Genomic DNA, 72089 nt, shown 5'->3' on the forward strand with positions numbered 1-72089 from the left:
CAACATTTTGGCACCTGAGGCAGGGAGCTAGAATGACGCCCCCCCCTTGGCCAGGCCATACCTTTGAAAGGTCTCAATTCTGCCTTCCTGTTCTACTGCCATGGTACTGTGCATACAGAGCAGAGAGAATACATAGGCACCAGCACTAGACACAATTTTCTACACTCTAGGTCCTAGTGGCGCTCCTCCCACCCCACGTCTGGCACCTGAGCCTGTCACCTCAGTTCACTTCATGATCAGGCCAAGCCTGGCTCCCCATCCTCTATGGCAAAGGGGGAGGGGAAAGCAAGAAGAGAAATAGGGCTGCCAGGGGAGAATGGGGTAGAGATGGAGGGGGGAGGAGTAGAGACAGGACTCCTGCCTCCCAGCAGCCAAGGGGAGTGCCAGGACTGGAGGGGCACAGGGGCAAGGCGGCAGGGGAGGGGCCAGGCCTGGCTTTAGGAAGTGCGGGGCCTGATTGAAACAATTTCTATGAGGGCCTGCAGCAATTTTAATTGAGAAAAAAAAATCACAAGTTTCAACAGGGGGCCCAGCAATTTTTTTGTTGGGGGGGGGGGGGGGATAAAACAAAAACACGCACACAATAAACCCCAGCTAACTCCTCCGCCAAGCCCCGCAGATAGCTAACACACACACCACCACGCCCAGGGCGCCTTGCACAAGAGCTACGCTCTTCTCTAAAAGGTGTAAGCGCTCTTGCACAAGAGGGCAGTGTGGATGCTCAGCAGGGATTTTTTAAGCAAGAAACCCCTATGGCTAAAAGGGCCATTGGAGCTTTCTTGAGCAAGAGAGCGTCCACACTGCCATGGATGCTCTTGCACAAAAGCAGATCGCATATTGCAGTGTGGATGTCTTGCACAAAAACCCTTGCGCAAGAAGCCGCCAGTGTAGACATAGCCTAAAAGTTTCCTCCCATGAGCAGAATGAATTGTGTTGTGCATCAGTACTGAGTTCATGTAGCTTATTTGGATGTGCCACTCTGGCACCCAAGTTATTTATAAATATTTTATAAACCTTTACCTTTTCTCTCTGCTGCCAGGTCTCTCCTTGCTCCATCAGCTCCCCTGGTGCCTGCTGCCCGCCAACTCCTCACCCTCCTCTGCTGTCCTGACTCCTGCCCTTCTCCCTGCCCTCAGCCCTCCTGCAACCTGCCCCCCTCCACCAGCCCTTCTCTGTCCCGTGCCCACTCCTACAGTAGCCCCACTCTGATCATAGGAGCTACCCCTCCTCATCCGCTCTTCTAACACCTCCCTCTACACACCCATTCTGCCTCTCTCCTCTGGTGCTGGTCCCTCCCTGCAGGTGTCTGCCCTTCTGCTTCACCCCCAGAATCCCCTGGCACCTGCACCTTCCCTTAGCCCTGCACCCTCCTGGTGCCTCCCCCTTCCCTCACTGTCCTGCCCCTTTGCCCTCTTTTTCCCTGATGCTCACTCCCTCACCACTCTCTGCCCCCATTTCCTCATTCCCCTCTGTGCTCTCACACATGATTTGCTCCATCTCCACCTTTCTCATGCCCACCCTTCTTTCAAGCCTTTTCCCAGCACCTCCCTTCCTCCCTCTAGACCCCAATGCCCTTACCCTCTCCTCTCCCAGCATCACCCTGTCCCCCCACCCACTGACACCTCCCCTCCTGCCCTTTTCCTTATTGTCTGCACTTGGCCCCCCGGCATTTGTCTCTCTTCCACCCTGTCTCTTGGTGCCTTCCCCTTTCTTCCCCCTCCCCCTCCGCACAAGCCCCTTCCTCCCCCTCTCCCTCCTCACCTTACCTTCTGCCTTCCACTTTGCGGGGCTGGGGTCGGAGTCTGCCCTCAGGCCCCGTACTCCAAACTCAGAGCTAGGCTGAGTGGCACAACATGGTGCCAAGCAGTTTTAAAGTCCCGGGTCGTGACATCACGTCACACCCAGGTGTCCTCCCCACTCACCTGCAAACGCCGCACATGGCAGCAGCAGTCAGCAAGGGGGAACCGGACTTAAAGCTGTGCACGGCACGGACGGGCTAGGGTCAGGGGGGGGACGCGCTGGGGTGGGAGGACGTGCGGGGGAGGGAGGCCGCTCCAGGCAGGGCTGGGGGAGACCCAGCTCCACATATTGGTGGAGCAGGGCCCCTGGCTCTGAATATTGGACCACGAGCCCATGTAACTCGCCGCCCATGTTTCTGGGTTCAGGGCGCAGGGGTCCAATTCAGGGGAATCGGCCTAAGGCCAGCCCTGGGAGGGGCAATAGCCAGGACAGCTTTGGGGCCAGGCCCTCCCCAGCCACTGTCAGTGGGGGGGAGGCGGAGGAGAGCCAGGGCAGCCTCAGACCCTCCCCAGCAGCTGAGGGGGGGGGGGGGGTTTGAAGGGGTAGGGAAAGAGCGCATTCTGCATAGATTTTTCCGAAAAAAAGCAGCAGTATAGACCTAGCCATTGAGAGTGGATATCTGAATATGGTATTGATAGCTGGTAAGTAACAACACCTTTAAAGCGTGGGGAAGTCAGGCATGACCCAGAATAGTCTCTCAGTTGTATGGAGAAAGATATGGTTATAGAGCTGCCCCAGTCAATAGAGTAAATGAAACAATACTTTCATACACTGGCAAGTTACTATGCTGATAATTTTTCAAGACAATATTGTTGCGCTAAAGCTTTAAAGTGCTATAAGGATTTTTTTTGGGTGGAGGAGACAGGGAAAGAAAAAAAAGATGTGGAATTTCAATGAAAACTAACAGGTAAATAAGGGAAGAAAAATGAGAATCGTAATAGCTGCATCTCACTGCTGAATGCTCTAACTTGAGCCAATGGCAGTAAAGAAGGAAGAGGGAATGGGGGGAGGGGGATTGGGATCATTTACATGCCTCGGGCAGTGCAAAATGGGGTTTGTCCATGTGCAGCCCAGCTGGGCACAACTACATTAAATTTCTGGCTACAAGCATATGGGCACACCAAAATGTTAAGTGGAATACCCACAGGGACAGCACTTGAAGAACTTCATGGTTCTAATAGTTCTAATTCAGAGATCATAGGGGACCCAGATACAGGTTGGACCTCCCTCTGGCATCCTCAGGATCTGACTGGTACAGTACCAGAGAGTTTGCTGGACCAGGGGAGCTCTGGGAGGGGGAAGGGGCATCAGCTTCCCCACTGAGCTCCTCTCCTCAAGTGGCAGCACTACTGTAAGTCTCCACCGTACAACTGCAAAAGCCCTGGTGGAGCACCTCTGGCGTGTCTAGTGGCGTCACATAGTATCCTGGCTTCTTGGTTTTCAACACAAATGTTTTACAACATTAACAAATCCCTTTAAAAAAGATTAACATATAGCAGATATCAGTAATTTAGAGTAAAAGAAATTTAGAATAAAAGAACATTTGTAATTGCCCAAAAAAAAAAAAACCAACAACCCCGCAAAAAAAAAACCCACGGCCATCATTGATGATGCTTGGCTGCGTGAAGGAAGGCAAACTGCTTAGTGGAGAACATGTATGGACATTGTTTAAAAATAAAAAAAGCACTAACGTTTTCAGCAAGTCAGCTGTGAGCATGTAGTAGTTTGAAATCTCCTGGAACTTCATCAGTCTGAATAAAACAGAAGTACAGAGCTACTAACACTCCATGAATGGAGGTTGTTGGTAACTGTGAAATGCTTGTAACTCTGACCAAAATGTTATAGTTGTTCTATCAAAATTTTACGACTGAACATTGACTCAATACTAGGGATGTTAAAGTGTAACTGAATAGTCATATAACCACATCAAATTTTAGCAGTTACGTGACTATTCAGTAGTCCCTGCCGGCAAGCAGGCAGCCAGTGTGCTCCTGGCCCAACTCCTGGGGAGACCCCTGCCACCCAGCAATGAGATGCAAGTGGATGAATCAGTCTTTTTGGAAAAGGTTGACTGCTGTATATTTATTATAGTACAACAATTTCCTAATATAACCCCATGCTCCATATGGAAAAGCACTTCAAATCCTGATACACATGGCCATGAAAAACAAAGTAAGCTGCAAAAAATTGTTTTATGCAATTTAATTATTTTCTGTTAAAGTACACTTGTTAAAATTACTGAGGACCTAACATATCTTTAGGTTTCACCCACTGATCAAATTGTTCTGCTGTAAGAAATCCAAGCTTAATAGCTGCTTCTTTTAGTGTTGTCCCTTCTTTGTGTGCTGTTTTGGCAATCTTGGCTGCCTTGTCATATCCTGCAATTGGAAACAAAAGACACATCAGGTTAATCATGATTTTGGCCACTATGTGTTCAGAAGACCTATTTAAAAAAGTCTACTTGGTCTACTACAAACAACTGCTCCTATATTTTACTTAATTTGAAGTCACAAGGGTACATGAAAAGATACTGTGGATGAATTTCTCCTCTAATGTTGGCTTAAACAGTATAAAATAAACCCACAAAATTAAAAGATATTCTGTTCATAAAACATTTAGGTAAATTTAAAGTGACATGAAATTAAGATAGGTTTGTTGCCACTCAGTGACTTTCCTTCACATTTCGTATTCACCTGTTGCTGATTTTTTGGGGGCCAGGAAATTATAACCACTAAAAACCAATATGTTTAAAAATATATAAGTATGGTAATTGTAAACAGGGCATTTTGCTACTCATTTGGGAGGATATATAAAGTAAATTCATTTTCACATACAGTGAAATAACTAGTTAATTAACTATATTATTGTGTGTTGCAATGATTGGGTTTTCTGCATTTTTTTTTATAAAAGCTTCCACGAACATTTAAAAACATAAAACGTAAATATAGCTGAATAGTCATGCAAGAGAAGCACTGCTCTTAGTAATCTAATTCCTAACAGAAATAGGTGTTGCCACCTAGTAACATGACTCAAAATTAACACCTCTGTAGTTGATCTATATTAAAAAAAAAAATCAACAAGTACAACTCTTGGGTAGGAAGACTTAAAATTTCACTAGTGAAGCCATTTAATGTTGCATAACAAATATCTTGAATTGAATAAAATTAATGCACTGCCCTCAAAATAATTATAGGAAACAAAAGAAACAATAATAGGCTACTAATGTCAGGAATATAGTTTTTCAAGTTTTACTGAAAAAAGTCAGTTATCTATTCTATAAATGCTTGTTCTTAGAGCAGAATGTGCATCTGCACATGTCTCAGGTTTGCCTGTGCTGAGCACACCAAAGTTAGAGAACTTTACCTAGCAGCACCCTTAGGGCTGGCACTTGTGTTCCCCATGCTTGAGCCTCTCCCCATGCTATTTAAGGTTAGCAATGCCCTGACATGCCTTAGATCCACTGTACAGAATGACAACAATTGAGACTCCAATCCAGAAAGGCCCAACATGGGTCATGGGAGACACATCTCTCCCCATATCTAGAACAACAGTTACAACCAGTAAGTCTTTGCTTCTTTCAATGGTTGCAGATGTGTAGCCCATTCAGGTGGCTCACAATCAGTTATCAGAAAGAGGTCGGGCTTGGAGTAACTCTACTTAAAGAGTGACTGGAAAATTGCCTTCCCAGAATTTTTATCTGATCAGATATGGCGGCATAAAACTTGGTAAAAGTATGTACATAAGACTAAATAGTAGCCTGGCAAATGTCCAAGATCAAAATATAATTGTGAAAAGTGATCAAAGGAGTTTGGGACTTTGAGGTGGAGTCCAAGTTATCTGAAACCATTATAAATCAAACGAACTGTCCATGCTGAGATTGTGGATTGAAAGAGATCAAACTAAGGAAACAAAAAGACAAGGTGTTGATCAAAATGGCTTAGTTTTTTCTATATGAAATTGCCAAGCATCATCTCACATCCACAGAGTAAAGATGCTGGTCATCAACATTCAAATGAGGTTTGAGGGGAAAAAAGAAATAGCCAAGTAAACTGTCTAGTTGAGATGAAATTGTAACACCACCTTAAAGAGAAATTTATGATGAGGCCTCAAGGCAACCTTGTGCTTGAAAAACTAGGTATACTGAACACCTAGCATTAGGGCCTGAAGCTAACTCTTATTACAGAAGTTATACAGCCATAAGAAATTCTGTCTCTTGGCATAAAAGAGTCAGAACAAGTTGAACCATTCCAAAGGGGGCCACTGGGAATAGGCATAAAGCATTGTTGGCCACTAAGGGTGTGTCTAGACTACATGGCTCCGTCGACGGAGCCATGTAGGTGAGTTTACTAGACATAGCAAAATGAAGCGGTGATTTAAATAATCACCGCTTCATTTACATCAAAATAGCCACCACGCTATGCTGATCAGCTGATTGTCGGCACAGGTAGTCTAGACGGGGATCAGCCCACTCCAGAATCCTTTATCGTCAGATCCTTTATGCCTCATGAAACGAAGCTTACAGGATCTGACAACAAAGGGTTCTGGGGTGGACTGATCCCTGTCTAGACTACCGTGCTGTGCCGAAAATCAGTTGATCGGCACAGCGCGGCGGCCATTTTAATGTAAATGAAGCAGCAATTATTTAAATCGCCACTTCATTTTGCTTCGTCTAGTAAACTCATCTACATGGCTCCGTCGATGGAGCCATGTAGTCTAGACACACTAAGTAGTAGGCCAGGAAGCCCTATCCCTACTGTGGTAATGGCACCAATCTTGATACTAATGGTGATTTGAAATACAGAATTTTTTTGGAAAGCAAAAAAGATGATGTCATCCCTGATCTCGACAAGCCTCCAGAAGTTATCCAGTTGTAATGGAGGAGCCACCCCCATACGGCAAGCAAGCAACTAGCCTCATCTAAAAAATAAGATTGTGTCAGTATCAAGACTGAAGGAGAAGTTGCTGCTTTTAGTACTGAAATAGACATCACAGTTCCACTCGGTCCCAAAGCAAACATCAGTCCTTATAGCTGAAGTCAATACAGACTCCAAAGATCAAGCCTGCAGCAAAGATACAGTCAGTGCTGAAGACAGAGTCCACACCAATGCTCTTGAATTATTAGGGTATAGGGAATGGAGAGGCAGAGCAGGTGTGATGCTGCCTGGTAGACCAATGGTATAGAAACAGGTGGCGTTGACGCAGGATGTTGTTGGTACTGAACTCCCTATGGCCAGTACGGTAATTCCTCATTTAACACGGTAGATACCTTTCAGAAAATGATCGTACTAAGTGAAAACGTGTTATGCGAGGTCAATTTTCCCATTGAAAATAATGGAAAAGGTGGGGGTTGCGTTTCAAGCGCACATGCGCTTGCAGCTCCAGCCTGCATTTGTTAGCAGCTGGGACTGAGACATAAGGTTGGGGGAGAAAGGGGACTGGATTATAATGGAAGCAGGGAAGATAATGGAGCAGGTAATTAAGGATATCATATGCAAACACTTGGAAGGTAATAAAGTGATAGGGAATAGCCAGCATGGGTTTGTGAAGAACAAGTCATGCCAAACTAATCTGATAGCTTTCTTTGATAGGATAACGAGCCTTGTGGATAAGGGAGAAGCGGTGGATGTCATATACCTAGACTTTAGTAAGGCATTTGATACGGTCTCGCATGATATTCTTATTGATAAACTAGGCAAATATAACTTAGATAGGGCCACGATAAGGTGGGTGCATAATTGGCTGGATAACCGTAGTCAGAGAGTTGTTGTTAACAGTGCTAAATCCTGCTGGAAAGAGATAACAAGTGGAGTTCCTCAAGGGTCTGTTTTGGGACCCGTACTGTTCAATATCTTCATCAATGATGTAGATATTGGGATAGAGAGTACGCTTATTAAGTTTGCAGATGATACCAAACTGGGTGGGGTTGCAAATTCTTTGGAGGATAGGGACATAATTCAAAATGACCTTAGCAAGTTAGAGAAATGGTCAGAGGTAAACAGGGTGAGGTTTAATAAAGAGAAATGCAAAGTGCTCCACTTAGGAAGGAACAATCAGTTCCATACATACAAGATGGGAAGCGACTGTCTAGGAAGGAGCATGGCGGAAAGGGATCTAGGGGTCATAGTGGACCACAAGTTGAATATGAGTCAACAGTGTGATGCTGTTGCAAAAAAAGCAAATATGATTCTAGATTGCATCAACAGGTGTGTTGTAAGCAAAACTCGTGAAGTCATTCTGCCGCTCTACTCTGCACTAGTTAGGCCTCAGCTGGAGTACTGTGTCCAGTTCTGGGCACCACATTTCAAGAAAGATGTGGAGAAATTGGAAAGGGTACAGAGAAGAGCGACAAGAATGATTAAAGGTTTAGAGAACATGACCTATGAAGCCAGGCTTCACGAACTGGGCTTGTTTAGTTTGGAAAAAAGAAGATTAAGGGGGGACATGATAGCGGTTTTCAAATATCTAAAAGGGTGTCACAAGGAGGAAGGAGAAAATTTGTTCCTCTTGGTTTCTGAGGACAGGACAAGGAGTAATGGGCTTAAAGTGCAGCAGGGGAGGTTTAGATTGGACATTAGGAAAAAATTCCTAACTGTCAGGGTGGTCAAAAATTGGAATAAATTGCCAAGGGAGGTGGTGGAATCTCCCTCTCTGGAGATATTTAAGAACAGGTTAGACAGACATCTGTCAGGGATGGTGTAGACGGAGCTTGGTCCTGCCTTGAGGGCGGGGGGCTGGACTCGATGACCTCTCGAGGTCCCTTCCAGTCCTATGATTCTATGATTATAACAGGGAGGGAAGGTGTTTGGCTCTGGGGAAAGGAAGGACAGGAGAGGGGAGGGGGCTTGCAGCTGGGTTTCCCCAGCTGCCTGGTCACCAGCAGCTGCGCGGGTCTTCGTCTGCCTCCTTACAAATCGGCAGAGGTTTGCCGCTCGCTGCACAGTTCCCCAGTGACCCCCTCTGGCCGGACACAAGGCATCCGGCCAGAGGGGGTCACCGGGGAACTGTGTGGTGAGCAGAGAACCTCCGACGCTTTGTAAGGAGGCAGACGAAGCCCTGCACAGCTGCTGGTGACCGGCAAGCGGAGGAATCCCAGCCGCCCACTGCAAGCGGGGGGCAGAGGAGAAGGAGCGAGGCATCCAGCCAGAGGGGGTTGCCGGGGAATGGCAAAGCAAGTGGAGAACCTCTGAAGGCAGGGTAAGCCCCGCACAGCTGCCGGTGACTGGCCAGCTGAGGAAACCCAGCCGCCAGCAGGAGGCAAAGGAGAGGGAGCAAAGCATCCAGCCAGAGGGGATCACTTTGCAGGGAAAGCCTCGCGCAACTGCCGGCCGGCCCTAGGGGAAATCGTGTTATTGCGGGGACTGGTCGTATAGTTCGAAAAATGTTCTCCCCAAAAAATCATGCTATCGCAAAAACGTGTTAAGCAGGCACGTGTTAAGTGAGGAATTACTGTACCTAGGAGCAGTTACATGGCCCAGATTCATCCTGTATACCAGAAAACTCACAAAGTCCCTCTTAAAAAGTGAAGCAAAATACAGGACTATGTAGCACTTTAAAGACTAACAAGATGGTTTATTAGATGATGAGCTTTCGTGGGCCAGACCCACTTCCTCAGATCAAGTAGTGGAAGAAAATAGTCACAACCATATATACCAAAGGATACAATTAAATAAAATGAACACATATGAAAAGGACAAATCACATTTCAGAACAGGAGGGGGATGCGGGGGGGGGGGAGGAGAGGAAGGAAGGTAAGTGTCTGTGAATTAATTATATTAGAGGTGGGGAGAGTTAGATGTCTGTGAGCTAATGGTATTAGAGGTGATAATTGGGGAAGCTATCTTGGTAATGGGTAAGATAGTTAGAGTCTCTGTTCATTCCTTCTCGGAGAATGTCAAATTTTAACATGAATGACAGTTCAGAGGATTCCCTTTCAAGTGCAGATGTAAAAGGTCTTTGTAGCAGAATGCAGGTGGTTAAGTCATTGAGAGAGTGTCCTTTCTGGTTGAAATGGCAAGAAACTGTTTTTTCTTTGTGATCTTGTCTGATATCTGTTTTGTGGGCATTAATCCTTTGGCGAAGTGTCTGAGATGTTTGTCCAATGTACATAGCAGACGGACACTTTCGGCACATGATAGCATAAATTATATTTCTGGATGCGCAGGAATATGTGTTCTTGATCTTATAACTCACTTGGTTAGGTCCAATAATGGTATCAGCAGAATGAATATGTGGACAAAGCTGGCAACGGGGTTTGTTGCAAGGGAAGGTACCACACTAATACCAACCCTGGTACCTTCCCTTGCAACAAACAACAAAAACAAAAACAGTTACCTGGCAATAATTCAGTTGTTAATTATTATTATTAATTCAGGTTGTTTTTCAATAAAAAGCCTAATATTTGATCATTCACTTGAATGTTTTCTTGAACCAAAAAACAAAATAAAATAAAAAGTCAAATGCTGTACTTTGTGAAGCAGAATAATCTACGGGTTGGTTATTGACAGTAACTTTCACATACACATATTTTTGAAAAGTTTATATTCTAATGAATAGATATCCTCAGACTTTTACCTATGTGGGGATTAAGGGCTGTCACCAGCATCAGAGATTCATTCATTAGTTTGTTGATCCTCTCTGTGTTGGCTTGGATTCCAACCACACAGTTGTCAGTGAAAGAAACTGAGACATCTCCAAGGAGTCTTGCAGAGTTTAATACATTTTTAATCTAGAGAATTGAAAAAGCTATTAGATCTAGCTATTAATATTTTCATGATCGGATACATAATTTCTTAAACTCATAATAGCCACCCAATTAACAATTCATCTTTAGAAAGGATTGTGCGCTGTACTGCAATACAAGTTGAGTTAGTGGTATGTAAGGAGCACTTTATGTGAAGCATGTAATATCCTGAAGAACACTTAGAGGTAGTAGACATTATCCATATCACTGAATACATAAGCAAAGCATATTTGTAAACTACTTAGAAACCATTAAATTACCTTGTTTCTTCATCTGCTTGTTTTGATGTTTTAGTCTTCCTTCTCAACAACTCCCTGTTTTTATGCTTTTATCTCTGTTCTTTCCCTTAATTTCTCCTCTGTTCATTCCTCCTCTCCTCTTCCTAACTTTCCCTTCACAGAGAAAAATAACCCCCTCAGTTCTTTTTTTTCCTTTCTCCACCTACACTGAACAGATTTCCTTCTATTGTTCCATGCCCTGCATAATCCATTCTAGAGGAAAGAATAAGAATCTAGACAAAATAGGTGTGCAAATTAACTGCTTGCTTTGACACCTTCTAGGCTATGTCTACACTACAGAGTTTTTTCAGAAAAACGTTCATTTATCTGAAAAAAATTCACTTATGTCCACACTACTATTGCGTTCTTTCAAAAAAAAAAAATCGAAAGAACAAAGGGGTTTTTCCAACATTGGTAAACCTCTTTCTACAAGGAAGAACTCTTTCAGAAAAAGGAGTGTGTGGACGGAGAAGAGGGAGTTCTTTTAAAAGAAGAGGAAAGGGGAAAAAGCACAGGTGCCCTGGTGGCCACTCCATCCATAGTAATCACAGCTTAAATGTGAGAGAGCGTCCATTCAGTGTGGATGCTATCTTTCAAAAAAGCAGATCACTTTTTCGATGCACTTTGGCAGCATGGATGCTCTCTTTCGGAAGAAGTTTTTTCAGAAGAACTCTTCTGGAAAAGCTTCTTCTGAAGGGGTATGTCTACATAGCAAAGTTATTTCAAAATAACAGCCGTTATTTCGAAATAACTTTCCTAGCATCTACACAAGCCAACTGCTATTTCAAAATTAATTCAAAATTAATTAATTAATTCAAAATTAATTTTGAAATTGGTGCTATTCCTTGTGGAATGAGGAACAAGGAATTCCACAAGGAATAGCGCCAATTTCAAAATTGCTGTTTCGAAATAAGTGCTGTGTAGTCGCTTATTTCGAAACAGGGGGCCTCCAGCCCTTCCCAAGGTGCCCTGCTGGCCACAAGGTAACTTCTGACCTGATTCCCTGATGGAACCAGTTCTGGCTGGCCTTAAATGCGATTCAGCGTCCAATCAGTGTAGACGCGCTATTTCGAAATAGCAAAAAGCTATTTCGAAATGCATTTTGTGTGTAGATGCGTTATTATTTCAAAATAACTATTTCAAAATTAGATATTTTGAAATAATGTTGTAGTGTAGACATACCCAAAGAAGCCTGCAGTGGCAAAATGAATCCTACACCACATGAATTCAACTTGCAAACATTTTTATTGGATGTAATATACATATGAGTTAGCCAGAAATTTCATGTGTCAAAGTGATTGTGTATGCTCTGCTCATCTGTGTATCTGCCATTAAACACAGTATGGTAATGATCACATAGATTCTGATATGTCCTCCTAGGAAATGCATAAAATAAATATTTTAGAGGCCCCAAGCCCATAACTGATATTCTAAAGTTACATTTGTAATGTGAATATGAACAGTTAAATTTAATGGTACAATGGTGAGTGGCTTTCCGGTCAATTGGGGTGGGTTCTGGAAAGGCCAAAGGGACTGCACAACAAAACAATTTTCTGGGCACTGAAATGGAAAACAGGAATTCCTCAGTTCACTACCTCAGCTGTGACACAGATCCTTTTTGGTTTTAAACAAGTTACTTATTCTTGCTGCCCTTTTCTCCCAGGAGCATTATGATAATTAATATTTATAATACATTTCTATGATAAAGGGCTAAAAAACCCTCAACTCTTACATAATGGACAGTAAGTTCTCTCTCAAAATGATGATCTATTTGATTTATTATCATCAAGTACCATTCAAGATTTTTCTGTTATTCTTTTCCTCTCTGCTTCTGCTACCCAAGCAATAAACTGAAATCCTATCCAAACAAACAAATAAAAAAACAACTTTAAAATCTTTTGAACTTACAATCATGGGCTTGAAAACATTCAATTCAAAATGTCCATTGCTTCCTCCTACTGTAACAGCAACATGATTTCCCATCACTTGAGCTGCCACCATGGTTACAGCCTCACACTGGGTAGGGTTTACTTTTCCTGTGGGAGAGGGAAGGCGAAAGTTACAAAAAAAAGATTCTCCAGTTTTTGTTATGTGACTTTAAATTCTTATAATGCAATTTCAAGCAATATGTAAAATGAGGTAGCAGTCAAGCTTTGAACAGCATACAGGCACATATTTACTAAACCCACTGCACTGGCAGAGACCGACCGCGTGAGCACAGAAAAGAGTGCAAACGCTGCGAGATGCTGCTGTGCATGTGCAGTCCGGCCGAACACTGCTACTGAAGAGCCCAGCACCTATGGTGGAGCACCCACGGGGACACCACGCGAAGAAGAATGCCTTGCTACTCAAGAAAAAGGTTTTCATTCTCATTTAATTTCTTATTCAGAAACTTACTTCCCATCCTAGCCCCCACAAAACAAATCAAAACTATTTAAAAACTGCATTTCTTCTCTTTTTTATGAGAAAAGGAAAAGCTGGAAGATTATACTTTAAAGCAAGGGTGCCCAAACTTTGTTAAGATAAGGGCTACATTGGCAACCTTCCAGGAGCATATGAACTGTGTAGTTGACTGCCACCTTTGTTCTCAACATGAAGAAGTAACCTCCAAAGACTATTTATTTCAGTAGAAAATTAGAAACAAAGGTAATTTGGCTCAGAAAATTATTGTGCATGTTTCACTCCTAAGGACCACTCCCTTTAAAAAATATTATGCAGGGGAAAAACATCACAAGCTGCCACATTAGTTTGTGTTTCTATGTGGTACTAAAAAGACAATTATACATGCACACAAATCACCCAATCCATCTACACATAATCAGTTCCACACACGACAGGCCTGCTTGGAGTATTTGTTTAGAAAGGCAAGGGGAGAAGAGTTTGAAAAATCCTTATTCCCCTCCCTTGCTCTTCCTATCTTCACCTGTTGGGAGTAAAGAATGAAATTAAGTTCAGAGTCCCCTGATTTTCTTAAAAACTGAGTAAGAGATGTTATTTGTATTTAGAGGCTAGATCTAATAAATAAATAAAAACCACAATAAAAACCTTTGTATAAAAGTGTGTTGACTTTACCATTCCTAGGAAATGCATTCTTCCCAGACTCATGCCAATTAAAACTTTATACCACATCTCTCCCACACACAAATGTTATAAAGGAAATAATTTTACTTCCACACATTTTTGTGGACTAAAAATGGAGGAAGAGTGGCTGCCCAAAACTGCATAATTTCATTGCTGCATACCATTTTACTATTAATTTTACCATTAAATTCTGTGATATAGATGTGAACATAACTGTTAATTACTACTCTTATTTTTTCCACACAAATGTAATAGACATTTGTTTTTTGATACACTACCTGGCATGATGCTGCTTCCAGGTTCATTTTCAGGCAGGATGAGTTCCCCTAGACCAGAGCGTGGTCCAGAACCCAAAAAACGAATATCATTAGCTATCTTCATCAGACTGCAAGCCACAGTGTTCATGGCCCCACTGAGTTCAACTAGAGCATCGTGAGCAGCAAGAGCTTCAAATTTATTTGGAGCAGTGATGAATGGCAGGCCTAAAGATAAATGAGTATTAAAGTTTTTTGAGGCATAATCATTAGTAAAGCAGTATTCCCTTAGTGAAAGCTCCTGAAATGCCATATAGTAATACAAAAATAATAAAACAGATCATATAAAAAAATATTAAGCAGTCAATACTAAGCAGAACATTTTCTTCTCCTGACTTCTGACAACCAAGAGTTTCCTAAAGAAAAGATCTTGTCATGGTGATATTTGAGAAAAAATTGTTACCTATCTTCCTGTATCTTTCGGGATGTGATGTAGACATTCATTCCACTGTAGGTGTGTTACTGTATGCCTCATGCACATCTGTCAGAGAACTTTTACCCTCAGCAATACCCAGCCCTAGGACCCTGTGTCACCACTATGTACTAGAACAAGAGTGTGGAACCACCCATTCGTCAAAGTCTGTCAAGTACAAAAGAACTAGAGCAGGAAAGGAGGGCATGAATGGACATCTCAAAGAACAAACATTATAGAAAGATAGATTACTTATTTTTGTTCAAGTGCTTCACATATCCATTCCACTGTAGGGGACGCACAGGCAGATAAAAATAGAGATAGGCTTGGAATCTACCTGCCCAGCAACTGTAGGACAACTTCTCCAAAACTGGCAACAGGACATGGCATAATGGGAAGCAGAAGTGTGGACTGATGATCAAGTTGCTGCCTTACAAATTCCTATAATCAGCACTTCTGCAAAGAAAGCCAAAGTTACTTGTCTTCAGCAGAATATACTAGTATTTTTGTTGGCAAGTCTATAATAGCCCACTGATAAATAAATGCACAAAGAGATCCAAGATGAGATTATCTGAGTGGAAGCTAGTCAGTCCATACCTCTGTCTGCAACTACAATGAATAACTGTGAAGGAGCTAAAGGACTTAATACACTCCATGTAGAAAAGAGGTTACTCACCTTGCTGTAACTGACATTCTTCAAGATCAGTGTCCCTGGGGGAATTCCACAGTAGGTGTAGGTGCATCCCACCACCTCAGAGCAGATTTTTGATAGCAGTGCATCGGAAGCCACGCATGCGCAGTACATGGGCCCCCCAGTACCATCATGCATGCGCGGCCACACTCCCTTCAGTTCCTTCTCTCTCCAGAATCCAGTGTAGGAGAAAGGCTCCCTCCCCACCAAAGTAGAGGGGAGTGGAGCATCCCCAAAGATGCTCATCTTGAAGAACATCAGTTACAGCAAGGCGAGTAACCTCCTCTTCTTCTTCAAGAGATGCCCACAGTAGGTGACTACAAAGCAATTTGTGTTAAGGAGGTAAGGACTTCAGATCAGGTAGGTAAGCTGTTTGCAGTATGGCTTTTGCTACTCTTGTGTAGTGAAGAGACCCGGAGGAAAGTACATAGTGCTTTGCGAAGGTGTGTTCTGATGCCAGTATATCAGCAGCCCATATATTGTAGGCAGGAACCTTCCTCAGATATGCAACCCAGGTGATAACCGCTCTAGTGTTCCCGGATTGAGGCAGGTGGTGGTAAATGGTTCAGCAAGTAGCATAGGGCAATGCAGTCGAAAATCCAATGAGAAAATCTTTGGGATGATATGTGACTTTCCTTACTGCGGTCAGCAATGGAAACGAAGAGTCGTGGAGATGATCTAAACGGGTTTGTTCTGTGGATATAGAAGAAGAGTGCCCTTCGGACGACAAGGGTATGCATTTGTGCCTCAAAGGCATTGGCGTGAAGCTTTGGGAAGAATACAGGTAAGTGTATAGTTTGGTTTAGGTGAAAAAGGGAGTGCACCTTTGGTAAAAATTTGGGGTGTGGTTTCAGCAAGACTTTATCCTTAAAAAAAGATGGTAAACGGTGGGTCCGCCGTTAGGACAGTCATCTCATCCACTCTACATGCCGACGTTACTGCAACTAAGAATGCTATCTTCAGGGTTAAGTAGAGTAGAGCATATGCGGCCATGGGTTCGAATTGAGGTTTTGTAAGCATCGTCAGTACCAGGTGCAGATCCCATGGTTCCCAAGGAGAGTTAATATCAGGTTATAGGGCCTGTAGGCCTTTTAGGAAGCGCAAACACTGTGGGGTTGTCAACTGGCATGTGAAAGGTTGTTACTGTTGCCAGATGGACTCTGACTGAGCTCAGGGAAAGTTACGATTGCTTGAGATGCAGTAGGTAATCGAGGATTGTAGGGAATGGGGCATCCTGTGGTGATATATGGCAGGCCGCCGCCCAATGTGTAAAACAAGCCCACTTGTTAATATATGTCTTTCTTGTTGTAGGAGCCCTGCTGTGTAAGAGGATGTTTTGCACTGGTCGTGAACATTGGAGTTCTATGCCTGTGAACCATCAAGGTACCATGCTTTGAGATGAAGAGTAGGAAATTGAGGGGGAGGAGAATTGGTCCCTGGCTAGGATAGTATGGTCGAGCAGTGCGGAAGGGTGATTGGGCTGTGTCAGGCCATTCTGTTTAGGAGGGGAAACCATGGTTGTTGAGGCCAACAAGATGCTATTAGGATCACTCTCACTTTGTCCTTCTGTATTTTTATGAGTACTCTGTTGAGGAGGGGAAAAGAGGAGAAATGCATAGAGCAAGGGTGTGTCCCATTTAAGGATGAGAGCATTTCCCCATGCTCACTCTGGAGCAGTACATTGGGCATTTCTTGTTCACTTTAGTGGTGATTAAGTCTATGTGGGGTTGTCCCCATCACATGAATATATGCTTCAGGACTGAGCTGTTGATTTCCCGCTCATAGTCTTGGGGTAGGGCTCTGCTGAGGGCATCCACTGTTGTGTTTAGGACACCAGCGAGGTGGCACACGCTTATGGAGATATCACAGGCGAGGCACCAGTTCCAGAGTGCTATGGCTTCCTTGCAAAGAGCCTGTGATCGTGCCCCTCCCTGCCTGTTTATATAAAACATACAGGTCATATATATTCTGACATGGGTTCGAGCAATGTGGGGAAGGAAGTGCTGGCATGCCAGCCGTACAGCCCTAAGTTCAAGGACATTGATGTGTAATGTCCTCTCTGCTTTAGTCCATAGGCCTTGGGTTGTGAGTCCTTTCATGTGCACTCCCCACCCGGTGAGAGAAGCGTCTGTGGAGATACCCACTGTGGGTTCTGGGTTTTGAAAAGGTATGCCCCTGCAAACATTGTACGGTTTTGTTCACCATTGTAGTGATCTCTTTACTACATTTGGGAGTGACAGTGTTTTGGTAATCAGGTAGATGTTGGGTTTGTTGGTGAGTCTGAGCCATCCCTGAATACATCTCATAAACAGGCATGTTAGGGACCACAGAGTTGCAGGATGCCATATGACCCAGGGGTTGTAGACAGTTGTGGGCTGTGACAAGTGGCATTATGCGGAGCGAATGAGCTAGTTAGCTGATCCTGGGGAACCTGTCGGTAGGTGAGGAGGCCACGGCGGAGTCAAGTGGGCCCTGATGAATTATATAGACTGAGTGGGTGTGAGCACTTATTTGCTCTCATTTATCAAAAGTCCTAGTGATTGGAAACACAGTTGGACCAGATGGGTACAGTGGAAAGAGTTGTGTCTGGTTCTTGCCTTGATGAGGCAATTGTCGAGGTATGGATAAATATTGACGCCACACTTCCTGAGATGGGCCATGACCACTGCTAACATCTTGGGAAAAAAACCTTGGTGCTATGGAGGTCCGAAGGGTAGGACTTTATATTGATATCGTGTTGCGAACCTAGGGTAAAACGAAGAAAACTTCTATGAGCAGGTCATATAGACACATGAAAATATGCATCTTGTAGGTCGAGAGACGAAAACCAGTCGCCGAGCTCCAGAGCGGGGATAATGGTGGCTAAAGTAACCATTTTGAATTTTTGTCTTGACAAATTTGTTTAGTGTCCTCAAGTCAAGAATTGGGCACCAGTCGCCAGTTTTTTTCTGAGTAAGGAAGTAATGAGAGTAGAAGCCAGTCCTCAAACTCTGGCGGAACTGGTTCTATGGCTCTTAATTGTAGCAGGTGATCCACCTCTTGTTGTAGTAAGATCTTGAGAGAGGGGTCACTGAAGAGGGGTGGGTGAAGAGAGAGAAAAGGGATGGCGTATCCAAAGGAGATTGTCTGTATCGCCCACTTGTCAGATGTGAGGGTGTGCCATTTGTCAAGAAATGGCAACAGGTGAAGAGTTTGGTAGTATTTGATAGCTCTGGAGGAGGTAGTATGGTTTTTGGTCTTGACAAATGGCTCAAAATTGCTTATCTGGTTGGGGTGGGCCGTTGGAGGTATTATTTTGGGGCCCTTGATGCTGCTGTCTACTACGGCCACGTTGCTGATATGGCGGGTGATTTGTCTTTGATAATAGTGTGTAGGTTGCGGGTACCTTGGCCTCTATCATGGTTGATATCTATACTGTATTCTTGTTACAGATGTCTGGATCCCCAGAGAGTGTAATGTTGCCATGGAGTCTTTCACTGAGTGGGGGACCTCGTTGTTTTTGATGAGAAGAGCTACTCTCCCTCAAATGGCAAGTCTTCCACTGACGGTTGGATTTCTCGAGGGAAGGCAGACAAATTGAACCATTAGGCTTGTTGCATGACAATCACCATGGCTGTTGTTCTCGTACCCGTATCAGCTGCGTCCAAGGCAGCTTTAGAAGGGCTGTGCATGATATTACCTGGCCCTCTGAGACAATTGCTCTGAATTGCACCTTCTTATTTTCTGGTATATCAATACAAGCGTTGAACTTTGCATAATTATTGAAATCGTATTTCTGAGAAGTGCGGCGTAGTTGGCTACCCTCATCTGTAGCATAGCTGATGCGTACACTTTCTTCCCAAGTGAATCAAGACTCTTATTGTCCTTGTTGGACGGTATGGAACGATTTTGTTGCTTATTCCTCTGCTGAGCTGCATCCACTACCAATGAGTTTGGTGGTGGGTGGGTGAACAGAAATACTGAGCCCTTAGGTGGGACATTGTACTTGCAGTCTGCCTTTTTATAGGTAAGTGGAATTGAGGCAGGTGTTTGGCACAGAAATATTTGCATATTCATTATGGTAATTTATTTGCATATTCAGTATGGTAATTTTAAGAGGCCACATGTTATTTTACATCGCGTCTGTACGCACACAATACATGAAGAATAGTTCTGGTTTTCACTAATTTTTGGAGAAGCCTTATTTTTTATTAGACTAGAAAGCCAAACATTTCTGCTAGAATAGAAATATTCCTCCAGCTAGAATAGGAATCAATTCACAACTTAGTGAAGATTCTTTGCGCTTCTAAGAGCTGCATGTAAAGATAATGCATGATAACAGTGCTTTCTGTGGTTAATCTTGGCTTCTCTTTGGGTGGTTAAGAGTTAATGATTTCTAAGTAATCCAGTATGGATAAAAGTTGTTCATAGTGATTCATATTAAGAAGTTTATACCAACACATTTGCTTCAATTTAACTTATTCATACATGGACGTAAGTTTCTGCATATTTCAGTATTTTTAAAGTGGGAAGGGAGAAGAACGGGATTTCAGGGGCAGCCGCTCTCTTCCCGCGGCGCTCAGCCCTGCCGGCCAGGGAAGCCAATCTCCCCGCAGCCCCGCCAGCCGGGCCACATAGCAACAGCTGGAACTGGGGCCACAGTGAGGCTGCCCAGTAGGGACAACCTCACCATGGTCCCGGCTCCAGCTGCAGCAACCCACCACGCCACTCACCCTGCTGCTGAGTGGGGAAGTGGGCAGGAAGGGAATTCCTTGAGAACCCCAAGAGGCGTGGCCTGGCAATGTGCCACAGCCTGGCAGACAGGGTTCACGGCCCACTCCCAGACCTGTGGTTGGGAACTGCTGACATAATGCCTTCAATGATTAGCAGTCACATTGGCCAATACCATAACATCATTCAATTCATGAAAACTTTCATACTCCTCTTATGCCTGAATGTCAAGAACAGTGGCAACCCTTTTCAATAGAGCTTGATGAGCCCAGTAATCCTCTGGAGGTTAATAGCCTCCTCCAGAGCCTTGTCTGGCCATGAGGAAGGGGATGCCATAGGATTCTGAGGCCATAGCTGCTCAATGACTTGTGGTGAGGAGTAACTTCTGGCTGATGATGAAGGCTGTTCTCCATTGCAATAACCCAGAAGGGTCTCAAAGACAAAAATATAAGAGGGATGCCCTACGGTATCCAGAATGGCCACTGGTATGGGGCTAGTACCCAGCCTCGAATGCACCATTGCCCCTTAGGAGAAGGTGGCCAGTACTGTGACTCGCATGACCCACAGTCCCCAACTCTGTGATGGAGTATCCCCTCTGTCTTTAATGGGATACAGATGAATGAACCTCTGAATCTTAAGAGGAAGAATCTGAAATGTCCAATGTCAATAAGGCACAATTAGTTGGGATATCAAAGGAGCCTTGCCCTTTGATTGCACCAGCCTTTGCAGAAATTAGGGAAGAAACACTACACTGAGTTCCTAATATTAAGAGGCAGGTACCACAGGCATGGGGATTGACTGTAAACTCTGCACCACCAGGGATACCAGTATTGAGAGACTAAGGAATTCTCTTGTAGTTGCGTTTAGAAGTGGCATGGCTGAAAAGTCTGTCACAGAAACCTTTCAGGTCCAACACACCTGATGGACCTGGCATAGGTTCCAGAGGCAGCAGCTTCTCATTTTAGGTGAAGAATATTCTCAAAGTGGGCCACGGCAAACCTGATGCCAATGGGAGCTATGAGGCTCTGCAGCTATGGACACCTTAGATAAACAAAGCAGTGAGAGCCCACCGGCAGCATACCCATGCGGGCCCATGGCCCACTTTGAGCAACACTGAGCTAGAATTCCTTGTAAATGTGACATTGGCCTTTAATGTATGCTTCACCTAAGCACTTAAGGCAGGTGTTGTGAGTGTCACTCACTGTCATAAGCCTCAAGAAGCACATGGCAGCTTGAATCCTTGTGATCTAGGGACCATATGCAGAAAAAATCCTCAAATGGATATCAACCTATCTGATTTTTTAAACCACTAAAATTTACTAACTATATACATGCATTACTAAAAAGCTGAAAGAGAACTCTTCTGGTACTGAAGGACTGTTTTGGACAGTGAAAAGGAAATGAAGGGGGCTGGAGTGGCTCTGCCCTCTACCATCTGCATGCAGTGGCATGTGGCAGTAGCTTGAGCCACACAACAGGAAAAAGTTTCTAACAGACAAGCACTGGGCTTATAGACTCCAAGAGTGGAATGCACATATGCAATCACTCGAAGAAGAGTCTCTCCTTTTGGGTTATCCTTACCTGTCAGTGAAGCTACTTTAGCCGCAACCTTCTCTGCAAAACCAATTCTGGTATTTAATCCTGTACCAACTGCAGTGCCACCAGCTGCCAGCTCATACACTCTTGGCATGGCTGATTTAATCCTAGCCACACCATATTTAATTTGTTGCACGTAAGCACTGAATTCCTTTGAAAGAGGGGGAAAAAAAAGAAAGAAAACCAAGAATTATGTAAGAATTGGTAATTTGTAGTTTAATGTCATGTATCCCTTCTATTTAAAAATGACTTCTAAGCAATAGTGTATAATTTGACTATGAAACAGTTTTCATAGATTAACAGGCTGCTCATGTACTGAACAGTTCGGTCCCTAAATGTGGAGGGCCAACCAGCATATCTTTGTATATAATTGTCTCTTTCCCTCTCCTTTACCTTTCAGAGGTTGCTCATCTTGGGCCCTGTTCTGCAATAAATTCTGAGAGGCTGCATGAGTCAGCATATTCCACTCAGGTATGGACTGCAAGATCAAGGAGACTTAGGACGTGTTGTCACTCAAAGTTGAATCAGTTTAACTGGAACTGGTTTAAAAAATATTTCAGACAGGGCAAAACCTGTGTGGGCACTCAATTTTTAAAAAGTGAAATCTTTACCAAATTAATCTAAATCAATTTTAGCCGTGTTTGGATCAAAAGAGCATCCACACAGGAACCAAACTGATTTCAAAACACATTTAAATTAGCAACCTCTATGAGTAGACAAAATCTCAGATTTTGAAAGTATAAATGGTTGGAACAGTCTTTTTATGAATGTATAGAATAAGGCCTAAATCTGACTGGATCTTTTGGATGCTACTGCAATAGAGATAACTGCTGATACAAGTTTTAGCTTGACATGGTATTCCTTTCTGGGAACTATCAATTGAAAACACAAACAAAACAAACAAACACACACACACACACACACCTGTCCAAAAATATTATTACTACCATAAACATTAGAGTTCTGTATTTTTTTCCAGCTTGAACATTTGCAGATATTAATAACTTAATGCAAATTTAATAGTAAGAGTTATTAGAGTAATCCACCAAATTCCTTCAATAATATTGGTCATCTGGCATAAAAGAGAGAGAAGCATATGTAATACTCAAACAACAGTCTACTTTTACTTACAATTTTAAATATATTTCACATTTATTTCTGCAGTCTTGATATAATCTACTCAAAGTGATTTTTTTTCCTTGAAATTCATTGGTTAAAAGAAAGATTCCACACACATACATGTAGGAATAGGTGAAAAATTTGTGCATTAATTTTCAGTGAACATGAACCTAGGATGATTTGTGCATTTGTGCATTAATTTTCAGTGAACATGAACCTAGGATAATTTTTCTGGATCAAGATTTTATTGCTCTTCAATATTTGTCTTCAATTGCTATGCAAATTCTTCACTTATATGTACCTTGAGGAAAATTATCCATTACCTCCATTAGTTTACAATAATGCTCCAAACAAGCGGGTAACATTGTACAAGGTTCTATTGCTTAGTGTTTTATACCTGACCAAGAGAAAGTGGAACAGCATCCTGTGTATGAGTGCGTCCTATTTTTATTATTTGGGAAAATTCTTTGGATTTTTCTTCAAGTGCATCTTGTAGCTTTTGTAGTCCAGGTAACAACACTTCATTAACTTCCTGTGCAGCAGCAATATGCATTGCTGTTGGGAATGTATCATTTGAGCTCTGTGAAGGAAGTTCAAGTCTCATTATTTACAGGCTTCTATCTAATGTTCATTATAGTACCTGAGTGCTTCACATAACATTTACACTTTAGTGGATTTACCTTCAAAACCTCTATAAGGTAAGAAATTAGTATCCTAGTTTACATAAGGAACTGGGATACAGAGACATTAAGTGATGTGTCTAAGGTCAAAGAAGTCAGGGCAAGACCCCTTCTCCCCCCCCCCCCCAACTCTCCTAAACCCAGCCATGGAACCAGATACCCACCCCCACCCACCCACACCCCTCCAAAACCTAGATGCAGGCTCTACTCTATGCAGCTTTGTTATTATCCTGCTGGGTAGAGATACTTTATACCTGCAGATAGCAGGAGTGCATAATATAAAGGTTCAATCACCCCTGGAACAACTTGAGTCATGCCCTTTCCACAGCAGGCCTCCCCTTTACCCTTGTTTTCCCTGTCAGGAAACAGTAACCCTTCCCTGCAACTCCCAGCAGTTATTCCTGACTTTCTTTCAGGTTTTGGCAGCTGCCTCAGTAGGAGGAAGCATGGTTGCACCATGTGATTGAGCAGGGCCTGCAAGCCTGGGAACCACAGCCCACCCATGCAGGAATTCTGTTTTTATAAGTGCAAGAAAGCAGTAATTTAATATCCATCTAATTCACATCACTTAATTCAAAAAAAGCTTTAAAGAAGGGTTTTAAAATTTCAGACCTGAAAAATCCATTTGTGTATCAAATGCACAAAAATTAAAATAGTAAACTCAGAAGAACTTTGGGATTTTTCTAGTCAAAACTACTATTTGAAAGCTTTATTGTTGGCAAAACAACCAGAAAAATATTTGAAAATGTGAATAATGACCTGGCTTTTATTAACATGATCATTAGGATGCACTGGATCTTTGCTTCCTAGTTTACCTCCCATTATTTCAATGGCTCTATTGCTTATGACTTCATTTACATTCATATTGGTCTGTGTTCCAGATCCAGTTTGCCACACCACCAAAGGAAAGTGATCATTTAATTTACCTTCAGACACCTATAGAAAAATAAATACACATTAATTACTGTAACAATATAACCACTAGATATTTTGTAACTATACACCAAATACTGCTCTGTTAAGATTTATTTACAAATGTAACTACTGAAGTCAATGAAGTTTATATATACAGGCAGTCCCCGGGTTACGTACAAGATAAGAACAAACCTACTAGTCCCTAAGTTGAATCTGTATGTAAGTCGGAACTGGCATCCAGATTCAGCCGCTGCTGAAACTGATCAGTTTCAGCAGCAGCTGAATCTGGATGCCAGTTCCGACTTACATACAGATTCAACTTAAGAACCCCAGGCATCCCCAAGTCAGCTGCTGCTGAAACTGATCAGCGGCTGATTCCAGGAAGCCCAGAGCAGGGGCTTCCTGTAGTCAGCCGCTGGTCAGTTTCAGCAGCTGCTGACTCGGGGATGCCTGGGACAGAGCAGCTGGGGTGCTGCTGGGTTGGTCCAGTAGTGCCGCCACTCCTCGGCGCTACTGGACCAACCCGGCAGCACCCCAGCTGCTCTGCCCCAGGTGTCCTGATTCAGCCGCTGCTGAAACTGATCATCAGCGGCTGAATCAGGACTCCTGGGGCAGAGCAGCTGGGGTGCTGCCGGGTTGGTCCAGTAGCGCCAAGGAACGGTGCTGCGGGACCAACCGGCAGCGCCCCACCTGCTCTACCACAGGCCCGGGGCTTTGCTCCACATCTCCCTGGTCTGCTGGGGGGGAGGGGGGGGGGGGGCGGCGCACTAGCTGCGTCCCCCCCCCCAGCAGACCAGGGAGACGCTGAGCAAAGCGGAGGAGGACCTGGGCGGGACCGCAGCGCTGATCTGGAAGCGCCGCGATCCCGCCCGGGTCCTCCACCGCTTTGCTCAGCGTCTCCCTCGTCTGCTGGCTCCTCTCCCCTGCCCCCCCCCCAGCAGACCAGGGAGACGCAAAGCAGCTTTTCTCGCCCCGCCGCTCCCGTCGTCCAGGGCAAGAAAATCCCCGTTCGTAACTGCGGATCCGACATAAGTCGGATCCACGTAACTCGGGGACTGCCTGTAATTAAAAATAGGGAACAGTGTTCATAATTAGGATGATGAAGGCTGTCATTTTCCCACTATGTTTTAAGAGACATCATCTTCAAATGCAGCAAGACATTCACTTAAATGTTAAATTTCCTAGTCTACAGTGTTAGAAATAGTTGAAATGGAAAAGGCCTATCAAGTTATCTTCTCTCTCTGTAGGATTATCCCTTACCAGTTTTTCTAGACTTTTCTTCACAGCATTCAAAGTGACTCAGATTCCTCTCCTCTTGGATGAGGCTAGAGCAACAGTGTTGAGACCTTCCTTCCCAAGGTGCTTGTTAAGATTAGAAGTAAAAGGGTGTCCCCACTAAAGGAAAAATCTGATCAGCTACTACCAAATTCAGAAATTAGTGGGAAGATTTATCACAGGATTCTCTTTTGAAGGTATGACTGCCCATTTGAACTCAACACACCCTTGGGCACACAGGTCACATTAGTGCTTAGCACGTTTAGGACAACCATAATCTCCAAAATAGTGATAAGTAGTTGTTTCTAGAGAGATCTAATTCCATGGGTGTGCAATCCATTCAAATGGGCTTCCCCATTCCCGGCTGGGCATAGAATTTGGATACAAGGCATTTGGAAATCAGTTTCCAGTTGGGAATGATTTCTAGACTGGTGTCAGGCCAGAAAAGCAGTTATCCAGCTCCCATACGAGTAATCCTGTGCTTCCTGCTTCTCCTGAAACCTCAAGGCCTACTGGCATAGCTCCCATAGTAAAAGAACCAGGCACTATGAACATTAGACTCAACATCAGTAGGGACTGATTTGCTGACACCCTCTAGAGTGTTATTATCGATCAGTCAATCATCCAAGAAGGGAAATATGTAAATTCCTAATCTCTGCAGGTAGGCAGTGCAGAACAGTTCCTCATTTATGTACAACTCTGGACCTTACTGAGGCTTGTATTTTAATAGGGATTCTTCCCAAGCACGGATGCACTGAGACAATTCTGTGTGCAGATATCACCCCTATGTGAATACAGGCCCCAACAAAGTTCAGAGTACAAAGCCAGCCACCTTTCTCTTGATCATACTTTGACTCAGGTTTTCAAGATCCAAAACTGATTAGAATCCTCCTTTCCTCTTGATTTTCAGAAAAAAGTTTTATTCCAAATATCCTCTGTGCAATAGCACGTGAGCCATTTGACAGGTGAAACTTGATTCCCTGCAATAAAAGATAGTGCCTGAGAACAATCTTGGTGGAGAGAATAGGAAGGAGTACCTCTATACTAGCGGTCTTTTTAAAACCTGATCACGTAGCCCCCACCATACAATGTTCAGAATTTGGACATCTAAGGTGGCTAGGAGACTTGCATCCTAAAATACAGTAATTACTCACTTAACATGTGCCCGCTTAACATATTTTCGTGATAGCACGATTTTGGGGGGGGGGGGGATTTTTTGAACAACACGACTGTCCCCAAAATAACACGGTTTCCCCAGCTGGCCAGTCGCCGGCGGCTGCGCAGGGCTTCCCCCACCTCCCTTCAAAGTGGCGGAGGGTTCGCTGCTCGCCGCGCCATTCCCCAGAAACACCCTCTCGACAGACGCCTTGCTTCCTCTCCTCCGACACAGCTTGCAGGCCAGCGGCTGGGTTTCCTCATTCCCCACCACTTGAAACGCAACTCCCACCTTTCCCATTATTTTCAATGGGAAAATTGACCCCAAATAACATGTTTTCACTTAACAAGATCACTTTTTGAAACGTATCTACTGTGTTAAATAAGGAATTACTGTACAGCTAATCAGTCTCCAAATAAGATATCCTGGAAAATTACAAAAAGAAGCTGGCTGGCAATATAATCTATAACTCACAAACACAAAAAAAGTGGTGATGTTAACTATAGGAGGCTTGGGACAGTTCATCGTCCACTGTTGCTATCAAGTGGTCTTTGGAGGAGGATTCTGACTTTTTTGAAGTTAGCATCAATGAGAAAGACTAGCAGAACAAAGCCTGCAGTCCCCGCAAAAAAAAAAAAAAATCATCTATGGGTGTCCATGAAGCAGCTTCTTGTTACCATAACTCCTGTCTCAAAGGTAAAAGCACAGCTAATGGTGGGCCCAGTGCACAACTTCATTAATTAGCTCTGATTTCCTCAGATTTGCCCTGAATAAAGGGACTCAAACACATGATTCTTTCTGGAGTTTGCCTTCACGGCCAAAGGGAAGTCAGCACTGAAAATTGCAGGTGTGGACTGGTAAAACCTTTCTTGATATTTGAATAAGAAGTTCTTTTGCTCTTTGGAATAAATAGAGTCTATAATGAGAGACTGCTCTGGTTCCAGGTGGCAAATCTTAGACCATGAAGACGTAGTTGTGAGGATATTCTTCTAGAGGAGCTCCAAAAAATAAACAAAACAACAAAAAACAAAGAAAAATGTAGGAATGACCAAAAATTGTGCCAAACTTCATCCCAATACCCTGATTTTAGCCCGATTCTCTCTCTCATTCTTAGCCCATATAGTTGGTGAACTCTTTAGAGAAAGGATCTTGTATAGCTCAAGAAGCATTTTAGAGGGCTTCATAGGAAAGTCAAGTAAAGAGAAGAGAAAAATAACCTATATTATCTTTTTTAAAAGATCAAAATTTGTTACGTTTAAGTATCTAGTCAATTCTATAAAACTTAGAAAACATATGTGGTTAAGCAGATTTCTCAAGTAGGAAAACAGCTTGCTACTACTGATGCATTACTGTATCAATTTGGGAAGCAGAAGATGTTGATAAACTGGAGAGAATTTACAGTAGAGCCACAAGAATAAGTCAAGGATTAGAAAACATGCTTTTAAGGAGCTCAGTCAATTTCATTTAAGAGAAGGTTAAGGGTGATAAAACACACAAGTATTTGATAATGGGCACATGAGACTACAAAAGTATAACATTATCCACTAGAATTTGAAGCTAGACAAATTCAGACTGGAAATAAGGTGTAAATTTTTAACATTGAAGATAATTTACCAAGGATCATAGTGAATTTTCTGTCAATGGCAATTTAAAAAAACAACAATCAATAGTTTTCTAAAAGATACAATCTTGGAATTGTTTTGGGGAATGTTTGAGGTCTGTGTTCTACAAAGATCAAAGCTAGAGGGTTTCAGTGGTCCCTTCTGGCTTTGGAATGGACACATTTTTTCAGAATCATTGCTGTACGAAAAACTATTGTGCACTAAAATAATTTGAGGTTTAGTTCTGATGTTTTCAACACTTTTCTCCTACCTCATCTGCTGCCTTTATAATGGCATTAGCAATCTTCGGCTCAAGACCATAATCCTGATTTACTTCCGCAGCTGCTCGTTTCAAGATCCCAAACGCTCTTATAACTTGAACCTGAAATTTCAGAAATATGTTAATGATATCAACATATATTAGTACAGAAGGTACATGAAGACACGAGGTTTGTCTAACTCCTAAATGTAATTTTAGCAAGTGGACAATCAGATGGTCCACAGGATGACATATGCTGTATGATCCATTCCTCCACTGAAATGATGCAGTACAGAAAAAAAAAATTAAGTACTTTGCAATTCCTTTTCCTTTGTACTTAATGCCTGTTTTGGTGTGTAATGTGGAAAAGGAATCCAAATCCAAAATCTGGACAGATATTGAAAACAATTAAGGCCAGGTCTTTGATATCTAGTGCAGTTCTGGCTCTTCAGAGTACTTCAGTCACTGAAGTAACAAGTACTAGGTTTAGTGTTATGCTTTGTAGGATGAAGACCTTATTTGCAAGCTCTTTGAGACCTGGATGTAAACTCCAAAGGCATGTGTTAAGGTGCTCCATATCCGTAAGGGTGTATAATGAGCCTCCTTTGATTTTAAATTGGTGAAAGTGTGAAACCAAGAAAACTTTGTCTTTTTCTACAGGGCTCTGTTGCATTTGCTTAGCTTGCGGGTCCCTAAACACTGTGGCTACATCTATACTGCCGTCTCTTGTGCAAAAAAGTATAAAAATGAGGTGAAGCATGGAACATCGGCATGCCTCATTTTCATAATTAATGAGGCTCCTTTTTTGCGCAAAAGGCTTTTGTGCAAAAAGGAGCTGTCTCCACAGCTTATTTTTCCGCAAAACCCCCCTCTTGCACAAGAGCCGTTCTTCCTGAAAAAAAGCGGAAGAACAGCTCTTGTGCGAGAGGGGGGTTTTGTGGAAAAATAAGCTGTGGAGACAGCTCCTTTTTGCACAAAAGCTTCTTGCGCAAAAAAGGAGCCTCATTAATTATGAAAATGAGGCAGCGCAATTTTCCACACTTCACCTCATTTGCATTTTTTTTGCACAAGAGAGGGCAGTGTAGACATAGCTTCATTTAAAAAACACATAACCAACCACTTGTTTGACTTCTCCTTGTATTTTCAGAGTTGTTGTTCATTTGTTCTCTGTGTTGCTTTATCATTTATTTTTACTGTTTTCTGTGTGAAGTATTAAATTGATATCCTGTCGTTCTGTCAGGAGGCTCAGCTACACACAGTGAAGCCACATCGGGTGCATAAATATAAGAAGTTGTATTCCAAAGCATATTACATCTCATGGCCTTTACGCATTACTAAATATGGGCCTCTCAATCATAGAATCATAGAATAATAGGACTGGAAGGAACCTCGAGAGGTCATCGAGTCCAGCCCCCCGCCCTCAAGGCAGGACCAAGATCCGTCTACACCATCCCTGACAGATGTCTATCTAACCTGTTCTTAAATATCTCCAGAGAGGGAGATTCCACCACCTCCCTGGGCAATTTATTCCAATATTTGACCACCCTGACAGTTAGGAATTTTATCCTAATGTCCAATCTAAACCTCCCCTGCTGCACTTTAAGCCCATTACTCCTTGTTCTGTCCTCAGAAACCAAGAGGAACAAATTTTCTCCTTCCTCCTTGTGACACCCTTTTAGATATTTGAAGACCGCTATCATGTCCCCCCTTAATCTTCTTTTTTCCAAACTAAACAAGCCCAGTTCGTGAAGCCTGGCTTCATAGGTCATGTTCTCTAGACCTTTAATCATTCTTGTCGCTCTTCTCTGTACCCTTTCCAATTTCTCCACATCTTTCTTGAAATGTGGCGCCCAGAACTGAACACAGTACTCCAGCTGAGGCCTAACTAGTGCAGAGTAGAGCGGCAGAATGACTTCACGAGTTTTGCTTACAACACACCTGTTGATACAACCTAGAATCATATTTGCTTTTTTTGCAACAGCATCACACTGTTGACTCATATTCAACTTGTGGTCCACTATGACCCCTAGATCCCTTTCCGCCATGCTCCTTCCTAGACAGTCGCTTCCCATCTTGTATGTATGGAACTGATTGTTCCTTCCTAAGTGGAGCACTTCGCATTTCTCTTTATTAAACCTCACCCTGTTTACCTCTGACCATTTCTCTAACTTGCTAAGGTCATTTTGAATTATGCCCCTATCCTCCAAAGAAGTTGCAACCCCACCCAGTTTGGTATCATCTGCAAACTTAATAAGCGTACTCTCTATCCCAATATCTACATCATTGATGAAGATATTGAACAGTACGGGTCCCAAAACAGACCCTTGCGGAACTCCACTTGTTATCCCTTTCCAGCAGGATTTAGCACCGTTAACAACAACTCTCTGACTATGGTTATCCAGCCAATTATGCGCCCACCTTATCGTGGCCCTGTCTAAGTTATATTTGCCTAGTTTATCAATAAGAATATCATGCGAGACCGTATCAAATGCCTTACTAAAGTCTAGGTATATGACATCCACCGCTTCTCCCTTATCCACAAGGCTCATTATCCTATCAAAGAAAGCTATCAGATTAGTTTGGCATGACTTGTTCTTCACAAACCCATGCTGGCTATTCCCTATCACTTTATTACCTTCCAAATGTTTGCATATGATTTCCTTAATTACCTGCTCCATTATCTTCCCTGGGACAGACGTTAAACTGACCGGTCTGTAGTTTCCTGGGTTGTTCTTATTTCCCTTTTTATAGATGGGCACAATATTTGCCCTTTTCCAGTCTTCTGGAATCTCCCCTGTCTGCCATGATTTTTCAAAGATCATAGCTAAAGGCTCAGATACCTCCTCTATCAATGCGGAGAAGCAGGCAATTAAGCAGGCAAGCAAGAATCCAACACTTATGCCTCTTCTGCTACCAACAGTCCCGGGCCCTCTGTCCGTGCTCTAGAGGGCTGGTAGCGGGCACTGCTCCAGCGTGGGGAATTCCTGGGCATCCATATGGCCTAGATCCACAGGTGGGACTGTCAGTTCAAGCAGTGCCTTTCGGCTGTTTTATAACTATTCCTTTTTTAGGGGCAAAAACATCCACTAGCAGATTCTAGCAAGAAACAACTGCTATCCAATTCCTACACATCATGTCCTTGAGCCTAATTATCTCACAACTTGTTTATGCAGCTAAGGAGGCTTTGAGCCAGCTCATCACCGGTTAGAAGCGGCCCAGCACTGGCTTCAGCCGAGCCACTTGCAAGAAACAGCAGGGGTAATTGACGGTCAACCCCAACATATTCTTTGGAAACTGTATAAGCCTGAGTGAATACTTTTTACACTCCTTCCAGTATCAGAAAATATTGTATTAATATGTGCAATTAGAACATGACTATTTCTAGTTGACTCAGATTTGTTTAGCATCTTAATAAAGCTGCACTTTGTGGAGATGATATGCTTTCAATAGGGATGATTTTGTGAACTGCAGAAGTCCATAGCATAATATGTTTTAGCAGATGCTTCATTTTTTGATGTAAGCTTTCCCTGAAAATTTAGTGGTCTAGTATGGTAGGAGGAACAGGTTATTAAATTGGGCCCCTGAAGCATATTTTGATGCTTTCAGTTAATGGCCATGCCTTTCTTTATATAGCTATTTTGAGTATACCATGTTTTGGTGCGTTTACTAGCTTGAGTTGTTAGAAAGGATGATAAAGTACATGTATTTCAAGGGCAGTGATATTTTATTTGATTTCATATTGCATATCTTAAGCAGTGACCAGTTAATTATGCCTTTTTTAATATTCTTCTTCCATATCTATGAACTGTTAAAAAAAACAGGGTTTTTGTACTGGTAGAATGTATCTGTACATTATCTCAATACTGGTGCACATACCAAAAGGCAATCTGTCCATGGATGGAAAAAATGAGAGGGAACACTGGTAGGAGGGTAGGCATTCAGAATATACCGGAATGGTAATTGTAAAATACCTGTCTAAAACTGGCATATTCTCTGGCAAGTAATGGTGTAACAAGAAGGGAAGGTGTGAATTGAAAACCAACTTGCTCCTTTACAAATGTCAACAATAGGTACTTGAGCCACGAAAGCTGCAGTAGAAGAGTGCTCTAGAAGAGTGTATAAATACCCTAGATGGTAGGGTCATGTTAGTCAGACAGTAGCATAAATGGGTCCTGGAAGAGATCTAGGAGGAGATCCTCTGGAAGAAAAGTGGATCACCCTTAATTCTGATAGCAATTGAGACAAAAAAAGGGTAGAAGTTCAGAATGATTTAGCATTCTCTATGTAAAAAAAAAAACTAGTTCTCTTCTCACCTCCAATTATGAAGCCTTTTTCATGTTTAAGGTGACAGCATTTTAGAAATAAAATGTGGGAAAATAGGTAGCGTGGTTAATATGCCTTGTCCCTCTGGGTTTGCCTATCACGTATGATCGGCAGGAGGCATTTAAAAGGGAAAAAACTGCAGTCGTCTGATGGGGAAGGAGCAGGATCACCAAAGCAGAAGACTGCCAGCAGGACTCCTCAAACAATAGGTGGAACTCCCACCCAGGAGATCTTCACCCCGACTCTACAAGGAGTACGATTAACTCCCAGGGAGAGACTCAAGAAGGCCTGCAAGAGATAAGGGCTCCTTGTAAGAAGAAACCAGGGCCTATGTTGGAGCCACCAACTGCAAGTAATTGAGTGTAGTCCAGTTCTTCCATTGTTTCAAAACAAATCTTAGGGATCACCTTTACAGTTTACTTGGGGAGTCCCCAGAACTGGAAGATGTGTCTGACTACATGTGGGCATAATGACCTCTCCTGTTCATTAGCGAAGTATCTGCTCAGCTGATGTACCACTGTGTTTTGTTTCCCCAGAAGGTAAGCAACTTTGTGGTGACTTGAGTGGAATCACATGCACACCCAGTTTTCAAAGGTGAGCTGTTACCACTACCATGCATTTTGCACAGGGAACATCTTCCAGGTCAAATGGTAGTACAGCAAACAGAGTGACAACTGTTTGACAGGAACCTGGGAAACTTTCAATGGTCAAGACATATTGTGATTTGGAAATAAGCATCCCAAATCAAAGACAGCATGCCAGTTTCCTTGTTCTCGGGAATAACTGATGCTAGGGTAATCATAAGGAATTTTATTTTCTTCAGGAATTTGTTCATAGATTTAATAGACCATCTTTTGACTCAGGGATCTGGAATTTATGGGTATAGCAGCCTCCTCCCTTGAAAGCCAATTATATTATTGTATGGCCCCTTTCTGAGGAAGAGATAGGACTTCCCATTGAGTGTAATCTTGTGAGAATGGTCCCTCAAGAGGGATGAGAAGGTTTGGGGAAAAGGAGCTCAAGTAAATGGATGGCATACTCCTGTTCCACTGTGGACGGTGGGGGGGGGGGGTTAATATGCAGACCAACTGGATTGATGTTATGTAAGTCTAGGCATGTAGGAAGTGTAACAATTGGTAAATAAAAAGGCAAAACAGATGGAAGCTATATTCCCTGGAAGCTATATTCCCTGGAAGCTGTACAGCTACATGGCAGCACAACAGGCTATCAAAGGCCATGCATGTGGGGAGAGGTGCCCCTCCTGCATCCTAGCCCCACCAGAGCTACTGCAACTGGGGAGAGGCACCCCTCACCTGGCCCTGAGCTGCAGCAGTGAGAAGGATGGGGGGAGGGTCTCTCTCCTTGGCACAGCCCTGAGGCAGCCTGCACTACAATTTCCTCAACTCGAGCCCCACCCCCAACAATATCCTCACCTCCTCATACCTCAAGCCTCTCCCCCAGCCCTGAGACCACACACTGAACCTCTCAGCCCCACCCCTGCTGTACACCATGTCACACCTCACCTCCCTAGTGATGCACACTACAAAATCCATTCATATATGGATGTGAAAAACTAGAGGGAACTAGGGCTGGCCTTACCATGAGGAGAACTGAGGCGGCTGCCTCAGACGCCAGACTTGGGGGGGAAGGGAGGCGGCGGCACCACTAGGACACAAGAGTGTAGAAAATTGTGTCTGCTGCTGGTGCATATGTATTCTCTCTGTTCTAGATGCACAGAGATGGTGGAGTGCTGTGCTGGAGGAAAGAGGGCACAAAGAACAGGAAGAGGACAGAATTGAGACCTTTCAAAGTTTTGGCCCAAGCGAGGAGGCATGGGGGCGTCATTTGAGCTCCCCGCCTCGGGTGCCAAAATGTTGTGGGCCAGCCCTGGAGGGAACACTGGATGGAAGAGAAAAGACTGTTATGCAATCCCATAAAAATTCCTGTTTAGAAGAAACAGCTACATGGGATGAGCTCATTGATGCTGAACTGGAGGACAGTGGAGTGTGCCTTCTATAACACCTTTTTTTCCTAGATGAATCTTGGGAATGGAAAGCAAAGTTGTGGGGTCAAAAGGTTGTTGATGACAAAATACTGTCATTTTGTTGCTGGAGTGTTGATTCTAAGGAATTGGAGCATAGCCTTACAATTGTGAAGATTGTCATAATTTTTCTCAGAGAACAGAGTCGGACCTTCCTTTTCCTATATTGTCTGTTGAACTTCGGAAAATAGTCAGAAAGACCATAATGATGAATACCTTATCATAGCAATGATGCCATAATTCAAGCTGGATACAGAGGACCACATTTCATGGTCAGTGTGGTGGTGATGAAGTGACTGCCCTCGTATACCAGAACATAATGGCGGGCAGCAATGGGGACTCTAGAGCCATCCTGACAGTTACTGTTGAGGAGAAAAGAAATCTCCAACATCTGTGTATGAGGTTCTGTCAAGGCTGTTCCACACTCTGGCACTTCAAGTGCAAGGCCCACAAGAGTCCTTAAAAATACTCTGCCCCTAAAGTCTTTTGCTTAAAAAACAAAACAAACCACTCGCCAGGGTCACGGACTCCAAGACTCCCCAACCTTCGATGATACGTTTCCACCACCCAAATGCAGAAACTCCCTTTTTTAAACCCAGGAAGACACACTTGGGAATTTCTTCCTATGGGGTTACCCCAAGCTCTTTAACCCTTGCTCAAGAAAGAACTCAAAAACTGTAATTTCTTAACAGCAGATTTTCAGTCTCAAGCACATAGAACCTCTTGCTTTTTAGGACACAGGAATCAAATCATAGTCTTAAAAATGGTGATTTTATTAATAAAACAAAGATAACATACTTGGTAAAGCATACTTGGTTGCTAGGTGTTACAGAGCAACTAAAAAAAGATTTTAAGCACTGAGAATTGCTTCCCTGGGATTCAGTTTCAGTTACAATGTTCGAGGAGAGAATTAAGTCAGCAGAGAGAAGTCCCACAAACCAAGAAACCTGATTGCCTCAAACTACACATTCCCTGTCTACTCACATCTATTGTTACATGGATCGGTCCTTTTAGATATGAATATAGCTGAAAACCCCATGTCTGGCTACCAAGACTTCATCGCTCCCTCTCAGCTCCTGCTCAGAGCTCACACACAAAGCAGACTGAAAACAGGCAAAACCTATTTAATTTCAAATTTGTCATGATCTTCACACTGGCTGTCTGGGCTCCCTGCCAACATTTCTTGGATACAAAGTGTTCTGGGTTTAATCCTGTACAGGCAATTTTGTTACTGAATGCTGGGATGTCTAGAAAAGGGTAGTACTGCTCCCATCCATCACTGGTGCGCATATACATACAGTGGAATAGATATGTACAGTCACTCTAAGAATACTAAGACCTTGATGTGAGGACTGAACCTTCCAAGCATAACTGAAAGCTGCTATTAATCTTGTGTTCCTAACTAGTTTCTAGCAAAACTATAAGGAAAAGTGACTTATGTTTTTGAGAGCTTATACTGTAAAAAAAAAAAAAAAAAAAAAAAATCAGGAAGAAATGTAGATTCAAGTTACTTACTGGCATTCTCTCAGTAACTCCACCTATCTTGAAGTTCATTGTAGATCTCACAGTCTGAGCACCATAATACTTGTCATTTGGGACCTTTAGTTCACCAAAGGTGTCATATTCTATTCTAAACGAGTCTTGGGTGGCCTGAAGGGGAAAAAAACAAAAACATTTCTTTAGAAATAATATAAAGGTCTCGCATATAGTAAATGAAACAAGATAACCCCGCAAGAGAGTGGGGAGGTGGGGAATGCTACAGATGGCCATGAAATAAATTTTTAACATTGCAACCCCTCTCCCTCCATTTTTAACTTTTTTATTTTGAAGCACTCATTTCTACACTATAGAACAATCAAAAGTGTTATTATGTTTAATACATAATTCAGTACTGGATCATAGTCAGCCAGTAATAAGTTGTTTGAGAGAAACAAGGCTTCTTCTGCCTGGTGTATGAAGTAATTCATACTTATGAAGCATTCAGTTTCTTTCAACCAACTATCAATTCACCCCACAAAGTATAGTCACCTATTCTGCAGCTTCAATTGCAAAAGCTGAAAGTACACACAGATCTGGACTTCGTATGACATGTATTTAGAGAAAACTCAGTCTAAACGTTAATATTGTTTTGAGACAAAAGAATACATTTTATCTAAGCCATAGGATACCAGAACGGTTTTTACTGTTAATAACAGAACAGGTTGAAACTCTCTTAACCAGGATTCTCTAGTCTGGCAACATCCAGACCATGCATGTTCCAGGACCAGAGCGTCTCAGTGGAGGGCTAGCACCTGGGAGCCCTGCAGGGCAGCAGAGGCTGACAAAGCAGTGTGGGCCAGCAACAGGGGGGAGCTGGCTGGGAGGCTGGCGGTAGGCCCAGGGCTGGAGCAGGTGGTGGCAGGAGGGCCAGAAATAACTTCCTCTGGTCCAACAAAATCCCTCATTTGGGAACTGTCAGGTCCTGAGGGTGCTGGCCCAGGAAGTTCCAGCTTGTAGTTCCACAATAAGAGGAAAATGCCCATAACTAAATATTCCACATATCTAATATGGTTCTGTTATAATATTTTATATAGCCAGGAGCAAACATTTAGTTGACTTAAGTGTATATTTTAGAGTTTAAGTATTTTTTGTTGTTGTTTTTTAACATTTGTCATGGTGAGATAAAACCACATGAGATTCCTCCACGTAAATCATGACACAATTTGTCCTCCTTTGGCTCAGCTAGAACCAGCAGTATTTATTGAGGAAAATGTAAAAAAGGACCCATGCTTCTTACTTTAAGTATCACCTTGTTCAGTGGTTCTCAACCTCTGTCCCATGGGCTGTTTGTGGTCCAATCAGTACACAGCTGCAGCCTATATGACATCTTTAGGACCATACAGGTAGTATATACAACATGTGGCTGCACACAGAGAGCTGCATTTGTGGCCAGCAATGGTAAACAGGTTGAGAACCACCGATCTAGCTCCTCTTAGTTTTCTTTATCCTACTCAATTTGCATAGATCATTCACATATGCTCTTGATCTAGCATCTACTGAACATTTTCTATATTTACTTTTACAACTGTCAATGCTTCACGAGGTCAGCGACTAAATTTACCCTTTGAATTCATAAACATGCCAGGCACTGATATCCAAATTAGCCCTGTAGTATCTGTAACTGGTATTAGGTTTCATAAATGCCCAAAAGCATTATCTGGGCACTTAAATGAAGCAGCCAAATTTGAAGCCATGTCCAAGAGACAACTGATGGAATAGAATATAGCTTTAATACTGAAATCATTATACCAACGGCTAGTCCTCAGAACCAGATATACTCAAAGATATAAATTCATTTTGACTATCTGTGATCTATTATAAATTAGCTCCAAGTTACCCTGGCACAGAACCAGTTGTTCAAAACTTGCAAAGTTCCAGTGTCAACAATGGGAGAAATTAAAATAAGTTAATGGTTAAGACTGATGACAGCTAACAGTCCACTGATCTATGAACTATGGAGTTACCGAGTATTAATTCAATTACTGTCATCAGAATGCACGTTTCACAAATAAAAATTATGAAGTCTTTACTGTAGGAGCAATTCCCTTGATTTAAGCATCATCCAGTGTTTAACAATCACTTTTGACAAACAGCCTTCAACAATTCAAAGAATATTTTTTTTCCTGTATTCCAAAATATAGGAATCACAACCAATCAGATCATTGGTCCGTAAAGTCAGCATCCTGTATCTAGCTATAGTCAACCCCATATACTTTTGACAGGCAAAAAGGCCAATAATGCACACTTAATTATGCAAGTCTGTAGAAGCAGGGTACAGAATTTCTTCCTGATTTAATCTGGATTAACCTAATGTCTGTGTATCTACAAACAGTTTCACCTAAAGAAATACAAATATTTTTTTTAAAATATATTACGTAACTGTGTCCTGTAGCAGTACATTCCGCAAGCTATGGACACTGCATATAAAACACATGTACTGTTTTTGGTATTTAGTTTGTCTGCATGCCACTATTTAAAACTAAATATCCTGATCCTACGCCCTACTATAGGTCTTACACAGTTCTCCAGTGGCATAAGGGAGCCAAACAGCCTTCTGTGCGAGACTGTAACAGAATCATGGCTAGGGTGATTATGAGGATGGATCAAAATTAATTATGTTTTTTAAAAGCAGAAATGCTATTTTTAAAATCAATTAAATATATCATTAAAAACAAACCTATTTGAAACTGCATATGAAACTAGAAGATTTACCTGGTGCTACTCAGGTCCTTAATTTCTGTTTTTTGGAAAATAAAATGAAAATGTACATGCTTCATTTAAATCATTGCTCAGGGATGGGGATGGGGATAAGTGATTCAGTATGTAGGTTGCCCAAGGAAGACAAGACTACCCCAGCTCTCTCACTGCTACAGCTTTGGGACAGGTGAGAAATGCCTCTTGATGGCCACTACAGCTCCACTGGGCACAGGCAGGGCAGGGGTGCATATCCCGCTACTCGGGCAGGTCCAGATTTGTCCACCCCCCCCCCATGGTTCACAACCAGAGTGAGGAATGCAGCCAACTGTGCACTTTCCCCATTCCCCTGATGAAGGGGAACAGCCAGCTATGTTGCTGTATAAACTGGGGAGGGAGTTTCAGCCCTCTCCTCCCTCTGCCCTCCCCAAGGGGTACCTGGGGGGTAGGAGGCTTGAAGCTGTGGCAGTCCCAGATGGAGGGGGGGGGTCATGCCTCCCCCAGCCCGCCAGTCCCTTTCACCTGTCTGGTGATGCACTTTTCTGTATGGTTTTATGAGACGCAATCCTATTCCTATTTTCCTGGCACAACCTTATCTTGCTTTAAGTTATGGTAAAAAGAAGCTGTATACTGAATTTGGTGGTCCTAGCTCTTACTGTTTAGGAGGAGTTCTTGAACAGACAGACACACAAACAGATAGACACACAGAAAAAATTTCTCAAACACATAGTAGATTATGACAACAAATTAAAGTTTAAACTTGTAATATTAGAATCATTTAAATTAAATAAAAATATTCAAGCAGTATATTTGCTGTGAAGTTTTAAAGAAAACCAAACTAAAAAAATTGGTGGAAGTCACTGGATAAGCATATCAAACTACTGTTTGCTGAAGTACTAAACCAGCTTTTGACAACCAACAGACTCTTCTAGGGATGTAAAATCCATTTTAAAAAGTTAACTGGTTAAATGTTATGTTACATTTAACCAGTGAACTGAGATCCCATGGGCCAGGGGCCATTCGAGTCCAGCTGGGCCCACTGTGCCACAGCCCGGCTGCTGGTTAACTGCTTACCCGAGAAGAATCACCAAATAAGGTGATATCAGTTAACCCTTTACATCCCTACTCTCTTCTGCAGGTAAGGCAAGAATACATTCTTCATTTCAGTTTATTCACCTAGTTTACCTCAATTACTAGTTAATTCAAAACTGAGACGCTGAGAGTTGAAAAAGCAGTCAAGTGTCCTTCCTCTTCCAATCTATGAATAAAAATGAAGTCTGAAAGGATGTGTGCTACTTCTAAAATACTGAAGGACATGACTAGAAAAAAAATCAACTTACTATAGTTTATATGTCCTCTGCTTAATAAACCAGTGAGTTTTAAATGTAATACATGTTTTGATAAGAAAAAGTGTTTCCATAACCAACACTGTGTGTCGGTCCCCTCCCCAACCAGAAGACTCCCTGGCTGGTCTCAGCCTAATCCCGCACCTGCCTGGAGGAATCCTGGACTGACCACAACCCCATCCCCAACCTGCTCAGAGGAACCCTGGACCAGCTGTAACCTTGCCTCCCCTCACTTCCACAGACTCAACCCAACAGTATTTGCTACTCAGCCACCCTGAAACCTTTGATCAGATATATCAAAAGCATCTTGAAGAAACACTTTTCCCTAGAGCATGTTGGGTCTGGGGAAGGAAAGGGAGGTACGGATGCAGCCAGCCCATAGCTCCTCTGGCAGAGAGAGGGTCATTCTCAGGACTCTGGCTGAGGGAAGGAGATAGGGAGGTTTGCAGCTCTGGCCACAGGGGGGGCACGACTGAAAGGAGCAGAGCCCAGAGCTAGCCTTCCCCAAGGGGAGTGCCATACACCCATACCTGCAGCCCACCCAAGCAATTTAAAAGAGCTGCCAATACTGCAGCTCTTTTAAATTGCCTGGTCTCTAGGTAGTTGCCTCTCCCCCATCACCCTCAGTCAGTGGGATCTAAGTCCTACATCTCTCAAGTTATTAGTAGAGACGTGGAAGTGTAAATGTGTACATGGTTAACCAATGAGACTGAGCTCATTGATTAACCTTCATGATTACACATAGGACTCCCCTCCACACTGCTGCCTCTGGATCAGAGGCAGCAGAGCAGGGAGAAGGGGGAGAGGTGGCTCCACAGAAGCCAGTGTGTGTGGGGAGCCAGATTAAAAGCCAGCTGCCTGTGTGCACTAGCTCCTGGGAAGCCGCCTCCCTTCCGTTTATAAACAAAAATTTCAGTGGTTACACATTTCCCTAAAAAAATGTATTTTAACATCCCTAGTTAGTAGGCCACTGTAGGGGACAACTTCCACTGATGGGAGCAACTTTTTAGTGTAAATACACAAAGTTAAGTCAAGGTAAGCTGCTTGTATGTAATGCGGTAGTGTAGACCAAGTCTAGATCATGATCAAAATCTGTCCTACTTCAGCTTTTCTATGTCAAAGCGGCTATACAAATCTGCTAGTTTCTGATAGCTTGCTGGCTTATGCTTCCTGCAAGGCCCAACTCAAAATTAACATCATCTTCTACCCTATAAAATAAAGCCCAGCTTCTCAAAAGTCCTACTCACATGTCCTCTGACCAAAAACACAGTTCAAAGTTTAAGTAATCTAAACAAATATAACTGTATAGGTTGAACCTCCCAAATCCTTTACTCTCTGGTCTGGCAACATCTGTGGTCTGGAAGGAAAGACAACAGATGTTGCTGTACAAGAGAGCCAGCTGGGAGTCCTCTGGGTGCTGGGGAGCCCCAGCTGGGCTGGCAGGGGCTGGTGCTGAAGTGGGTGGGGAGTCCAGCCCTGTGGAGCCCAAGGCCAGGGAACCCCTGCAGCAGCTATGGGGAACCCAGATAGCAGGCGGCCAATGTGGAGTGGGGAGATGCCCAGCAGAAGTGGGGCTTGCAGCAGCTGAGGGGGATCCCCAGCCCAGAACACTAGTGGCAGTGGGAAGCCCCAGCCAGGTCAGGAACCCCAGCGGAGAGGGGCCAGCAGCTGCTGAGGAGAATCCCAGCCCGAGGAGGCTGACTCTCCCTATGGTCCGGGGACATCCACTGCCCAGAGAGGAGTCTTGACCTCCTCTGGTCCTGGATCACTCAGGTCCAGGCTGGCAGGAAATCCAACCTGAACTTTTATCATAACGCAATGGAAAACTCAACTCTATCATAAATTGAGTAGAAGCTCACATTACAGTGCAAGTTTCTCAGCAAAGCTCAATATGTTACTTATTAGATCTCTACAGAAAAAATGTGATAGGAAAACATGGGGGGCAGGATACACAAATAAAATTATCAGTGATAACAGGCCAGTGATTTGTAAGTTACATGTCTGTTTGTTTTAAGTTAAATATTGAATTCCAATTCCCCCAGGTTATTGTCATTTGGTTTATTCGTTAATTTGGACTGTGCTCCTTTGAGACTAAAAAATACAGAAGCAACACTTTACAAAGCCTGTTGTAGGAAAGAAATGTCAGGTCACTTTTTGCTGGAAGCTTTTGACATTTTCTGAGGGCCTGGAAAGTGATATTGCAAGAGGCTGAAACCCGAGGTGCAGTTTCCTCTCTCTGCATATCTGAAAAGGAGGGACTGTTAAATCACATTTGCAACCCCATATTTCCATAGCATGTGTGTTTAGACTGCAGCATGGCCTCCACTTACTGCAATGGACTGTGCACAGAGGGTAAACGTGTGGGGGGGGGGGGGGAGGGGGACATGCATCACACTGCTGTGCAATTCAAAGGGTTTCCCGTGGCCCAGTCCCAGGAAGAGCGATGCCACGCGTTAGAGCATTTTCCAACCGAACCTGTCTCCACAGCTGCGGGCCCCTAGTGATTGATGTCCCGGGGCCGTCGATGGCCCCAGCGTCACGAGAGTTGGGCGCGCAAGAGGGTACTTGGGCCCCGCATCCTGCTCGGCTGCTTCTATGAGCAAGACCGATGCGCTGCCCCTTCTTGGCGCTGGCGTGAGGCGGGCGAGGCGCGGGGTCGCCAGTCACCGCGGGGTCCAGGCGACGCTCCACTAACGCAGCTGCGCAGGACCCGGCGAGACTCGGGGACTCAAGGTCCCAATCGGCTCCCACAGGCCGGCCTGGCGCGGAGTCCGCTGCTGAGTGGGAAGAGACCGCGGCCTCGCTGCCCCGGGGTCGGCCCGGATGAGCCCCCTCATCTCCTCCCCGGCCTACCGCCCTTGGGGGAGAGGCGGTTGGGGGTGTCAGTTAGAGGTCACCGCCGCCGCGTGACCCCGGGCGCGTCCTCACCATGCTGGCGCGCGGCGGGCTTCGAGGCTGAGGCTGGCACAGGAGAGCGGCGCGCGACTGAGGCACGAGGCAGCCCCGCGCGCTGCCCAGGCGCTGAAGAGGCCGGAGTGAGCGGTACATGGTGAGGGTGGGAGAACGGAAACCGCGGCGGGTCGGAGCAGGGGGCGGGGCAAGCTACTTTCTGACAGCAACTGCCGTGGGTAGGGGAGGCCCGCCTCCACTCAAGCCAATCAAGAGCCGGGAGCCGACACCAGGAGGCGGGCTCGCCCAGGTGAAAGCCAATGGGCAAGTTGAAAGAAGCGCGACAAGGGGAGAGGCTGCGTCCTATCCCCGCCCTTTGTTCAGCGGCCGCGCTTGGGCGTATTACGCGTGCCTGAGGGGAACCGAGCATGCGCGTGAGCGACTCGGAAGCCGCTGCCTTTCTCTGGCCTGGAGCGAGCGATGCTCCTCGCTGCTAAAGCCCAAGGGAGCGGGGTGGTCTGTAGCAAGCTGCTCCCTTATGGGAATGTGCTGCCGGTCGCGCTTCTGGTTAGCACGCTGGCAAGGAACTGCGCCTGTAAGATGGGGCCACCAGCCGCAGTTCCATGCAGTGCTCCGCCCAGACCTGCTCCGTGTAGCAATGTGCTCCTGGCGGCAGTTACTAGCAGCTTGGATTGTAAGAAACGGCTGTCACAAGACCTTGTAACTGAGAGTAGCGCAACTCTACGAGGAGCACTCGCGTACTAACGAAGTGTAAGAAACTTTTATTGTAAAACACTAATACAATACAAGTAAATAGTAATACAAGTAAAACACCTAGCCAATTCCTATAGACCCAGTGATTGTTATCATGGTTCAGGCTTCTCTCCCAGTGCATAAGAATTACTTCTTGTGTCTTGCTTACAACACTAGTGTTTGCTTTTTTTTTTTTTTTTTTTTTTTTGCAGGAATTTTACACTGTTGACTTGTATTTAGTTTATTGTCCAAAACACTTGCAAACCCCTCTCAATATGTTATCATTCTCTAAGCAGAGGTGACTGGTGAGAGGGGACTGGAGAGCTGGGCAAGGGCTAGGACAACACCTGTTCCTCCCCTCTTTTCCTCTGCCCTTGCCCGGCTCTATGGGCACTACTTTCCAACCTGCTTGGCACTCACCAAATTATAGCTCCAGCTAGGTTACATTAATATAAAAAAAATTTAGTAAAGTCAAGATATACCATGTCAACCTCTCTGCTCCTCCCCCTGCATCCATAAGGTTTATTACCTTGTCCAAACTGTCAGTTGTCTCCAGTTGTTATTCCCCTTGAACTTGCTTCCTATGGCACCTTACCTACCACCTCCATGAGTTGGGTAAAGTCTGTCCCCTTTAAATCCACTGTCTTTATTTTGCTGTTCTCCCTCCTCCCATTACATAGTATCATGAACTCTGTAATTTCATGATCACTTTCACTCAAAGCGCCTTCCCCTTTCAGATTCTCAAACAGTTTATCGTAACCAAATCTATAGCAGCTTCTCTCTTAGGTGATTTCTGCACTTTCTGAAATAAAATATTGTCTACAATACATTCCCAGAACTTGTTGGGTAATCTATGTCCCGCTGTTCTATTTTCCCACCAGATGTCTGAATAGGTGAACTTCCCCCTTTACCATGAGAACATAAGGTTGTTATGTGCTGACTTGTCCTGATTAGGTACACACTTGTACCTGATGTACCCAGCATATTTTTTTTGAGATGAGACCATATCTGCATGTAGTACTCCAGATGCAGGTATATACCATGAAGTTATATAGCAGTAATAAGATATTATCTGTCTTTATTGTCTAGCCCTTTTTTTAATGATATCCAACAGTCTGTTTGCTTTTTAGACTGCTGCTACACATTGGCTATGTCTACACTCGCGGCTTCTTGTGCAAGAACTCTTGTGCAAGAAAATGTCCATACTGCCATGTGCGAGCTGTGCTTTTGCGCAAGAGCGCCCATGGCAGTGTGGACGCTTTCTTGCGCAAGAAATCCCTGCTGAACATCCACACTACCCTCTTGCGCAAGAGGGCTTACACCTGTCAAAAAAGAACGTAGCTCTTGCGCAAGGAGCCCTCTCTTACTACGCCGTACTGTAAATTTACTTGCGCAAGAGCGGGCGGGCAGTGTGGACGCTCTGCAGATTCTTGAGCAAGAACGGCTGTACTTGCGCAAGAAGCCGCAAGTTGAGTGGATGTTTTCAGAGAACTATCCTTGAAGAGCTCTTTCTTGAGTGTTAACATTTCTCCATTCCTGAGACTTTCACTCTCCTCAAAAGCGCAAAGGCTATGTGACCAGCGATGGGACTGGTCTACTATGTCCTGGAAAGTCTCATCTATGTACCTCTCTGCCTTCCTTAGCTTCTCCAATTCACCCACCATAGTCTCCAAAGCCCATACAAGGTCCCTGAGGGCCAGGTGCTCCTTGTACCTGCATATAGGGCTGGTAATCATACATGCTACATTGGATGCAATGAATAGGATAGTCTCCGCTCTTGGTGAAGGGCTTCATCCTGCACTCTCTTCTTATTCCTACAGCTTGTCCTTTTCAACGTTTTATTTTTTTAAAATCAGTTTGTTTTGTTTTTATTTTAAAGAACTTTAAAGACTGTTAAGTATTCAGTGTATCTAGCCCCTTTAAGGGCATATCTACATTACATGGAAGAACTCAGGAGACTACTGCAGTTATAAATGGGTTTGTCTGTGTGATGTAAAATGTGCTGCTGCTGCATCTGCAGCTTGACATAGACAATGAGTATTATGTAATATTTCCAAACCCAATGAAGTCAAGATATCTAAAAAAAAAAAATCACACAGTACAGCTTAAATCTCTGCTCCAGGACACTCAGATGTTGCTCGACTAGAGAGCCCAAGCACTGAGGTTGCTGGCAGTTGGGAGCAGAACCGGTAAAGCAGGAGTCTTAAACTCAATTTACTTAGGGTCACTACTCAGCCCAAATCCCTGAACCCAAATGTAGCAAATTATTTGAGCTAAAGAAATTAAATCAGGAGTAATGTAAAGTACTTCACTTAGGAACGAACAATCAGTTTCATACATGGACACAATGATAGAGGTGTATTTTTAAAATGTAAAACTGTTACTATTATATATAAGACATATACAGGAAGGCTACGTCTACACTGGAGCATTCTCACGGAAAAACTCTTTTGCGGAAGAGTTCTTCTGAAAAAACTCTTCCAGAATAGAGCATCTACAGTGGCATGTGCTTTTGCACAAGAGCATCCATGCCAGTATAAACGCTCTCTTGCGCAAGAAAGCTCTGGTGGCCATTTTAACCATACAGCTTTCTTATGCAAGAAATTCATGTTGCCTGTCTACACTGGCCTCTTGCGCAATAATAGTTGTGCAAAAGGGCTAATTCCTGTGCGGGAACGTCAGAGTTCTGGCGCAAGAAGTCCTGATTTCATACATTAGAACATCAGTTTACTTGCACAAAAACACGCGGCCAGTGTAGACAGGCAGCAAGTTTTTGCGCAAGAGCGGCCACTTTTGCGTGAGATCACGCCAGTGTAGACACAGCTGTTATGTCGTGGGGAGTTTCACAGCATAGGAAGAAATCAGTGGAAAGGCAGAGAGCTGGAGTAGGTGCAAGTGTCCATTTTATTGCATAGCACAGAACTCACTAGAACAAGCCCAGACTAGCTGGGCTGACCCCAGTGACCTACTCAGTTACCATAACAACAAGATCTATATCTACAACCCAATATACAACAACAGCCAAACATTATATTTTTAATTTCAACAGTTTTAGAACAGTACACATTTGCACATACTTATAGATAGTTAAAACGTCTCTAGTAGCCGTGTTAGTCTGTACCTTGTACATTGTTATTAATACTTTTTACTGTATTGAAGTATAGAGTAACATTGCACTTCTCTAGTTCTCATTTATATGATCAGAAGTCTTATTTGCAGAAAACTTTTCACAAAATCACTGTAAAAATGTATATTTTAGTTACATAACAGGACTAAGCACACTTGTTGAATCTGTACTGTTTATTCTCACCACTCACGTTCTTTTCAGTAATTTCCTCAGGAATGCAAGACACGTGTGCTCACCTCTCACAAGAATCACACTGCACCTTTAATAGTACATGAGAAAACTAAATTAAAAAGTCACAATTATACAGATAATTTTGATAAAATGGTACAATTTACAAAATAATATTCCTTCAGAATATAATCCCCGCTGAAGATGACTATGAGCATTAGTGGAAATACTCGCTAATGTAAACTTTCTAACCGTCAGAGTGGTTAAGCACTGGAATAAATCGCTTAGGGAGATTGGGGAATCTCCATCACTGGAGATATTTAAGAACAGGTTAGATATACCTCTGTAAGGGATGAGCTAGATGGTGCTTGGTCCTGCCGTGAATGCAGGGGCCTGGACTTGACAGCCTCGTGAGGTCCCTTCCAATTTTAGTATTTTATGAGTCTATGAAATTTATTACAAAAAACATGATCCTTAAACAATTATTAAATTGGCACAATATGCAACTGGTTACATTTTTGGCCACCAACTTTGTGCTTGCACTGCTTGTGTTTTTCTCATTAGACTCCAGCCCGAATACAAAATTGGTATCCACATCTAAATCTGCAAAAATGAACTGCATATATCCGCATCCGTGGATGTGGATACCCACAGATACAAATCAGATATCTGTGGATTTGTAGGGCTCAATTTCTCGTAGCTTTTTCTTTCTTACCATCCTTCCAGCTGTACTTTTTTTTACTGCAAGTCACAGAATTGCAATATAAACAATAGTCCTTTACTCTCTGGAAAAAACAATGAAAGATGGACAAAGCATGGTTACATTGTAAATTGTAAATAGAATTCTTGACTTATTCAGTAGCATTAATTCCATTAAAAATTAACTGTTTTGCAAACTTTTCCTTTGAGTGTGTGTGTGGGGGGAGGGGAGTGCTCATGGGTCAAAGTATATTTGGAGCCCCAGCCTATATTTCTATCCATTTTGGTTTATGGATGGTGGATATAATGGTATCCAAAGAGATTTCCCTGCTGAATCTATAGCACCCATTCACTCCCACCACATTTTTAACAGTACTTCCAGATATTATTCATGCAGAATCACCACTATAGAACTAAATCTGTTATAATATGTTAGAGTCCCACTAAGAATGTGGCACAGTTACTGTAACCTGATTCTTTTATTTAAAAAAATTGTATTTTTCTTCTGACTGCATTTAGCGTCTTTTGTGTAGTCTGCACTCTGCTGATGTCTTTAAACTATAAATATGTTTCTGCAAACTAATTACACTTCCACTTAGAAAAAAATTAACTCATGTATCACTATTAACAATGATGAACATTATAAAAATAGTTGACTTCTGGCACTAAATACCTTGAGGATTAGTGGTCCACAGTTGAACCCATCCGTTTATCTGTTGTGTTCTACCATTTTTGTTTTCCAATTCCCTGTTGGTGTTTCGCTTCTTTGAAAGAGGAAAGACCTGAAATTTGAAGGATGTACAGTAGCCAACTGTATAACAGTGCTTTCTTTTTTGTTGCAGTTTCTCAACATGTTTTGTAACCCTTTCTTTTTCTACCTTGAAACAATCAAATTAACACATCTATTCACTTGGTTTCATATAATCGTATCAGTGCTGCTACTAACTTCCTATGACTCATACTATGTGCTAGTGTTTTCTGCCCACTTTCAATGAAGAAGTTGGCCATGATCAGATTTCACAAGTTGACTCAATGTCCATTATGAAGCACAGTCTTCCTCAGTGTCACTAGTTTTTAAAACAGCTTGCACAATAACTATACATGTGAACAGGACCGGCTTTCGGAAGTGCGGGGCCTGATGCACGGGGGCGGCACCACACGTGCACCGTGCGGCCGGGGCGGGAGCCACACATGCGCCGCATGCCTGGGAGTGGGGCCCTCTTAGGCGTGGGGCCCCACACATAGGCACGGGGCCCGATTCCGGGGAATCGGCCTGAAGCCGGCCCTGCATGTGAACTATGAAACTAAGTGTCTAGAAAGATCCCTTCCAATTCCTCAGGAATTGTCTTTCATGCTTTATTTCATTGCCCAGGGGATCAATTATTACCAGCTCTATAAGTGACCATTTATCCACATGGTATTTGGAATATGATGATTTAACAGCTTTCTAATTATTTTTGTAAACATCAAACACATCTTATCAATTGTAAAAATACAGCAATGCAGACTATATTTACATTGCTGATAAAATTATAGCAAGGGTGAGCAATAATTTTTGGTGGGGGGCCATTCCAAGATTTTGGAAAGTGGTGTGGAAGAAAACATTGTCCTCACTCTGAGTTTGTAGCAACAAGTAGCCAGAGGCAGTTTTATTACGAGCTGCAGCAAGGGAAAAACTGGTTCGGACAGGGGAGAAGCCCCCCCCCCCCAAGGCAGATCTTCGAATACAAGCAATTATGAAGCAGTTTATATACTGTCTATTAGATATAATACCAATAACAATTAGTCTCCTTCCCATTACAAACACCAATGGCTAACAGTTATTTAGTTCCACCCAGATGCTCCTTATCTCAAGGTCCCTGCCAGAGTCAGCATTCGTCCTTATCTCCGTATGGAGGCGAGAGGCAAAGGCAGCGTCTAATTACAGATCTCGCGTTGTCAGGCCACAGACTTAGCCTGACTCTTGCTCTCTTGTTAACAAGACCAAGATGGCTGCACACAAATTCCCTTATTCCCTTTTCCTGCCTCCACAGTGGTCAAGGGCCACACTTTTCTGTGGAGGGGGTGCCAGGACTAGGATGGAGGTTGGATGCAGAAGAGTGCATGGACTATGGGACTCGGGCGCAGGAGACAGTGTGAGGTCTGGAGTTTGGGTGAAGAAGGGGGTTGTGATCTGGGTCATGAGATTGGGGTGTAGGATCTGGGAGGGTATTTGGGTGTACTTGAATTGATTTTATTCGCTTTTAGTCTGTGAAACCCTGTTTCTTCAAGTCATTAAGTAAAGGTGAGTTAATTCTAATTTAATCAATTAGATTGTTATTTATAATTGTTGTTTTGGAGTTAGGTCCAGATTATTACCGGAATAATTTTATTCCTGGAGACTCCTACGGCATACCATTAAGTGTCTAGAGGGCCAGCCAGGTGGAGGCACCGCCATTGTATGTTCCTTTAGGAGCAAGGGACTGCAGCAAGGGGGTAGATAGGGAATCCCAAACTAAACAACATTGCCACTGGGGTACTCAGGATATCTTTTTATGTTAAAACTATCAGGCACCTAGGCACACAGGTGAGCGTGGCATGCTGCCGCATAACCCAGGGAGGAAAAAGCAGGTTACACAGGGGTCAGGAAGGAGTCCAGAGAATCCCAGCCTGCCAACTATAGATTCCCCATTCCTGCTTTAGCGGGACCTCCTCATACAATTAGGCAGATTCAGTATATTGGATATTGGGGAGGGGCAAGTGGGGAGGTTTTTCATTACTTTTGCATGGCTGGATTTTATACCCTCAAGAATGCAGCACTATAAAGGACAATCCAGGAAACTACAGACCTGTCAGCCTTACCTCAGTCCCTGGATAAATCATGGAGGGGATCCTCAAGGAATCCATTTTGAAGCACTTGGAAGAGGAGAAAATGATCAGGAATAGTCATTAAGGGCAAGTCATGCCTGACCAATCTGATTAGATTCTATGATGAGGTAACTGGCTCTGTTGACATTGGGAAGTCACTTTAGCAAAGCTTTTGATATGGTCTCCCACAGTATTCTTGCCAGCAAATTAAGGAAGTATGGATTGGATAAATGGACTATAAGGTGGATAGAAAGCTGGCTAGACTGTCGGGCTCAACTGGTAGTGATCAATGGCGCAATGTCTGGCTGGTGTTCGGTTTCAAGCGGAGTGCCTCAAGGATCGGTTCTAGGGCCGGTTTTGTTCAACATCTTTATTAATGACCTGGATGAGGGGATGGATTGCACCATCAGCAAGTTTGCAGATAACATTCAGCTAGATACTTTAGAGGATAGGGATAGGGTCCAGAGTGACCTAGAGAAATTGGAGGACTAGGCCAAAAGAAATCTGATGAGGTTCAACAAGGACAAGTGCAGAATCCTGCACATGGGACGGAAGAATCTCAAGCATTGTTACAGGCTAAGTAGCAGTAGCAGTTCAGCAGAAAAGGATCTGGGGATTACAGTGGGTGAGAAGCTGCATATGAGTCAACAGTGTGCCCTTGTAGCCAAGAGGGCTAATTACATATTAGGTTGCATTCAGAGGAGCTTTTCCAGTTGATCTAGAGAAGTTATTATTCCCCTTTGTTTAGCACTGGTGAGGCCACATCTGTGTCCAGTTCTGGGCTCCCCACTATAGAAAGGATGTGGACACATTGGAGAGGGTCCAGCGGAGAGCAACCAAAATTATTAGGGGGCTGGAGCACATAACTTATGAGGAGAAGCTGAGGGATTTGGGCTTATTTAGTCTGCAGAAGAGAAGATATGATAGCAGTCTCAACTTTCTGAAGGGAGGTTCCAAAGAGGATGGAGAGAGGCTGTTCTCGGTGACCGATGGCAGAACAAGGAGCAATGGTCTCAAGTTACAGTGGGAGAGGTTTAGGTTGGATATTAAGAAAAACGATGTCACTAGGAGGGCAGTGAAGCACTGGAATGGGTTACCTAAGGAGATGCCAGAATCTCATCCCTAGAGGTTTTTAAGTCCCAGCTTCACAATGGGTGGGATGATTTAGTTAGGGTTGGTCCTGCCTTGGGTAGGGTATAGGATTCGATGACCTCCTGAGGTCTCCTCCAGCCCTAGGATTCTATAATTCTATAATAACAATAACAATAGAAGGTAGCAAGTGCTATAAGAGAAACACAGAGGCTACGTCTACACCGTAGCCTTCTTGTGGAAAAGCTTATGCAAATGAAACACGGAGTGGAATATCGCTCCCCTAAGAGATGTCTCTGTCTGATCCATGTGCTCCTCTGAACCCATCAGCTTTCCCCTAGCCCTTAGTTTAAAAATTGGTCCACGACCTTTTTTATGTTACGTGCCAGCAGTCGGGTTCCATGTTGATTTAGATAGAGCACATCATTCCAGTATAGGATCCCCCTTTCTCCAAAGTTCCCGCCATTCCTGATAGAGCTAAATCCTTCCTATCTACACCATGGTCTCATCATGCATAGAGACTCTGCAGTGCAGCCTTCATACTTGGCCCTGTGAGTGGAACTGGAAGCATTTCAGAGATAGCCTGGGAAACATCCGATAGGAGCTCTCAGGTAAGTGTGGCTTTTTTGGCGTGACGGGGTGGCATGGAAGGTGTGTTGGAGACAAGGAGCTGTGCTGTGGGCTGGTGGGATGAGTATCCTAGTGTCTGTCTCAGTGGTGCTAGTTGCAGGGAGTGTGTGACCACGTGTTTGGCAGTTGAGAGTGCTTTGTTGCAGATGGGGGGGCCTAGAGAGGCTGATTGGGTTGGAGGCCAGGCTTGGAGACAGCAACCTTCTACCAGAGGCAGCCAGAGCAAACTAAATGAGCAGCCAACACACAAGTTTGCTTAGAGGCAGCCCCACAGAGGTTGTACTTTTTCTTGGTTTTTGTTTTTTCTTTCTTCTCTTCAGGCTTCAGGGGGCAATAAAAACATAGGAGCCTCTCAGAAGGAAGGTAGAATAAATAAAGATAAGCTGTTGGGAGTTGAACAGCATGTGCTATGTTTGTCTTCCTCCCGGAAGATTGAAGAAATTTCATCTGGATAGATGACAGCATTTAATACTGCATACACTACATGCTGAAAAACCATTGAGGGGAGCCCAGAACAGAGAAGAAAATTGGCAGCATATGACTTCCAGGAGACGACAACTCCAGAATCCTGATAGAAGCAAGTAACCGCTCTTAGGGTCTCTTCACACTTATTACTGTGGGAAATGCTTTGGCAGAGACCTCCAAAGGAAGGCATCAGGAGGAGACCCCATTGACCAGAAGGCATGGATTGCCTAAGCTCAAGGGTTCCACCACCACCAGTCCCAAGAGGAGGAGAGGGGTGGTGATGGTTGTCAGGGTCTCCCTCTTAAGAGGGATGGAGTCATCCCTCTGCTGTCCAGATCATAAATCTCAAAGTGTGCTGCTTACCTGGAGAATTCAGGATGTGACGGAGTCTTCCGAGACTGATCAAACTTTTGGATCACTACCCCTTCCTACTTCTCTATGGGGGAATCTAACGATACTGCCAAGAATGACCTTGAGTGGGTCACTGCAGATTATGCAGTGGTGGGAAGAAGGATCAAGGAGTTTGAGGTGCAGGTGGTGGTCTTGTCCATCCTCTCTATTGAAGGAAATGGTCCAGGCAGGCATCTTTGAATTTTGGAAGTAAATGCTTGCTTGTGGAGGTGGTCTTCAGAGAGGGCTTTTGTTTTTCGACCATAGGATGCTGTTCTGGGCTCATTGATTGCTAGGAAAAGATGAGATTCATCTAATGAAGAGAGGGAAGAGAATCTTTGCAGGCAGATTACTTGCCCGTTGCGTCTTTAGGTTAAGCTTAGAGGCAAGAACAACAGAAGTGATGTTGTACTTGTTGTCTGCTATAGACCACCAGATCAGGTCAATGAGGTGACGAGGCTTTCTTCAGACAACTAAGAACCTTCCAGATCACAGGCTCTGGTTCTCACGGGGGACATCTGCTGGGAGACCAATACAGCAATATACAGACGATCCAGGAAGTGTTTGGAGAATGTTGGGGTACTTCCTGGTACAAGTGCTGAAGGATCCAACAAGGGACTATATACAGCTTCAGCTGCTGCTCACAAACAGAGGAATTAGTAGGGGAAGTAGACATGGATGTCAGCCTAGGAAGCAGTGATCATGAGATGATCGACTTCAGGATTCTGACAAAAGGAAGAAAGAAGGGCAGCAAAATACACACCTTGGACTTCAGAAAAGCAGACTGATTCCATCAGAAATGATGGCCAAGATCCCCTGGGATGCTAATATGAAGGGGGAAAGAGTCCAGGAGAGCTGGCAGTATTTTAAAGAAGCCTTATTGAAGGCCCAGGAACAAACCATCCCGATGTGCAGTAAGAAAAGCAACTCTGGTTGGCCATCAGCTTGGCTTAGCAGTGAAATCCTTGGTGAGCTCAAACATAAAAAGGAAACTTACAAGAAGTGGCAACTTGAACAGATGTCTAGGAAGGAGTATAAATATATTGCTGGAGTATTGTTTGGAGAGGGAGTTCTCCAGGTAAAAGAGGAGTAAAAACGGGACCCTTGTGGTAAGTGGCTGTCTGGAGTGTGTGTTTGTGTGTGAGGGAGTTATTTACTGTGTGCTGAGCTTGTGTTTGTCTGGTTGGTTGGTTTGTTTGAAGGAGATTCTAAAAGGTTTGAAATCTAGAAGCCTCTGTTAATTAGCTGAGCCTCAGTCAGGGGGAGGGACTACCAGAGCTATATAAGCCTGTGACTCAGCGACCAAGGAGCTTGCGAACAGGAACAGCTAACAGGGAGTTTGGAGAGGGAGGTTAGAGGGCACTAGTGACTTATGACCTTCTTTAAAACATAACTCGTATAATAATCTATATTCCAGAGGTTTAAAAAGAATCCCAATTTATACTTAAACTTATTCATTAGAAAAATGGAGACAGAAGCCCAGCAGCAGAGTGGGGGCTATCCTGTTTATTGCATCAAGTGTAACATGTATGATTACCTGCCCTGTGGGTGGGTGGCATATGTGTGCACCCGTTGCAAGGAGCTCCTGACCCTCAGAGACCGAGTTTGGGTTTTGGAGGCCAGCGTGGCTGAACTGGAGGAGCTAAGGGAGGCAGAGAGCTATGTTGATGGGACTTTCCGGGACACTGTAGTACTGTCCCACCTCCAGTCTGAGAGCCCCACTGCTCTTAAGGAGGATGAAAGTCTCAAGGGAACAGAGCATTCAATGGGAGCAGAGGGAAACCATCCCGTAGTTGGGACCCTCCTCCCAGAGGATGTTGCAGTATCCTCTCGCACTGAGGATACCTCTAAGGGGGAGGGAATGCCAGTTATGAAGAGGCAGGTGTTAGTAGTGGGTGATTCGATCGTTAGAAACATAGATAGTTGGGTTTGTGATGACCAGGAGAACCATGTGGTCACTTGCCTGCCTGGTGCGAAGGTTGCGGATCTCTCGAGGCATCTAGATAGACTTATGTGTAGTACTGGGGAGGAGCCAGTGGTCGTGGTACATGTAGGTACCAATGACGTAGGGAAGGGTAGGAGAGATGTCCTGGAGGCCAAATTTAGGCTGCTAGGAAAGAGACTGAAATCCAGGACCTCTATGGTGGCATTCTCGGAAATGCTTCCAGTTCCACGCGCAGGGCCAGGTAGGCAGACAGAGCTTCAGAGTCTCAATGCGTGGATGAGATGATGGTGTAGGGAAGAGGGGTTTAGATTTATTAGGAACTGGGGACACTTTTGGGAGAGGGGGAGCCTAAACAGGAAGGATGGGCTCCACCTAAACCAGGGTGGAACCAGACTGCTGGCACTAAACATTAAAAAGGCTGTAGAGCAGTTTTTAAACTAAGAGATGGGGGAAAGCCGATTGGTGCAGAGATGCACGTAAATCGGAGGGAGACTTCTCTTAGAGGAGAATCCATTGATAGAGATTCTCTAAGCTGTAGTCAGAAAGAGAGGAGGGGAGAGGGCAAATCATGGGCCAGAGCAGACAAACAACTGCATACAAAGGAATCCAATGCATCAGGGAAGGGCAGACAAATAAGCAGTGGCAAATTTTTAAAGTGCTTCTACACAAATGCTAGGAGTCTGACTAATAAGATGGGTGAACTAGAGTACCTCGTATTAAATGAGGAGCTTGACATAAGAGGCATCACTGAAACCTAGTGGAATGAGGAAAATCTGTGGGACACAATCATACCAGGATATAAAATATATCGAAAGGACAGAGTAGGCTGGGTGGGTGGCGGAGTGGCACTGTATGTGAAAGATAATGTAGAATCAAATGAAATAAAAATATTAAGTGAATCAACATGTTCAATACAATCGCTATGGATAGTAATTCCATGCTCCAATAATAAGAAATTAGCAGTAGGGATATATTACCGACCACCTGACCAGGACAGCGATACTGACATTGAAATGCTGAGGGAGATTAGAGAGGCTACCAAAATAAAGAACTCTATAATAATGGGGGATTTTAATTACCCCCCATATTGACTGGATACATGTCAACTCAGGAAGAGAAGTGGAGATAAAATTTCTCAATGGCTTAAATGACTGCTTCTTAGAGCAGTTGGTGCAGGAACCCACAAGGGGAGAGGCAATTCTCGATTTAGTCCTGAGTGGAGCGCAGGATCAGGTCCAGGAAATAACCATTACAGGACCGCTTGGGAATAGTGACCATAATATAACAACATTCAACATTCCTGTGGTGGGAAGAACACCTCAGCAGTCCAGCACCCTGGCATTTAATTTCAAAAAGGGGAATTACACAAAAATGAGGAGGTTAGTTAAACAGAAATTAAAAGGTACAGTGGCTGGAGCCAAATCCCTGAAAGCTGCATGGAAACTTTTTAAAGACACCATAATAGAGGCCCAACTTAAATGTATACCCCAAATTAAAAAACATAGCAAGAGACCTAAAAAAGAGTCACCGTAGCTTAACCACCATTTAAAAGAAGCAGCGAGGGACAAAAAGGTATCTTTTAAGAAGTGGAAGTCCAATCCTAGTGAGATAAATAGAAAGGAACGTAAACACTGTCAAATCAAGTGTAAAGATCTAATAAGATCTAATAATACATGTCTGGTATTTTCTCTTTAGGTAAGTTGTATTACTACTAGATGTATCAGTTTGTAGTTTCAAACTGCCTGGCTGGTAAATGTGCTCAGGCTCCATAAGTGTGTCTACCAGCCAGACAGTTTGCAACTACTCAAGGGAGGTTGTGTGTGTGGGGGGACAATAGAAACCCCGGGCCGGACTAACTTATGTTTTGCGAGGGGGAAGGAGGGAACAGGGACAGCGTCCCAAGATCTACATATGGCCGGGTCAGTCCCACTCCCCTCAGGCCAATTCATTCCTCCCTCCTGCTCCCCCCGCTGTGCCTCTGGCCAGCCCCACTCCCCCAACCCACTCCCGGGCAGCCAGGTACCCCCCCTTCTCCTCCCAATCTCACTTGGCCAGCCCTGCTGTCTGCATCCAGCCCTCTATCCAGCAGCTGCTTCTTCTCTTCCCCCCTCCCCACATCTTCCCTGGCCAGCTCCCTGCCCCCAACCTTGCACCCCCTGGCAGCCCTGCTTCCACCAGCCCCCCAATCTCCCCAGCCTGCCCCGATTCCCCCGTCCAGTGCTGCTTCTAGTGGCCAGCTCTCCCCTCCTCACCCCAGAATCCCCTTAGCCCTGCACCCTCCTGGTGCCTCCCCCTTTGCCCTCTCTTTCCCGGATACCCATCCCCTCAGCACTCTCTGCCACATCCCCTCCTGCCCCTCTGTGCCCTCACACCTGACTTGCTCCATCCCCACCTCTCACATGCCCACCCCTTCTTTCAAGCCTTCTCCCACCACCTCCTCCTCCAGCCCCCAATGCCCTTCTCCTCTCCTCTCCTCTCGAATCCCAACATCACCCTGTCCCCCCGCCCACTAACACCTCCCCTCCTGCCCTTTCCCTCGTTGTCTGCACTTGGCCCCCTGGCATTTGTCTCTCTTTCCTGCACCCTGTTCCTTGGTGCCTTCCCCTCCCCCTGCCCAAGCCCCTTCTCCTTCCACTCCTCCCCCTCCACGCAAGCCCGCCTCCACTGCCGCTGTTGCCTCCACCCAAGCCTGTTCCCTACCTTCTGCCTCCCACATTGTGGGGCCGGAGGCTGCCGGAGTCAGCGTGGCCCCGCCACATGCCTCCGAAGACTTTTAAAATCCCAGGCCGTGACTTCGCATCACGCCCGGGTGTCCTCCCCACCCACGTGCAACGCCGCACATGGGCAGCAGCAGGCGGTGAGGAGCCACGCATGGCGGGGACACTCTGGGGGTGGGCTGGGAGGATGAGCGGGGGGACCCGCGCCAGGCAGAGCCGGGGGAGAGACCTAGCTCCTCATATCGGTGGAACAGGACCCCCAGCTCTGTAACTCGCCAGCACTTCCGGGTTCAGGAGCGTGGGGCTCGAATAGCCCTAAGGCCGGCCCTTCCGGCAACCACGAGCCATGCTGAGGCCCATTGTTTGGGAAACTCTGCTGTAAAGGGAAATCCTGTCTTACTAATCTATTAGGGTATGTCTAGACTACATGCCTCTGGCGACAGAGGCATGTAGATTAGGGTACCGGACATAGTAAAATGAAGCGGCGATTTAAATAATCGCCGCTTCATTTAAATTTACATGGCTGCAGCGCTGAGCCGACAAACAGCTGATCAGCTGTTTGTCGGCTCAGCGTGATAGTCTGGACGCTCCCCTGCCGACATCAAAGGTATTTGTCGACCACCCAGGTATGCCTCATCCCAGGCTGTTCAGCTGTTTGTCGGCTCAGCGCGGCAGCCATGTAAATTTAAATGAAGCGGCGATTATTTAAATCGCCGCTTCATTTTACTATGTCCGGTACCCTAATCTACATGCCTCTTTCGCCAGAGGCATGTAGTCTAGACGTACCCTTACAGTTCTTTGAAGGGGTTAATTAACATGCGGACAAGGGGGATCCAGTAGATATAGTATACTTAGATTTTCAGAAAGCCTTTGACAAGGTCTCTCACCAAAGACTCTTGTGTAAATTACATAGCCATGGGATAAGAAGGAAGGTCTTTTCTTGGATTGAGAACTGGTTAAAAGACAGGAAACAAAGGGTAGGAATAAATGGTAAATTTTCAGAACGGAGAGGGGTAACTAGTGGTGTCCCCCAAGGGTCAGTTCTGGGACCAATCCTTTTCAACTTATTCATAAGTGATCTGGAGAAAGGGGTAAGCAGTGAGGTGGTAAAGTTTGCAGATGATACCAAACTGTTTAGGATAGTCAAGACAGAAGCAGACTGTGCGGGACTCCAAGAAGATCTCACCAAACTGAGTGATTGGGCAACAAAATGGCAAATGAAATTTAATGTGGATAAGTGTAAAGTAATGCACATCAGGAAAAATAACCCCAACTATACGTACAGTATCATGGGGGCTAATTTGGCTACGACAAATCAGGAAAGAGATCTTGGAGTTATCGTGGACAATTCTCTGAAAACTTCCACACAGTGTGCAGCAGTGGTCAAAAAGGCAAACAGGATACAAGGAATTATTAAGAAAGGGATAGAAAATAAGACCCAGAATATCTTACTGCCCCTGTATAAAACTATTGTACGCCCACATCTGTGTACAGATGTGGTCTCCTCACCACAAAAAAGATGTTTTGGCCTTGGAAAGGGTTCAGAAAAGGGCAATTAAAATGATTAGGGGTTTGGAACGGAGAGGTTCAAGAGATTGAGGCTTTTCAGTTTAGAAAAGAGGAGACTGAGGGGGAATATGATAGAGGTATATAAAATCATGAGTGGTGTGGAGAGGGCCGATAAAGAAAAGTTATTTATTAGTTCCCAAAATAGAAAAACTAGAGGACACCAAATGAAATTAATGAGTAGCAGGTTTAAAACTAATAAAAGAAAGTTCTTCTCCACACAGCGTGTAGTCAACTTGTGGAACTCCTTGCCAGAGGAGACTGTGAAGGCTAGGACTATAATAGAGTTTAAAGAGAAGCTAGATAATTTCAGGGACGTTAGCTCCATAAAAGGCTATTAGCCAGGGGATAAAATGGTGTCCTTGGCCTCTGTCTGTCAGAGGCTGGAGAGGGATGGCAGGAGACAAATCGCTTGATCATTGTCTTCGGTCCACCCTCTCTGGGGCACCTGGTGTTGGCCACTGTCAGCAGACAGGATACTGGGCTAGATGGACCTTTGGTCTGACCCAGTACGGCCATTCTTATACAGGGGGTGTAATTAGGACAGACAAAGCTCAATTGGAATTGCAGCTAGCTAGGGATGTGAAGGGTAATGAGAGGGGGAAGAACAATCCAGGGAATTACAGACCAGTCAGCCTCACCTCAGTCCCGGGAAAAATAATGGAGAGGGTCCTGAAGAATCCATTTTGAAGCACTTGGAAGAAAAAGAACCAATCAGGACTAGTTGACATGGATACACCAAGGAGGGCAAGTCATGCCTAACCAAAATGATTAGCTTCTATGATGAGGTAACTTGCTGTCTGGACACGGGGAGGTCGGTGGCTGAGAGACTTTGCTTTTAGCAAAACTTTTGATACGGTCTCGCACAGGATCCGCGGCAGCCAGTTAAGGAAGTATGGATTGGATAAATGGACTACAAGGTGGCTGGAAAGCTGCCTAGATTGTCAGGCCCAACAGCTAGCGATCAACAGCTTGACGTCTGGTTCGCCGTCAGTTTCAAGTGGCGTGCCTCAGGGATCAGTGCTAAGGTCATTTTTTCCCCATCACCTTTATTAATGACGTGGATGAGGGGATGGGTTGCACCCTCAGCAAGTTTGCAGATGACACTAAGCCAAGGGGAGAGGTAGATATGCTGGAGGGCAGGGATAGGGTCCAGATTGACCTAGGCAAATTAGAGGTTTGGGTCATGAGAAATCTGAGGTTCAACAAGAATAAGTGCAGAGTCCTCCATGTGGGATGGAAGAATCCTAAGCACTGTTCCAGGCTGGAGACCGACTGTCTAAGCAGTAGTTGCCCAGAAAAGGACCGGGGGATTACAGTGGAAGAGAAGGGAGATGAGAGTCAACAGCATGCCCTTGTAGCTGAGAAGGCTAATGGCATATTAGGCTGCATTAGGAGGAGCATTTCCAGCAGCTCTACAGAAGTTGTTGTTCTCCTTTGTTCGGTACTGGTGAGGCCACATATGGAGTATTGCATCCAGTTCGGGGGCCCTCCCTACTACAGAAAGGATGTGGATGCATTGGAAAGTGTCTAGCGGAGGGCAACAAAAATGATTAGGGGGTTAATATGTAACTGCTGAATTTTTCAGCGGTTGCACATTTATATGTCGGGGGGAAGGAGGAGGCTCTACAGGAGCAGGTTTGTGCAGGGAACCACCCCACCCTTCTGCTGCCTCTGATACAGAGGCTGGGGGGCGGGGTGGCTTGCATAAAACTGTGAAGGTTAACTGTACACTATCAGAGCCCTAGTTTACGATGCACATTTTAAAATGTCCTCCCAGAATATCCCCCTGGTCAAACGAGATGACAGTTGAGAGTAACTGCTGCAACCACTTGCCAATATTTAGTACTAAAACACCTGACGCATTTAATCAGGTTACAAGGACCACTTTGCCTGCATTGTTTTTCCAAAACACTTTCCTAATCAATATTACATGAAGAATAAAAAAGTTATCAAAGCGATGTAATGATGGAAAATATTAGGCTTCTTATTCATCAGTAGGCATCCGAGTTCTTCTGCATATAGAAATGATTAGGCAAAATTTTAAAACCTAGCATGAAAACCAGTTGCAGAACTTCTCTCTACAGTTAAAGCCAAACTGTGTGTTCTGGTTGATATTTTCTACGTTCTGCTTATAAACGCCATCTATCTGTTTGCATAGTCTATATGCAACAATTAGAGAGAAGTACATTTTTTCCTTCCCCAAGAAATGGAAACAACAGTGTTCACTTTTTGTTTGTTACCAGGGTCTATTCTGTTAATTGTAAGGCTTTGAAGTTATTTACGCAAACCTAATTCATAAATACCACAGTAACTTCTTATTCCTGCAAAGAAGCAGCAACCTAATTTACCTCTTCATTGGAATAGTCGTAAATAGTAAGTGGCTTAATGCAATCATGCACAAACCTGCCACAATACATGTTTAGAGAAGACATTAAAAGTAGTAAAGGAATGCAATGCTTGGTGTGATGACATTCACTAAGTCTTTTAAGGATTGATACCCAATCCCACAAAATGTGTTGGCTAAATGGAAACACGATTAGCTAGGTTTTTTGCCTCCGTCCCCCAAAAAGCACTGCAGCCCTCTCTGAGAAGATGTTTGTGTAATGTGTTTTGTAAACACTACCGTAGACCACAGCTACCTTCTCCATCTTATTTTTCCCATAAAATAATTAAGATGTAGAACTGGATAGCAGAGAATTGGTCCTGTAAGGATAATTTTTAATATGGAGATATGCCATCATCTCGTAGAACTGGAAGGGACTTTGAGAGGTCATCGAGTCCAGTCCCCTGCCCTCACAGCAGGGCCAAGTACCACCCCTGACAGATTTGCCCCAGATCCCAAAATGGCCCTCTCCAGGATTGAGCTCACAATCCTGTGGTTTAGCAGGCCAAGGCTCAGTCAGCTGAGCTATCCCTCCCCCCCAATCACTAGATAAATATAACTTGTTTCCTTTCTGTGCTTCTAATGTTAACATTTCCAAATTGAAGAGGTACTATTTCTTTCAAACTTCTTTGGTGTTTAAGAAAAAATAATACTTTCAAAATAATCACCTGCACTATACAGAAATGGCTTATTTTGTTTAACGTGTGAATCTGTCTCCGGTTAAATTGGGCAACCAATACTAATGGTACAGTGTCATAGGCGGTTCTGTTATGCTGAAAAAATAGCAGTGTCATGAATGCAGGAGAAAAGGAAGCAATAGAAAAATTCTTGATCACAGCTTGTATTGTAGAACGAGAGTGAGAAGGAAATCAGCTTAATTTTCAGTCTCTGCCCACAATTTTTGCCACTAATCCGGTACCTCAAATTAATGCAGCACAAGGTGAATCACATGGATTTAAAAATTAAGTATTTTAGGGTGGGTCTAGACTACGGGATTTTTTTTTTTAAAGTGGCCTTTCTTCCCCTCCATCTAGACAGCTGCCGTGATCTTTCGAAAGTAAATCAAAAGACTGTGGCAGGTTTTTTGACCGCGGAAGACCTCGTTTTATGAGGAATAACACCTTTCGAAAAAAGGCGCTATGTAATGTAAACTGTGCTTTTTCAAAAGACAGCATCCAGACTGCCTGAGTGCTCTCTTTTGAAAAAGCGGTTTGCTTTTTTGAAAGTACTGGTTATAGTCTAGATACTTTAGAAAAAGAGCATCTTTCGAAAAAGGCTTGCAGTCTAGACGTAATGTGAAAGCTAAAAGATGCCTTTAAGGCACTAGAGAACCAGTACTTAATTCTTGGTCACTGCAACAGATCAGTCAGGATGATCAGTGCCACAAAGCAGGCTTTAAAGCCAGAAAGGATGGCCATGATTTTTTAGTCTACTCTGACATGCACACTTCAGAATCTTGCTCTCCCATTCCGCAACAGACCCATATCTCAGAAGGAATAGATCCCCTCAATTCTTTGGTGGCAATTCTTTCATTACCACGTATGTACGGATCGATCTCTCATTGAACACGATTGCTTTCATAAAAACAAATTTACAAAATGCTTGCAAAGTAACCTTATTTTAAATTATGTAATTGCGGTAATATTAATGTGTTAAAGATGCAGTAAGATGAAGGCTACTTACGATGTTATGCTAACGTAGGCAGATGGTATTGCAAACACACAATTTGGTGCAATAACGACAGAGGTATCATGTGTCAGAACTCACAGTCCAAGCAGAGACTTCCCTGAGTTTGCCCCACCAGCTCCCCAAATACAATCTGCAAGAGAAATCAACTGTCTTGTTTTCTGCAATCCTTCACTGTTGGTTCCTCATAATAAAGCTATATACGTTAAGTCAGATCTGTGACCGTTGGAGTGCTTTTATTTATAGAAGTCTTGCTTTTAATGCATTGAATATTTAATTGACAATCTCATGCACTAAGTTTACTTTTACAGGATCGTTTTAAAATAGAAGGTTTAAAGTTAGTTTAGCTTAGTTAATAATTTCTTACGTGTTTAGTCAATTGAGTAAAGAGCAAAGCAAAAGGAACCAGTCCTGGACAACAATTGGTTCAAATGCTTAAAAAAATAAATAAAAAATGCAACATTGAACAAGCCAAGCTTTGCGAGGAAACTATGCTTGAAATATGATAAAGAGAACTCTCCTAACAGCTTGGTTCTAACAGACAGGGGAGGGTTGTTGTCAGGGGGTACGCCCCTGACGGGGGCTGCTGTACCCCTTATACTGACCCGCGTCTCATTCCGGGCCCATACCGCACCCCAAAGTCTCCAAAAGTTCAGGCCCCTCTATCAGGGGATATACAGTATCAATGTCCCAACACAAAGTCCCGGCCCCTCTATCAGGGGATATACGGTATCAATGTCCCAACACAAAGTCCCGGCCCCTCTATCAGGGGATATACGGTATCAAGGCCTAGTCCCTCTGAGGAGCCTCTCCCGGCCTCAGGCCTGGTTATCCGGGGGGGGGGGGGCCTGCGTGGTAGGGGGACCCGGGCCCTCCCTCTCCACCGGGCCCCAGCCCAGGGCCCTTTTAGGCAGGGTCTGTGGCTCCTGCCGGCTCGGCGGGGAATCCGGACGATACAGGCCGAGCCAAATTTTGTATCCCCTGCCCTGGGCTGCTTCCTACCGCGCCCTGGTTCCCCGGGGGCCCCTTGTCCTCCGAGGCAGGACCTGCTGGGGTTGTGGGCAGGTTCCGGTCTCCTGGAGTCGGGGTCTGCTTCTTCGGTGTCTGGGTCCAGCACTGGCAGCAGCTCTAGTCCCAGCGGCTGCACAAACACTGGCCTGGCTTGGTCTCCTCCTTCCCCCAGCTGTCTTCCTGCCTGCTGGGCTCCCTCTGCCTTTATACCTGGCCTCTGCTGGGAGCATGCCCAGCAGGGCCGGAAGGGCGGGGCCCTCTCAGCCAGCTGGGCCTGGGCTACTCCCAGCCCTGCAGTGCGGGGCCTGTTCGCCCCGTCACAGTTGTGTTATGGTGCATTTATAGTAATCTCCAAAATGCTAAAATTTTAAAATATGAGCCTGTGGAAAGAGAGAAGACCCATTGCAGCTAGATTTGACATCCATAAAATCAAAGGAAAAGGCCCCCTTTGGTCTTAGCCCCAAGGATGAGGGAAGACCAAGAAAAGCACAACCCCAGCTTGCCCAAATTTAGATCGTAGCAGAAGAAAGCAATTGGCAATGCAATCACTTGTTATACTGTGTAAATAACCCATGTTTGCCAAAGATAGTTGTCATTCCCATCTGATTACATTGATGCCCCTCAGGATGAGAGGTATTTGCAGGATGGGCTTTTTGAGAGTGTGCCGAACACTTACGTTTGCTACCGTGTCCGTGTAGCAACCATAACACGGTTTCCAAATATTTCTGAAAGTTTTGGAACAACATTTGACCTATAACCCCTGACTGAGTTACTGAAGTCTTCAAATCCTGTTTTAAAGTTACAGGCCATTCACCATTTACTCATATAACCGTGCAAGTGACCCATGCCCAATGCTGCAGAAGAAGGTGAACCCCCCGAGACACTGCTAATTTGGCCCAAGGGAAAATTCCTTCCCAGTCCTAAATATGGTGGTCAGCTGGACCCCGAACGTGCCAGCAAGATCCAAACATCCAGACAATGTCTACACTACATTGATGTATTGGAAAAAGGTATGCCGCGTAGCGTAGATGTAGCTTCAGACTCGTAGGTAAAAAGACATTGTAGTAACTCCGAGAGCTCCACGACTAGAGTCTCATCACTGGCCACGGTGGGTATTTGCTGTTAACGGTTGCAGCGTGACTACGTGCCACTGTAAACAGTCCCCTCATACCACCCTCTCCGTACAATTATTAAGCACAGTCTTAAAGCCGGTAAGGTTTTAGGTCCTCCGTGCTTTTCGCTGAGGACTTAATCCAGAAATTCTCGCCTCTGATTGTTAGAAACCTTTGTCTAATTTCAAGCCTAAATGTATCGATGGCCAGTTTGTCTGCATTTTTTCTTGTGTCCACACTGGTGCTTAACTTATAATGCCTCTCCCTCCCTGGTATTTATCCCTCTGCTGTATTTAAGGAGTGCGAGCGCATCTCCCCTCAGCTGTTGTTTGATTAGGCTCAACAAGCCAAGCTCATTTAGCCTCTCTTGCCTAAGGAAGGTTTTCCATTCCTCTGATCATCCTAGCGGCTCTTCACTGCACCTGTCCCTGTTTGCACTAATCTCTCTTTAATCCGGGAAACCGGAATTGCACACGCTAATCCAGTTGAGAGCTCCCCAATGTCGTGTATAATGACATTAATGCTTCACTAGGGCTATTGGAAATACCTTGCCTGATGCATCCTAGCATTCCATTGGCCTTTTTCACAGCTGCCTCATGCTGGCAGCTTGTGGTCATCTCGTAACAAACCAGTTTCCTTCTCTGTTGCTTCCAACTGACAAGTCCCCAACTTAGAGCCAAAAAAATCTTTGTTACCAACTGCACTGCTAAATTTTATTCCATTCCAGTTTTGGAGATCATCCAGATTTTATTGCATGATATTGCCAATATGGCGGAGGACCAGACTACCTCTCTGCAAATTTTATGAGGCTATTTCCACTTGTTGTGCCAGGAGCATGAATACAAATCTTAAAGAAGATTGGTTCCAATACCCAGTCTTAAGGAATTTCACTAATAACTTCACTCCAGCCTGACAGTTCACCATTCATTATAACCCAGCAGTTCTTTATCCAGCTTTCAAGTCTCATTAATTCCCGTCTATCAAATGCCTTACTGAAATCCAGGTAGATCAGATGTACTGGATTGCTTGCATGTAAAAAAGTCAATTTCCTCAGACCGATCAGGTTGGTCTGGCGTAATCCACCTTTTGTGAAACCATGGTGTATTTTCTCTGTTAGCTTTTAACCTCTGTGTTCTTAACGACTCTTTCAAAATTTGTTCCAAGAGCCTGCATACAATGGAGGTTAAATTAGACATGCTATAGTTTCTTAGATCATAATTTTTTGTTTTAGAAAGAATAAACAGGCACAGGTTGACTCGCTCATATCTGGGACACGCTAGCCTGGCACGACTATGGCTATTGCTAGATCAGAGAGCCCCGGGTTCAGAAAGTCAGGTCCCCGGGGCCGGTCGAGACTTAGCATCCCTGGCAACCCCAGAGTAGCAGCTCTTTTATTACTGGTTTTAAGTTCCTTTGCAAGCTCCAGCTCTGCCTGGCTTTTGGCAGTCCATTCTTCCGCTACACTTTCTAACCAAGAGGTTGGTTTTCGTGCTGGTACGTCTCTCTTCCACTGCTCTCAGGCTTTCTGCTTTCTCTTAATAACATGCTTGATTGACACCTCGCTCATTCAACTTGGTCTGCAACTTTGATTTAAATGCCAAACCTCTTCCACATTCGGATCCTCAAGTTCTTCACTCCAGTCCACATCTACTACTAATTCCTCATATGTTTTCAAGTTTGTCTTTTTGAAATCAAGAACCTTAGTTGCACACTTACTTTTATGTATCCATCCATTTAATTTAAAATAAATTAGCTCACGATCACTTGAACCAAGGTTTTCCCCTACAACCAACCTTTCTGTGAGGTCTCGCTAAACCCTCGATATCAAATTTAAAATTGCATCACCTCTTGTTGGAACGGTGAGTTTATGGTGAAGAACTGTCAGCTATCACACATCCAGGAAAACTTGAGTCCTGCCATTATTAGGAGCACTTACCCTCCAATTTTTATCTTGGAAATTACAGTCTCCTATCATTACTTGAGTGCCAGCAGTATCTAGTTCAATAAAAACATTAGAGATCTTTATCCATATCCAAATCTGATCCCGGTGGCAATCAGCTGCAGCAGACTCTCTATACCCACTTGCAGGATCTGGTGCTTCGATGTTGAGCTTAGGCACTGTCTTGAAAAGCCACACCATCCTCTGAGGGGTGCAACGTCCGTGCAATTCAGATAGTTACTTTAGAGTACACAGGCTGCCCTTGTCCTGGGGAACAACTGACTCTCCACTAGGACCAAATTGGGCCCCAAGCTCTTCAAGGTGTATTACCTCCTGACTCACCTTACACATCCAGGACTTTCTATCTACTGGATTTTGCATAGCTCGTGGCGTGCCACACCTTCACTCCCTCCTGTCCCCACTAGAAGGGAGAGACGCTTGGTAGTTCAAGGCTCATCTGGTTTCTGATTGCATACAGTGTGAAGTTAAGATGCGGCCACTAAAGGAATCGGGACTGGTCTCTGTGCCAAAATCTGTTTACACAGAAGCCAAGCCAAATATTGCCATTTTGGCAATAACGTTACTCTCTCACTAGTCCAAAACCAGGAGAAAATTCCTTATCCGGCAGGGATGTAAGATCCCATTACCAACCGGTAAGGTTAGGGATGTTCAGGTGTACTTCTGTACACAGTTAACTAATAAGTAGGGAGGGAACAGAGGAGGGAGGAGCTGGTGCACATGGAGAGGCAGCAGCACGGAGAGTGGGGTGGGGGAAGGCAAGAGCCAATGTACGTGGGAAGCCAGAGCCGCCCGCCGCTCCTATCGCCTGCGCTGCTGTCAGGAGCCAGTACGTGCGGGGAGCTGGCTTTTAAGGTGGCTCCTGCGTGTGCCGTTTTCTGCAGAGCCACCTGCCCCCTATGCTGCTGCCTCTTTCCATGCTCACGCCTGCCCCCTGCGTGTAAATATATTTTAACATCTCTAGTTACGGGTGATTGTTTCCTGGGTAACCGCTTACCATTTAACATCCCTATGTCCAGCATTGCTATCAGCAGTTAAATCAGAAGCGGCGTGGAAGACCAAATTGTCACTGTCTACTCAGGCTCTAAAAGTCTTGGAGACTGTAGGAAAAACCCATCGTAGCACCAACTCCTTAGCTGGCATCAGGTTTGTGTCTATTTTCCATTGCCAGTACCTTTGTAATGTTACTGCAAGTCCATGCAGATGCCCGCCAGGTTAAAATAAAGCAGACCTTTCCACAGGTGGGACACAGTCAACCCTTTTCTCCTTAAACAACGAGAAGTTGTGTGGCACCTTATAGACTGACATGGCTACCCCTCTCATACCTTTTCTCCTTCGTAATATGAACCAGGACTTGGGGATCTTGATAGATGATCAGCTAAATACGAGGTCCACGTGAAATGCTGTGACCCAAAGGGTCGATGCAATCCTTGAAAGTATACACAAAGGAATATCTAGAAGGATGGGGAAGACTGCATTATCTTTATTTGGTACTGGTGTGACACCCACCGGAATAGTATTTTCAGTTCTGATATCCCACCCTTCAGGAAGGATTTTGATAAATTGGAGAGGATTCAGAAAAGAGCAGGAGAATGACTGCAACATGTGTTGGAGTGAAAGGCTCAAGGAGCTCAGTCCTTCGGCTTAACCAAAAGAAGGCTCAGGGGTCACTTGATCAGTTCATAAGTATCCCCATGAGACACAAAGAGAGGGCTCTTCAATCTAGCAAATGTATGACAAGATCAGAAAGCTGGAAGCTGATGCTAGACAATTGAAGCTAGAAAGCACAGGGTATTCGTTTTTAGAACGGTACGGTAATAACCATTGGAACAACTTACTACTGGCCCCAGTGAATTCTTTTCCATTACTGACAGCTAAGCTTTCTCTCCTTCCTCCCCCCCCCCCCTCCCTCCGCACTTCCAAATTTTTCTAATTCTAACAGGAATTAATTCAGGGGGTCATACTAGACGATCCCTGTGGTCTCTCCCGACTTTATAATCTATGAATGTTCTCATTCAATAGGTTCTCAAGTAGCATTTAAAATTACATTTTATGCAAGGAGTAACGGAACCAGAGAAGGTTGACGTGCTCCACATCCGACACATCTTACCGCCTTCCCATACTAGAGAATTGCGAACAGGTGTTTTAAGTAAATGTTACTTAGCCTTTTTCTGTAAAATAAAAATTCCACACCAAATACCACTGAATTTGGATAAAACAAATGATGGAGGAAAATAGTCAACTATTTCAGTTTTCAAAGTGTGAGTATTTTTAAAAACCCTCATACTGTCTTTTCAAACTACAAGCTAATGTAAAATGTTTCCTTGCCTATTTATATTCAAATTTCCTTGTGTGTTTCTCCTTCGTACGAAACCTTGCTGCTCCAAAATTCACTATGTATAAACTACTCTTTTCAATCAGAAGAGTTAAAAGCTTCATATATAACAACACCTTAAATGGTTTAATTTACTTTATCCTACTGAGACGCATAATACTAAAGCCACAAAAAGCAGAAGTGAAGCAGTCCGGACCAGCAGAAGTCAGGACTGCTTAGTCCCGGCTCACACTGGGTCTGGGATCTATCCCCGGTGTGGCGCTGCCTTTTAAATGTAATTTAAAATGCAGAGCCACAGCGTTCGTGGACCGGGCGCAAAGCGGAACTGAGCTGGGCTTGTTCAGCGCCGGCGTAGCATCACAAACAGCTGCCTTTCAGAATGTCATACCTAGGCTGTAGTGTACATGCTCCGTAAGCGCTTCTGTTCTTTGCTGCTGTCCTCACTCTGTCCGTACGTGGCTTCAGAGGCTGCTCCCGACTCTTTCCCATCGTTGAAAAGAGACTCGGGGGTGCATCGCAGCAGGGGGAGGGGGCAGGGTGTAAGCAGGGGGCAGAAATGTACCAGCCTAGGGGCTTCAATTAACTTTCTGGTGGGGCAGAAAGGGGGCTGGAAAGAAAAATTGGGCAGGGAGGGGAGTGTGATTGGAGCTGGGGTGAGCCCTTCTACCGGAGTTTTGCTCCCACACAAGGAAGGACAACGGGGGTAACTGTTACCCAGAGAGTGAGCCCCCTGCCAAGGGTGCAGATCTAGGAGAGGGGCAGAGAGGGGTTTTTATTTCCCTTTTCAGAGAGACACGTGCCTGAGCGCAGGGCAGCTTCCCGTCTGCTCTTAAAGGTACAGCTGCCCTAATATCTTGTCTTTCCCTGCCAGCCCCTGCAGTCCCTCCCTCTCTGCACTGACTGCTACAGTCCATGGGGCAAAATGCTGCAAGCATCCCATCCCACATGCAGCTGTGAGGGAGCATGTAACACATTCTGAGGATTTAAAAGTCTCTCATCAGTTAATACGTGAAGTCTCATAACTGTTCAAATATTTGTCTTATCTCTTGCTGTGACTCCCTGAATTGCATTCCTGTCCTTCTACCCCACTTTAACGGTAGCTTTGCTCCTTTACAAATGTTATTTCTCTTACTCTTATTACGGGGCTGCGTCCGCTGCGTGCTACGCTTACCAACCAAATCCCCTGTAGTCTGGAGGGGTGAATGAGCGGGCTGGGAGTGTGGGGTCTCGGCTTGGGAAGTTGGGGCCACTTACTTGCTTTCACTTGGCTCCCAGCACCATAGCTCAGTCCCCGTCTACCACTGCTTTTAAAATCCATCTCATTTATTTTGCATTAATCGCTTCAACAAATTGAGCCCCTTAATTTTCATGCCACTCTATAAGTTGAGAGTTTGCCCTCACCTGCATTGCTGGCTGCGTTCCTTTCTGGTCACCCTACTCCAAAAAGATGTAGCGGACATGAAGAAATTTCCAATCAAAACAGTGGCAATGATTAGAAACCCTGCAAGGTTCTGTGTGAAGAGAGACATTACACATAGCAATGAATAAGCGGTTACGCACTGGGGTCTCGGACAGTGTAGGGGACCCAGCCCCAGCAGCTCTTCCCTGGTGATGCAGCCCCCGCCTGCTCCTGGGCTGTGAAGTGGGAGCCAGGGCTGGAGCAGCCCATGCCCGGAGGGCTCGGCGCCAAGGCTGCCTGCAATGGCAGCGGCATGTGGACGCTGATGAGATGATGATGTCATTCTGT

The 72089-nt window shown here is 44.3% G+C and overlaps 1 protein-coding gene and 1 long non-coding RNA gene across 3 annotated transcripts; both read right to left on the minus strand.

Annotated features, from left to right (window-relative positions):
• Nucleotides 1-3987: 3987 nt before the first annotated feature.
• FH (fumarate hydratase) lies at nucleotides 3988-43677 on the minus strand. Of its 2 annotated transcripts, none has more exons than XM_006134112.5 (10): nucleotides 43499-43677; nucleotides 36507-36641; nucleotides 28640-28750; nucleotides 24181-24357; nucleotides 23139-23321; nucleotides 21608-21773; nucleotides 14178-14381; nucleotides 12727-12854; nucleotides 10372-10525; nucleotides 3988-4178 (listed from the first exon to the last, which is right to left on the minus strand). In XM_006134112.5, the coding sequence occupies exons 1-10, from the start codon at nucleotides 43616-43618 to the stop codon at nucleotides 4036-4038; spliced, it is 1521 nt and encodes a 506-aa protein (XP_006134174.1). In that variant the 5' UTR covers nucleotides 43619-43677; the 3' UTR covers nucleotides 3988-4035. The 2 variants fall into 2 exon arrangements, with proteins under 2 accessions (XP_006134174.1, XP_075777745.1); XM_075921630.2 differs by lacking the exon at nucleotides 43499-43677 and adding an exon at nucleotides 43046-43394.
• LOC149525354 (uncharacterized) lies at nucleotides 22729-23132 on the minus strand. Its single transcript, XR_016348904.1, has 2 exons — nucleotides 22959-23132; nucleotides 22729-22911 (listed from the first exon to the last, which is right to left on the minus strand). It is a non-coding gene; the product is annotated as an uncharacterized LOC149525354 (long non-coding RNA).
• Nucleotides 43678-72089: the final 28412 nt, after the last annotated feature.

This window comes from Pelodiscus sinensis, chromosome 2 (genome assembly GCF_052426305.1).
Source record: "Pelodiscus sinensis isolate ZL-2025 chromosome 2, ASM5242630v1, whole genome shotgun sequence".
Taxonomy (NCBI): domain Eukaryota; kingdom Metazoa; phylum Chordata; order Testudines; family Trionychidae; genus Pelodiscus; species Pelodiscus sinensis.

What these genes read in the sequence shown, in the direction of transcription:
- FH (XM_006134112.5), bottom strand. Translation starts at nt 43,618, where the DNA reads ATGTACCGCTCACTCCGGCCTCTTCAGCGCCTGGGCAGCGCGCGGGGC. An exon ending in TAAAGTAGCTTCACTGACAG is followed by an intron (nt 14,382 to 21,607) that starts GTAAGGATAACC and finishes ATTTATCTTTAG; the next exon opens with GCCTGCCATTCATCACTGCT. An exon ending in TGGAAGCAGCATCATGCCAG is followed by an intron (nt 12,855 to 14,177) that starts GTAGTGTATCAA and finishes CCTCTCCCACAG; the next exon opens with GAAAAGTAAACCCTACCCAG.